Source organism: Coregonus clupeaformis, chromosome 2 (assembly GCF_020615455.1).
Source record: "Coregonus clupeaformis isolate EN_2021a chromosome 2, ASM2061545v1, whole genome shotgun sequence".
Taxonomy (NCBI): Eukaryota; Metazoa; Chordata; class Actinopteri; order Salmoniformes; family Salmonidae; genus Coregonus; species Coregonus clupeaformis.
This window is the reverse complement of record NC_059193.1, coordinates 26501392-26561103: the sequence shown is the minus strand read 5'-3', so window position 1 is coordinate 26561103 and position 59712 is coordinate 26501392. Positions and strand designations below refer to the sequence as shown.

The following is a 59712-nucleotide window of genomic DNA, read 5'->3' as shown; positions in this document are numbered from 1 at the left end:
TTTATTTGTACTGCTCTAATTACGTTAGTAACCAGTTTATAATAGCAATAAGGCACCTCAGGGGTTTGTGGTATATGGCCAATATACCACGGCTAAGGGCTGTATCCAGGCACTCTGTGTTGCGTTGTGCGTAAGAACAGCCCTTAACCGTGGTATATTGGCCATATACCACACCCCCTTGGACGTTATTGCTTAATTATCTAATGCCAATTTAAAACATACAATTTAAAAACATGTTCTCAGATGATTACAGATTTAGTGTTGAGTCACTAGTCTACATACCAGTTACCAAACCTACTACATTACATGACCAAAAGTATGTGGACACCTGCTTGTCGAACTTCTTATTTCAAAATCATGTGCATTATGGAGTTGTTCCCCCCTTTACTGCTAGAACAGCTTCAACTCTTCTGGGAAGGCTTTCCACTAGATGTTGGAACATTGCTGCGGGGACTCGCTTCCATTCAGCCACAAGGGCATTAGTGAGGTCGGGCACTGATGTTGGGCGATTAGGCCTGGCTCGTAGTCGGCGTTCCAATTCCTCCCAAAGGTGTTCGATGGGGTCGAGGTCAGGTCTCAGTGCAGGCCAGTCAAGTTTTTCCACACCGATCTCGACAAACCATTTCTGTATGGACCTCGCTTTGTGCACAGGGGCATTGTCATGTTGAAACAGGAAAGGGCCTTCCCCAAACTGTTGCCACACAGTTGGAAGCACTGAATCGTCTAGAATGTCATTGTATGCTGTAGCGTTAAGATTTCCCTTCACTGGAACTAAGGGGCCTAGCCCGAACCATGAAAAACAGCCACAGACCATTATTCCTCCTCCACCAAACTTTACCGTTGGCACTATGCATTGGGGCAGGTAGTGTTCTCCTGGCATCCGCTAAACCCAGATTCGTCCGTCGGACTGCCAGATGGTGAAGCGTGATCCATCACTTCAGAGAATGCGTTTCCACTGCTGCAGAGTCCAATGGCGGTGGGTTTTACACCACTCCAGCTGACGCTTGGCATTGCGCATGGTGATCTTAGGCTCGTGTGCTGCTGCTCGGCCATGGAAACCCATTTCATGAAGCTCCCGACGAACAGTTCTTGTGTTGACATTGCTTCCAGGGGCAGTTTGGTAGTGAATGTTGCAACCGAGGACAGACGATTTTTACACACTACGCGCTTCAGCACTCGGTAGTCCCGTTTTGTGAGCTTGTGTGGCCTACCACTTCGCGGCTGAGTCGTTGTTGCTCCTAGATGTTTCCACTTCACAATAACAGCACTTAAAGTTGACCGGGGCAGCTCTAGCAGGGCAGAAATTTGACGAACTGACATGTTGGAAAGGTGGCATCCTATGATGGTGCCACGTTGAAAGTCAGAGATCTTCAGTAAGGCCATTCTACTGCCAATGTTTGTCTATGGAGATTGCGTGTCAGTGTGCTCAATTTTATACACCTGTCAGCAACGGGTGTGGCTGAAAAAGCCAAATCCACTAATTTGAAGGGGTGTCCACATACTTTTGTATATATAGTGTATCTCAATAATAAACAAGCTGCCTATTGTAAACTGCATTGTAATAAACTCTTGATTCATGATGAGATCGTTAATCCTAGCAATTTAGCCGATAAATGACACCTACGATGTCCAGGCAGGTGACATTTCAGAATGTAACATGAATTCTGTCATATGGCACAATAAATATCATGAGGTCAAGCTTTGACCTTGTGATATTTTAAAACAAACTTATAGCCTACTCACATCTCTTCTGTCCAGTGTGACCGATGTTTCTTCACTCCAGGTGTTTTGTTGCATTGCTGCAGTCCAGGTAACCTGCAATGAAAAGAAACACTGTTGTCAATTATTTCGCAAGAGACCACCACATTAATAGCAATTCAAGTTGTAAATTATTGACACACAATTATTTTTATCTCAAATTGCCTCTACGAAAAATATGTTTGAAAATGTATTTAATTGCAAAAGAGGGAGAATACCCTATTACAAAGCCTCTTTATATCCAAAGTAATGTACTAAGATTGTGGTTGTATACTGTTTTTCCAATAGATAGCAAGTACCAGTAATTACAATAATTGAACCCTTGTGGACTAAAATAAACGACCAACATCATGATCAAGCAATGTTTGTTTTTCATCTTGTTAGTTAGCACCCCCTACTGTTAAATCTGTTCTTTACAGGGTCCCAGGGCTTTCCAAGCTGAGGTAAAGGATACAGCACTTTCTCAGGCCAGTCTTGTAATACAGATTTGAGAACCCACTTCTAGCTGATCCAGGATGATATCCTTGCCAATTTTGCTGCCACCATGCACATTATCACTTTCTCAAATAATTTATCCCCTCCCCCATAATGCATGTTATTCCATAATTAGTTTAGCACATGACTAAACACTGCCTGCACATTAAATAGTTTGAATGTGATAAATCCTGCAGGTAGCTATGTGACCAATTCTCCATTGCCAGGCTATTCTAAAATAATTTAGGCGATAAACAAACTATGAGGACATCATTTAAAAAGTCTGATACAGTAACGTTAGTGTGATACTGACAGCTAGTGGTAGTCTGGCACTGTACTAGCCGGTCCACGTGGAGGAACCATCTAATAATTAAAAAGGTAAACATTTTTTTTAAACCTTTATTTAACTAGGCAAGTCAGTTAAGAACAAATTCTTATTTACAATGACAGCCTACACCGGCCAAACCCGGACGACGCTGGGCCAATTGTGCTAGTTTGCTAGTTTGTTTGCAAAATTGGGATAGATACATTGCTAGCTGTAGAATAGTTTACGCAAGTGTTGAATTTAAGTTATCACTTCAAGCTCCTTGTCTCTACTAGGAAGTTAGCTAGCTACCCCAATGATTATGATAACTTTAATCTGTGATTGGACTGTAACAGTGTAATGTTAAACGTTAGCTAGTCAGGACTAGGCTAGATAACATATGCCTACACATATCATTCGTTTCAGCTTTAGCTGCTTACCAAATAATAACATGTATATCTTCTGAGTTCGCACACTTGACTTGACCCATTTGTTTAGCTAGTTTAGCTAGCTACATAAACACTTGTATGAAGCAGATCATTAAAATAAATTCACCCGAGGTTCCTGAACTAAAACTTTCGAGCGCATACCTAACGTTACGCACTGCAACAAACGACGCCCCCTAGTGGACAAATAGACTGCTGTTTTTCCCGCCAAATGTGAAGTAACGTATGTAAATATATTTGTAAGATATTTGCGTTAATACAGTACTTTTATTGAAATAGTTTATTTTATGTGGACAACATTGGAAACCTTTAGCTACTTTCATTCATTATATCAATGACTCCTCACTGCAAGGAGAAATGAAGGATGCGTTTGAAAAGGGTATTCAAACGAGGCCCACTCATAAACCGGATGGTGTTACACTTTAAAGGGTTGCATTTCCTGTTGCTACACTGTTATCATTCCCGAAAATGGCGAATTTAGCAGCTGCTGTTGTTGCTGCGGCTGGCAGAGATCCCGCTGTTGACCGTTCATTGCGCTCTGTCTTTGGTACGTTTATTTATAGAGTAATACTAGTTGTTTCAAAAGTGTATGTATGTCGGATAATAAGGTAGTACTGATGTGACAGCTAGTTGAGCGAGCTGGCTAGCTTGCAAAACGCGCTAGACAGTAGCTTTAGCTAGCTTCCTTTAGCCAACGCTTTATCACTGAAATGTGTGCAGGATCTGTATCAAAATTCTTTTTTGTAGTATGTTTCACGTTAGCTAAACTATTCATCTCTGTCAGTATTACAAAACTTGAGCAAGAATCAGGGTTTACGGGAGACGTTGAATATGGCTATTCCTCTAAACTCAGATTCTAGTTCACACGAAACTGTTGCTAACTATATTGAACAAAAATATTAACGTAACATGCAACAATTACAAGATTTTACTGACTTACAGTTCATATAAGGAAATAAGTCAATTGAAATGAATTAATTTGGCCCTAATCTCTGGATTTCACATGACTAGGCAGGGGTGGAGCCATGGGTGGGCCTGGGAGGGCATAGGCCCAACCACTTAGGAGCCAGGCCAAGCCGATCAGAATGAGTTTTTCCCACAAAAGGGCTTTATTGCAGACATAAATACTCAGTTTCATCAGCTGTCCGGGTAGCTGGTCTCAGACGATCCCACAGGTGAAGAAGCCGGATGTGGAGGTCCTGGGCTGGCGTGGTGACACGTGGTGTGGTCTGCGGTTTTTAGTCCGGTTGGACATACTGCCAAATTCTCTAAAACGACATTGGAAGTGGCTTATGGTAGAGAAATTTACATTCAATTATCTGGCAAAGCGCTGATGGATATTCCTGCAGTCAGCATGCCAATTGCACGCTCCCTCAACTTGAGACATCTGTGGCGTTGTGACACAACTGCACATTTTAGTGGCCTTTTATTGTCCCCAGCACAAGGTGCACCTGTGTAATGATCATGCTTTTTAATCAGATTCTTGATATGCCACACCTGTCAGGTGGATGGATTATCTTGGCAAAGGATAAATGCTCACTAACAGGGATGTAAACAAATTTGTGCACAATTTGAGAGAAATACGCTTTTTGTGCGTATGGAACATATCTGGGATCTTTTATTTCAGCTCATGAAACATGGGACCAACACTTTACATGTTGCGTTTTATATTTTTGTTCAGTATAGTTAGTTAGCTAGCTAGCTAAGTGTAAACCCATGTTAGCAATGTGTATAGCTAGTTAGCTATATAGCTTGCTAATAGTGTCATAACAGTCTTGGTCATAATTATATCACATAGCTAGCAGTGCTGTCTGCAGCAGGTGCTTAGCTAGCTAGCTAACTTGCTGTTGTTTCACAGACAACAGCAACGGGAACTAACATGTCTGGCGCTTCCAAAATGGTTAGCTCAAATCAAATTTTTATTGGTCACACGCGCCGAATACAACAGGTGCAGACATTACAGTGAAATGCTTACTTACAGCCCTTAACCAACAGTGCATTTATTTTTTACAAAAAAAGTAAAATTAAAACAACAACAAAAAAAGTGTTGAGAAAAAAAGAGCAGAAGTAAAATAAAATAACAGTAGGGAGGCTAGTTGAGATAGTTGAAGTAATATGTACATGTGGGTAGAGTTAAAGTGACTATGCATAAATAATTAACAGAGTAGCAGCAGCGTAAAAAGGATGGGGTGGGGGGGCAGTGCAAATAGTCCGGGTAGCCATGATTAGCTGTTCAGGAGTCTTATGGCTTGGGGGTAGAAGCTGTTGAGAAGTCTTTTGGACCTAGACTTGGCACTCCGGTACCGCTTGCAGTGCGGTAGCAGGGAGAACAGTCTATGACTAGGGTGGCTGGAGTCTTTGACAATTTTGAGGGCCTTCCTCTGACACCGCCTGGTATAGAGGTCCTGGGTGGCAGGAAGCTTGGCCCCAGTGATGTACTGGGCCGTACGCACTACCCTCTGTAGTGCCTTGCGGTCGGAGGCCAAGCAGTTGCCATACCAGGCGGTGATGCAACCAGTCAGGATGCTCTCGATGGTGCAGCTGTAGAATTTTTTTGAGGATCTGAGGACCCATGCCAAATCTTTTCAGTCTCCTGAGGGGGAATAGGCTTTGTCGTGCCCTCTTCACGACTGTCTTGGTGTGTTTGGACCATGATAGTTCGTTGATGATGTGGACACCAAGGAACTTGAAGCTCTCAACCTGTTCCACTACAGCCCCGTCGATGAGAATGGGGGGCGTGCTCAGTCCTCTTTTTTTTCCTGTAGTCCACAATCATCTCCTTTGTCTTGGTCACGTTGAGGGAGAGGTTGTTGTCCTGGCACCACACGGCCAGGTCTCTGACCTCCTCCCCTATAGGCTGTCTCATCGTTGTCGGTGATCAGGCCTACCACTGTTGTGTTGTCGGCAAACTTAATGATGGTGTTGGAGTCGTGCCTGGCCATGCAGTCATGGGTGAACAGAGAGTACAGGAGGGGACTGGGCACGCACCCCTGAGGGGCCCCCGTGTTGAGGATCAGTGTGGCAGATGTGTTGTTACCTACCCTTACCACCTGGGGGCGGCCCGTCAGGAAGTCCAGGATCCAGTTGCAGAGGGAGGTGTTTAGTCCCAGGATCCTTAGCTTAGTGATGAGCTTAGAGGGCACTATGGTGTTGAATGCTGAGCTGTAGTCAATGAATAGCATTTTCACGTAGGTGTTCCTCTTGTCCAGGTGGGAAAGGGCAGTGTGGAGTGCAATAGAGATTGCATCATCTGTGGATCTGTTGGGGCGGTATGCAAATTGGAGTGGGTCTAGGGTTTCTGGGATAATGCTGTTGATGTGAGCCATGACCAGCCTTTCAAAGCACTTCATGGCTACAGACGTCAGTGCTACGGGTCGGTAGTCATTTAGGCAGGTTATCTTAGAGTCCTTGGGCACGGGGACTATGGTGGTCTGCTTGAAACATGTTGGTATTACAGACTCAGTCAGGGACATGTTGAAAATGTCAGTGAAGACACTTGCCAGTTGGTCAGCACATGCTCGGAGTACACGTCCTGGTAATCCGTCTGGCCCTGCGGCCTTGTGAATGTTGACCTGCTTAAAAGTCTTACTCACATCGGCTACGGAGAGCGTGATCACATAGTCATCCGGAACAGCTGGTGCTCTCATGCATGCTTCAGTGTTGCTTGCCTCGAAGCGAGCATAGAAGTGGTTTAGCTCGTCTGGTAGGCTTGTGTCACTGGGCAGCTCGCGGCTGTGCTTCCCTTTGTAGTCTGTAATAGTTTTCAAGCCCTGCCACATCCAACGAGCGTCAGAGCCAGTGTAGTACGATTCAATCTTAGCCCTGTATTGACTCTTTGCCTGTTTGATGGTTCGTCGGAGGGCATAGCGGGATTTCTTATAAGCGTCCGGGTTAGAGCTGGCCAATGTCCTGCGATCCAGGCTGTGTACGCAATTTTTTTCAGATTACATTTATTGTTGTCTAGCTACCTAGGATTCTTGTATTCTATAAGTTTCTCCACAACTCAGTCAAATTGCTGACTGGAACACTTACTCAATTTCACAGTGGGAAACATTCCATATGAGGCCACAGAGGAGCAACTGAAAGACATTTTTTCAGAAGTCGGTCTCGTTGTCAGCTTTAGGTAAGTGAGCAGTCTTAGTGTCACTCGGTCTCCTTTTTACTCAATTAAATACCTGATTTAGCCCCCAAAACATATTTACCAGCCCTCTGGTTGACCTATTTCTGAGAAACGTCCCATCACCGAAGGAGAATCTATAATCTGGAAGGCCTTACCAGTCGGTATTGGTTATACAATGTGTGAACTACAGTAAAATAGAAGTTCATATCAACATTTTACCTAGCGAGCTCACAAGTCCCGGTTCTCCGTAGTAGTTGCCAGGCAAGATTACTGCGCTATCCCAGACTCTGGAAAAGTTGGATATAAACACTTATTTTCACACATTTTATAACCCGTATCGACTGGTAAGGCATTCCGGATTATAGATTTGCGTTCTGTGACGGGAAAAGTTTATCGGAAATAGGTGAACCAGAGAGCTGGTAAATGTTTCTGGGGATACTGGATGTAGCCTTCAGCGACGGGAGCCCAGGTCTCCCCCGGAGCGAAGGGGCTAGCTTTTACGATACCTGTGAAAATGGTTTGTAAGCCTTGGCCCTCTTTCAGGTTGGTGTATGATAGGGAGACGGGCAAGCCGAAGGGATATGGCTTCTGTGAGTATCAGGACCAGGAGACGGCCCTCAGTGCCATGCGGAACCTGAACGGAAGAGAATTCAGCGGCCGAGCTCTCCGTGTCGACAATGCTGCTAGTGAGAAAAACAAAGAAGAGCTCAAGAGTAAGTATCCACTGTTGTGCACTATTAACCACAATGGAAAGTGTACACTGCAGTTCACTATTAACCACAATGGAAATTTGAAGAGGGGATGGGCCATGTTTTGCTGCTTCTCAATAATTGGTAGAGATGTTAGCTTTCAGCATAACTCTTAGGACATAACTCCTGTTGTCGTCCCCCAGGTTTGGGGACGGGAGCCCCCATCATTGAGTCTCCATACGGTGACAACATCGTGCCAGACGAGGCTCCGGAGTCTATCAGCAGAGCTGTGGCCAGTCTGCCCCCAGAACAGATGTTTGAGCTCATGAAACAGATGAAGGTGAGTGTGTTCTCTCAATAGACTCTACGCACAGTGACCGCTGCTGTTCTCCCAGTATCCTTGTATTGAGATTGTATATCATCACATTATAGCAGGATAATTGGAATACATTGGACTCACATTGTGGTGTAATTATCCCCTCCAGCTGTGTGTGCAAAACAGTCCCCAGGAGGCCAGGAACATGCTGTTGCAGAACCCCCAGCTGGCCTTTGCCTTGCTGCAGGCCCAGGTTGTCATGAGGATTGTAGACCCTGAGATTGCCCTGGTGAGACTTGGTTATTCTGAAGTATCATTCAACTTGGGTCAGTGCAAATGCACTCATAAATGGTTTTGAGTTAATGGAAGCACCAGTGTTGTGGATGTCTTACTGACTTTAGAGCGTAACTGTTCAGAGGCTTTTCTCCTTGAGCATGAAGTAATTCAGAGCTGATATTGGTCGCACATGTTCTCGTTGAGAGAGGTGTCAATGTGTAACCTGGATGTTCCTTTGTTTGTTTGACCCCTTCTGTAGAAAATGCTTCACCGTCAAACCCCAGTGCAGCCATTGGTTCCAAACAGTCAAGCTGGACCAGTGCCAGTGGCCAACCAGCCTATTCCCTCGGCCAGTGCTCCAGTCTCCCAGTCACAGCCCATGGTGAATCCACTTTGGCAGATACCTACACTGACATATAGCTAGCAAATCGTGTCATTTATTAGAATTTAGATCAAATTAAGTAATCTGGCCGTTTTCTACATCTATTAGATCAACCTACACAATCTCTAAAGCTAAATTTAACATTTAATATATATTTTGAAATAATTGTTACATGATGCATGTCTACTGTTCCCTGTCCTAATGTCTGGTTGTGTGTGGTGGTCAGCCGGGCATGCACATGAACGGAGCCCCTCAGATGATGCAGCCCCTTCCAATGGGTGGGGGACCTGGGCCCATGCCAGGACAGGGACCTGTGGGACCACCAGGTAAGGAGACACACACACTCACACACAGCCTCTCTGTATCCAGAAGTCAAAGGAGCACCCCTGTTGTGCTTCCCTTTGCCATTTCACCCCAGGCGGGATACAGTCACCGATGGGAGTTCCTCAGGGAGGTCCCGTTCCTATCGATAGGGGACAAGGTAATCTAACATGCCTGTCTACAATGAAGCTATTTTTTGTTTTGTTTTATGGCCTCACAATCCATCCACCCACCCATCCATTTCTGGTCAGCGGTCCCAGTGCTTCAATTGAAATATCTTCCAGTTATTAAGTCTTCGCTTTATCACATTTTGCCCTCTGCTTTTTTTTCATGTCTTCCTTTCCTCCATTGCTCTTTGTTGACACTAGGTGGCAGTGGGAACTAGTGATTGAAGAGCTTCAGGCCTAGGGTTAACTCAGCTGGCGGAAATGCTCATAGATTGCTGTTAGAAATATAACGTAATGGATCAGATATGATTGTCCAACTATGTAGATATCAGTGAGACTTTTATTTTTAGGGGATACTGAAGTACATCTCTATCTGCAATATATTTGTCCAACATTTTAACCACTAATTGCACCTCATCCACTTCAGCCATCCATATCAGTTAGGATTTAGCACTGCCTTCTGTTTGCTCTGAACTGTAGCTATGAAGTCAGTGTGGCATGCGATGGTGTGCTCCTATGTGTTGCTGCTTTGCTCTCTGAGTCGTGTGTCTCCTGTTTTTTTCACTTAATGCTGGCTCAGGAAACCTCCAGCACTCTCCCGTAGGATCGTCTGGTCAGGCTGCTATCGAGCGACCTCAAGGTATCACCCACACCCTAACCCCAGGCTCCGGCCTGCCTCCCCGGACTCCAGCCAGGCCAACAGGGCTGTTATGAGCTGGCTATAGCCTGACGACCGGGGCTGGAGCGCTCTTATTTCTTATATTTGCTATGTAAAACACGAGGAACTTTTGAGGGCACAAGTTGCAAGTCGAACTTGAGAAACATCTCTCGAGCAGTAGTTATGTACGCGTCCTGTCAGAATAAATACATTTAGGTAATTTATAAATGTTTTATTAATCTGACTGGTCTTGCATACAGTTACAACGAAGTATGGGTGTTTGCTTCAGGCTAACAATACCTATTTAATTGTTATAATAACCTGTCATGTCATAGTTTGGGAGAGGCGTGTGGTGCAACCGCAAACTATGACTGATTAGTCCCAAGATACAAGGTCGATGAATTATTTGAGTGATTGCTGTAGTTGCACAATGTTCCTAAGAAAGCCCATATGAACAAATAGAAATGTAATGTCAAGGAATAGGATTAATACATTTCTTCTAGCACGTATCTGTGTTGTAGACTAAGACCTGCTGTTTTTGCAATTACATGATGACACCCCGTGGTCTTCATGTGTCACTAACGCATGGCTCTTCTATTGATGTGACCAGACACACAAGTAGGCAAACCACTTGAATGTAGATCATTTTCAAAGATGTGCCGTGCTCCTTTTGTGAGAGACCTCCCTCTTTGGTAGAGTACTACCCTGTTCCGCTGTCCCTCGGTCCTCTCCCTGTCTGTGGTGTGATGGTGAGCTGTGTCACTGCTGTGCTGTGGTTAATGTGACCTGTAGTATATGTCTGTAGAGTGTGACCTATGGCAGTGATGTGATATGACCATAGAATTCAAACTCTATCTCTATGTATGCATTACGGCGTCGTGAGTGATGTCGTGTGCTGTGATAGGTGGATTCTCTCCTACATGTCTATGGCTGACTGATGTGTGTCCCCCCCCAGGACCAGGTGGTATCCCTCCCAGAGGCCTGCTTGGCGACGGCCCCAACGACCCCAGAGGAGGAACCCTGCTCTCTGTCACAGGAGAGGTCATCGAACCCAGGTGAGAGAAGAGTAGGGCTGAGGCGGTCGTGAAATTTTGTCAGCCGGTGATTGTCAATTAAATAACTGCCGCTCTCACGGTAATTTACCTTTTAAATTAACATAAACACGTTTAGCATCTCCGGCTTCCACCTATAGCCTACAAGCCACTGATGTGGACCTTTGGAACATCTACATTTAAAAAAGTCTAATAAATCCATTTAATATAGCCTACACCATCACAATAAATCCATGATTTATTATAGGCAGGTCTAAAGAAACATTATGATATGAAGAAAATGTAGCCCATTTCAGAAGAACAGAATAGCATTTTCTGAGTCGTCCTTATGCTCTGATCTGGCTACATGCCATATGGCTGTAGGCTACACTAGTTCATTTAGCAGGCAAGGTTTGCTTATAATTCCCGTGGCATTGTTTTATATTTTAACATAGCTGAATAAAATGGAAAGGATATTTTTCCCCAAACGATTTTTGAGGGAGCGCGTACATGCGGCTATTCTGTGCTGAGTGGTTAACAAAGAAACAGGTCCTCCTATATGCTTAATTTAGTTATTTATGCAACTTTAGTTGTGATACAAACATTAGGCTATATGTTTTGATTTCTAATACATTCTAAGGCTGCATGATGCAATGAATGGTGATTTGAAAAAAGTTGCATCGTTTCTTGCGAAGGCTGCACAGACATCAGTCTCTCATTCACAATTTGACAAGCACTTGATAATATTCTCACGTATTATTCTCAATTTAATCTGGTCTTTACATATAGCCAACTAATATACAGTCAGGTTCATAAATATTTGGACATTGACCAAGTTATTATTATTTTAGCTGTCTACCACAGCATATTGGAGTATAAATTAAATAATGAATATGAGCTGAAAGTGCAGACTTTCAGCTTTAATTTGAGGTTATTTACATCTAAATTGGGTGAACAGTGTAGGAATTACAGCACTTTTTATATGTTGTCCCCCCCTTTTTAAGGGACCTAAAGTAATTGGACAATTGGCTGCTCAGCTGTTCCATGGCCAGGTGTGTGTTATTCCCTCATTAGTTCATTTAAGCAGATAAAAGGTCTAGAGTTGATTTCAAGTGTGGCATTTGCATTTGGAATCTGTTGCTGTTAACCCTCAATATGAAGTCCAAAGAGCTGTCACTGCCAGTGAAGCAAGCCATCATTAGGCTGAAAAATCAAAACAAACCCATCAGAGAGATAGCAAAAACATTAGGTGGCCAAATCAACTATTTGGTACATTCTTAAAATGAAAAAATGCACTGGTGAGCTCAGGAACACCAAAAGGCCCGGAAGACCACGGAAAACAACTGTGGTGGATAACAGAATAATTATTTCCCTGGTGAAGAAAAACCCCTTCACAACAGTTGGTCAGATCAAGAACACCCTCCAGGAGGTAGGCGTATCTGTGTCAAAGTCAACAATCAAGAGAAGACTTCACCAGAGTAAATGCAGAGGGTTTACCATAAGATGTAAACCATTGGTAAGCCTCAAAAACAGGAAGACCAGATTAGAGTATGCCAAAAAACATCTAAAAAAAGCCTGTACAGTTCTGGAACAACATCCTATGGACAGATGAGACAAAGATCAACTTGTACCAGAATGATGGGAAGAGAAGAGTATGGAGAAGGGGAGGAACTGCTCATGATCCGAAGCATACCACCTCATCTGTGACGCATGGTGGAGGTAGTGTTATGGCGTGGGCATGTATGGCTGCCAATGGAACGAATGATGTGACTGCTGACAAAAGCAGCAGGATGAATTCTGGAGTGTTTAGGGCTATATTATCTGCTCAGATTCAGCCAAATGCTTCAAAACTCATTGGACGGCGCCTTACAGAGCAGATGGACAATGACCCGAAGCATACTGTGAAAGCAACCCAATACTTTTTTAAGGCAAAGAAGTGGAATGTTCTGCAATGGCCAAGTCAATCACCTGACCTGAATCCAATTGAGCATGCATTTCACTTGCTGAAGGCAAAACTGAAGTTAAAACGCCCCAAGAACAAGCAGGAACTGAAGACAGCTGTAGGAAAGGCCTGGCAGAGCATCACCAGGGAAGAAACCCAGCATCTGGTGATGTCTATGGGTTCCAGACTTCAGGCAGTCATTGACTGCAAAGGATTTGCAACCAAGTATTAAAACTCACAATTAAATGTATGATTGTTAGTTTGTCCAATTACTTTTGAGCCCCTAAAATTGGGGGGCTATGTATAAAAATGGTTGTAATTATTACACGGTTCATACAATAAGTTTGACAAAACCCTTAAATTTAAAGACGAAAGTCTACACTTAAAGCACATCTTGATTGTTTCCTTTCATATCCATTGTGGTGGCGTACAGAGCCAAAATGATGCAACTTGTGTCACTGTCCAAATACTTATGGACCTGACTGTATGTGTGGAATTATTTTAGACTTAGAATAGCCAACCCCCCAAAAAAATTATCTATAGCATGTGCTCGAATAGACGTTACCTGCAGTTACTTTTTTAATATGCCAGGACGGCTACACCGTTTGTCTTTTTGAATTTAGTAATAAATAAAGCAGCATGAGAGAGCAGGTATCCGCTTTTATTATATAGTGGCTAGTCAAAACTGTTTTCACATGCGATTGCGCAATGACTGGGCTTATAAGAACACGTTTCACTAGGCTCTGTAGGCTATGGGCTCTCCGTTGTGTGTGTGTGTGTGTGTGCAGCCACCATGTTCCAGGGGTTTTGGGCCTATAGGCTACTGGTGCGTTCAAGACATTTGGGAACTCTGAAAAATCCTGACATCCGTAATCTTCAGGTCGGAAAGTCAGAAAGTCGGAGCTCTAGAAAGAGGTTGGAATTCCGAGTTGGATGACCGTTCAAAATGATTTTATATAAATATAAAATATTTGAGATTCTTCAAATAGCCACCCTTTGCCTTGATGACTGCTTTGCACACTCTTGGCATTCTCTCAACCAGCTTCACCTGGAATACTTTTCCAACAGTCTTGAAGGAGTTCCCACATATGCTGAGCCCTTGTTGGCTGCTTTTCCTTAACCCTGCGGTCCGACTCATCCCAAACATCTCAATTTGGTTGAGGTCTGGGGATTGTGGAGGCCATGTCATCTGATGCAGCACTCCATCACTCTCCTTCTTGGTAAAATAGCCCTTACACAGCCTGGAGGTGTGCTGGGTCATTGTCCTGTTGAAAAACAAATGATAGTCCCACTAAGCCCAAACCAGATGGGATGGCGTATCACTGCAGAATGCTGTGGTAGTCATGCTGGTTAAGTGTGCCTTGAATTCTAAATAAATCACAGACCGTGTCACCAGCAAAGCACCATAACACCACCACCTCCATGCTTCACGGTGGGAATTACATATGCAGAGGTCATCCGTTCCCCCACACCGCGTCTCAGAAAGACGTGGCGGTTGGAACCAAAAATCTCAAATTTGGACTCCAGACCAAAGGACACATTTCCACTGGTCTAATGTCCATTGCGCAAGTTTCTTGGCCCAAGCAAGTCTCTTCTTATTGGTGTCCTTTAGTAGTGGTTTCTTTGCAGAAATTCGACCATGAAGGCCTGATTCACGCAGCCTCCTCTGAACAGCTGATGTTGAGATGTCTGTTACTTGAACTCTGTGAATCATTTATTTGGGCTGCAATTTCTGAGGCTGGTAACTCTAATGAACATATCCTCTGCAGCAGAGGTAACTCTGGGTTTTCCTTTCCTGTGGCAGTCCTCATGAGAGCCAGTTTCATCATAGCGCTGGATGATTTTTGCGACTGCACTTGAAGAAACTTTCAAAGTTCTTGAAATGTTCCTGATTGACTGACCTTCATGTCTTAAAGTAATGATGGACTGTCGTTTCTCTTTGCTTATTTGAGCTGTTCTTGCCATAATATGGACTTGGTCTTTTACCAAATAGGGCTATCTTCTGTATATCACCCCTACAGTGCCTTGCAAAAGTATTCATCCCCTTGGCGTTTTTCCTATTTTGTTGCATTACAACCTGTAATTTAAATTGATTTTTATTTGGATTTCATGTAATGGACATACACAAAATAGTCAATTGGTGAAGTGAAATGATGATTATAATTTTTTTTTCAAATAATTAGAAATAATAAATAACGGAAAAGTGGTGCATGCATATATATTCACCCCCTTTGCTATGAAGCCACTAAATAAGATCTGGTGCAACCAATTACCTTCAGAATTCACATAATTAGTTAGATTGCACACAGGTGGACTTTAAGTGTCACATGATCTCAGTGTATATATACACCTGTTCTGAAAGGCCCCAGAGTCTGCCACACCACTAAGCAAGGGGCACCACCAAGCAAGCGGCACCATGAAGACCAAGGAGCTCTTCAAACAGGTCAGGGTCAAAGTTGTGGAGAAGTACAGATCAGGGTTGGGTTATAAAAAAATATCAGAAACTTTGAACATCCCACAGAGCACCATTTAAATCCATTATTTAAATAATGGAAAGAATATGGCACCACAACAAACCTGCCAAGAGAGGGCCGCCCACCAAAACTCACAGACCAGGCAAGGAGGGCATTAATCAGAGAGGCAACAAAGAGACCAAAGAAGGAGCTGCAAAGCTTCACAGCGGAGATTGGAGTATCTGTCCATACGACCACTTTAAGCCGTACACTCCACAGAGCTGGGCTTTACGGAAGAGTGGCCAGAAAAAAGCCATTGCTTAAAGGAAAAAATAAGCAAACACGTTTGGTGTTCGCCAAAAGGCATGTGGGAGAATCCCCAAACATATGGAGGAAGGTACTCTGGTCAGATGAGACTAAAATTGAGCTTTTTGGCCATCAAGGAAAACACTATGTCTGGCGCAAACCCAACACCTCTCATCACCCTGAGAACACCATCCCCACAGTGAAGCATGGTGGTGGCAGCATCATGCTGTGGGGATGTTTTTCATCGGCAGGGACTGGGAAACTGGTCAGAATTGAAGGAATGATGGATGGCGCTAAATACAGGGAAATTCTTGAGGGAAACCTGCTTCAGTCTTCCAGAGATTTGAGACTGGGACAGAGGTTCACCTTCCAGCAGGACAATGACCCTAAGCATACTGCTAAAGCAACACTCCAGTGGTTTAAGGGGAAACATTTAAATGTCTTGGAATGGTCTAGTCAAAGCCCAGACCTTAATCCAATTGAGAATCTATGGTATGACTTAAAGATTGCTGTACACCAGCGGAACCCATCCAACTTGAAGGAGCTGGAGCAGTGGCTAGATGTGCCAAGCTTATAGAGACATACCCCATGAGACTTGCAGCTGTAATTACTGCAAAAGGTGGCTCTACAAAGTATTGACTTTGGGGGGGTAAATAGTCATGCACGCTCAAGTTTTCTGTTTTTTTGTCTTATTTGTTGTTTGTTTCACCCCCAAAAATATTTTCCATCTTCAAAGTGGTAGGCATGTTGTGTAAATCAAATGATACAAACCCCAAAAAAATCCATTTTAATTCCAGGTTGTAAGGCAACAAAATAGGAAAAATGCCAAAGGGGGTTGAATACTTTCGCAAGCCACTATACCTTTTCACAACACAACTGATTGGCTCAAACGCATTAAGAAGGAAAGAAATTCCACAAATGAACTTTTAACAAGGCACACCTGTTAATTGAAATGCATTCCAGGTGACTACCTCATGAAGCTGGTTGAGAGAATGCCAAGAGTGTGCAAAGCTGTCAAGGCAAAGGCTTTTTGAAGAATCTCAAATATAATATATTTGTTTAACACTTTTTTTTCGGTTACTACATCATTCCATATGTGTTACTTAATAGTTTTGATGTCTTCACTATTATTCTACAATGTAGGAAATAGTAAAAATAAAGAAAAACCCTTGAATGAGTAGGTGTTCTAAAACTTTTGACCGGTAGTGTATACTAAATAATGTATGAAATTAGTTTTGATTTAGAACGGGCCATTATCATCCACCTGTCGGAACAGGGGCAGGGGGAAAAAGACATGTCATCTGTATGCACTTGAATAGGAAATGGGGGACGCTTTTCCCGTGGTTCATTTTCATGACAGCCAAGTAGGCTAATCTGGTTGTAAAGCAACGCAATGAGCTCAATATAGTCTATGGAAAGTTGGTGTGTGTGTGTGTGATGAGATATATATATATATATATGTATATATATGTATGTATATGTAGATATAGATATATGTGTATGTATAAATGTATATGTAGGCCTAGCCTATAGAAAGCTGATGGGGTCCTCTTTTGCAGAGGCTACTAATGACCATCAGAGGCATCAGAGCTCAGTTTTGGAGAAGCCTAGTTGCCGTGACTCAACGTGCTTGAAAGCAGTATCCAGATCCATCGGATGTAGTGATCACAATATAGTAGCCATATCTAGGAAAACCAAAGTTCCAAAGGCTGGGCCTAATATAGTGTATGAGGTCATACAATACGTTTTGTAGAGATTCCTATGTTGTTGATGTAAATAATATTTGTTGGTCCGTGGTGTGTAATGAGGGCTAACAGACGTTGCCCTTGACACATTTATGAAATTGCTTATCCCAGTTACTAATAAGCATGCACCCATTAAGAACATGACTAAACATTTAAATCCCTGTGGATTGATGGAATTAAAAAATTGTATGGTTGATGAGGCAAAAGGAATGGCAAATAAGTCTAGCTGCACAACCGATTGGCAAACGTACTGCAAATTGAGAAATCGTGTGACTAAACTGAATAAACATAAGAAACTATGAAACAAAGATAAATGACAGAATGATAGTAAAAAGCTTTGGAGCATCTTCAATGAAACTTTGGGGAAAAAGACAAACTCAGCTCCATCATTCATTGAATCAGATGGCTCATTCATTACAACAGATATTTTTTTTCAATTTCCCTACACATCCAAGTATATCTGACCAAATTATGAAAGACCAGAACTGTAATTTTGAATTCCGTAAAGTGAGTGTGGAAGAGGTGAAAAAATGGCTGTCTATCAACAATGACAAGCCACCGGGGTCTGACAACTTGGATGGAAAATTACTGAGGATAATAGCGAACGATATTGCCACTCCTATTTGCCATATCTTCAAATTAAGCCTACTAGGAAGTGTGTGCCCTCAGGCCTGGAGGGAAGCAAAAGTAATTCCACGAGCTAAGAATAGTGAAGCCCCCTTTACTGGCTCAAATAGCCGACCAATCAGCATGTTACCAACCCTTAGTAAATTTTTGGGAAAATAATAGTGTTTGACCAGATACAATGCTATTTTACAGTAAACAAATTGATAAGTGATTAGTCCCCTGTAGCTCAGTTGGTAGAGCATGGCGCTTGCAACGCCAGGGTTGTGGGTCCGTTTCCCATGGGGGGCCAGTATGAAAAATGTATGCACTCACTAACTGTAAGTCGCTCTGGATAAGAGCGTCTGCTAAATGACTAAAATGTAAATGTAAATAAGACTTTCGGCACGCTTATAGGGAAGGACATTCAACAAGCACAGCACTTACACAAATGACTGACTGGCTGAGAGAAATTGATGATAAAACGATTGTGGGGGCTGTTTTGTTAGACTTCAGTGCAGCTTTTGACATTATCGATCAGTCTGCTGCTGGAAAAATGTATGTGTTATGGCTTTACACCCCCTGCTATATTGTGGATAAAGAGTTACCTGTCTAACAGAACAGAGGGTGTTCTTTAATGGAAGCCTCTCCAGAATCAGGAATTCCCCAAGGCAGCTGTCCAGGCCCCTTACTTTTTTCAGTCTTTACTAATGACATGCCACTGGCTTTGAGTAAAGCCAGTGTGTCTGTATGGGGATGACTCAACACTACATGTCAGCTACTACAGCAACTGAAATGACTGCAACACTTAACAAAGAGCTGCAGTTTCAGAATGGGTGGCAAGGAATAAGTTAGTCCTAAATATTTAAAAAACTAAAAGCATTGTATTTGGGACAAATCATTCACTAAACCTCAACTAAATCTTGTAATAAATAATGTGGAAATGTAGCAAGTTAAGGTGACTAAACTGCTTGGAGTTACCCTGGATTGTAAACTGTCATGGTCAAAACATGTTGATACAACATTAGCTAAGATGGGGAGAAGTCTGTCCATAATAAAGAGCTGCTCTACCTTCTTAACAGCACTATCAACAAGGCAGGTCCTACAGGCTCTAGTTTTGTCGCACCTGGACGACTGTTCAGTCGTGTGGTCAGGTGCCACAAAGAGGGACTTAGGAAAATTGCAATTGGCTCAGAACAGGGCAGCACGGCTGGCCCTTGGATGTACACAGAGAGCAAACATTAATAATATGCATGTCAATCTCTCCTGGCTCAAAGTAGAGGAGAGATTGACTTCATCACTACTTGTATTTGTGAGAGGTATTGACATGTTGAAATCACCGAGCTGTCTGTTTAAACGACTAGCACACAGCTCAGACAACCATGCATACCCCACAAGACATGCCACCAGAGGTCTCTTCACAGTCCCCAAGTCCAGAACAGACTATGGGAGGCGCACAGTACTACATAGAGCCATGACTACTTTGAACTCTATTCCATGTCAGGTAACTGATGCAAGCAGTAGAATTAGATTGAAAAATCAGATAAAGATACACCTTATGGAACAGCGGGGACTGTGAAGCAACACAAACATACGCACAGACACATGCATACACACACGATAACATACACACACGTACACATGGATTTTGTGTTGTTGATATGTGGTAGTGGAGTATGGGCCTGAGGGCACACACTTAGTGTGTTGTGAATTCTGTAATGAATGTATTGTAATTTTTAAAAAATTGTATAACTGCCTTAATTTTTCCTGTACCCCAGGAAGAGTAGCTGCTGCCTTGGCAGCAGCTAATGGGGATTCATAATAAATACAAATACGTGGAATTTGACTGCGGTCATAACTCCTGACTGCCGGTGTGACGGTAATACGGTCACCGTAACAGCTGTAGGGAGGAGCCATAGACAGAGAACCACCATCGTGTAGTTTGTCATTGAATTAATCTGTTGCATTCTTATAGCACCTTTCAATGTCTGAATTACTCTTATTCCGTGTTCTCTTTGTGTCCAGTCGAGGAGGAGGAGGGTTCATCGGGGCCCCCCCACCACACCAGGGGCCCCCCATGCACATGAACCAGATGGCTGGCGGGCCTCCTCCGGACATGAGGCCGCCCCACGACATGAGAGGACCCCCCATGGGTGAACCCAGAGGCATGATGGGAGAGCCCCGGGGACCCCCCATGGGTGAACCCAGAGGCATGATGGGAGAGCCCCGGGGACCCCCCATGGGTGAACCCAGAGGCATGATGGGAGAGCCCCGGGGACCCCCCATGGGTGAACCCAGAGGCATGATGGGAGAGCCCGGGGACCCCCCATGGGTGAACCCAGAGGCATGATGGGAGAGCCCCGGGGACCCCCCATGGGTGAACCCAGAGGCATGATGGGAGAGCCCAGAGGACCCCCCATGGGTGAACCCAGAGGCATGATGGGAGAGCCCCGGGGACCCCCCATGGGTGAACCCAGAGGCATGATGGGAGAGCCCCGAGGACCCTCCATGATGGAACAGCGGGGACCCCCCATGATGGAGCCCAGGGGACCCCCCATGGAGACCAGAGGTAACCAAATCACAGTCCAATTAACAACTTTTGTTTCATCAGAACAATGTTTCTTTCTCTCTCTTAGCAGACATTTTATAAGAAGCATTATTGCCATAATTTAGACCTGTATGTGCAAAACAGGTGGACAAGCGCCTGTGCTTGGACTAGTTATGTCAGACCAGCAATTAATGAGTAACCTGTGTACTCCTGAGTGGCGCAGTGGTCTAAGGCACTGCATCGCAGTGCTAACTGTGCCACTAGAGATCCTGGTTCGAATCCAGGCTCTCTCGCAGCCGGCCGCGACCGGGAGACTCATGGGCGGCGCACAATTGGCCCAGCGTCGTCCAGGGTAGGGGAGGGAATGGCCGGCAGGGATTGATAGAGCATGGCGTTTGCAACGCCAGGGTTGTGGGTTTGATTCCCACGGGGGCCAGTATAAAAAAAAAAAATGTATTCACTAACTGTAAGTCGCTCTGGATAAGAGCGTCTGCTAAATGACTAAAATGTAAATGTAAAATGTAACCTCATGAGGAATGGCTGTTGTTTCTGAAGGTCGGGACCCCAGAGCGGTGGACCCCCGTGGACCAGCGTCGGGCCAGAGGGTTCCCAATGCCCAAGGAATGCAGGGCCCCGCCCCTCACTCCATGAATCCTAACGCCACTCCACCTGCCAGACCGGTACGGCCTACCTACAGCTAAGTCTTTACTACATTAGATGTTATGTCAATGAAAACAGCTCTAATAACTGTGTGTTTGTTCAGGGTCCTGGTGTACCACAGTCCGGAGATAGCTTCAGCCCAGGGCATAGCCAGGTGACCTCACAGGACCATGAGAAGGTATGTGTGGCATGTCACTATTGGTTCACAATGAACTTTCAGATTGACATAAATGCCTGACTAGATACTAAAAGATAATGGCTCAGATTGTCTGCTGTCTAGAGAAACTGGACTATCAAGGTCTGCACTACATTCCATAGTTATTCTATGGAAAAATCTGAACATGTTCACTGTAAACTAGTTTTAGCTGATAACTACACTGCTCAAAAAAATATAGGGAACACTTAAACAACACAATGTAACTCCAAGTCAATCACACTTCTGTGAAATCAAACTGTCCACTTAGGAAGCAACACTGATTGACAATACATTTCACATGCTGTTGTGCAAATGGAATAGACAACAGGTGGAAATTATAGGCAATTAGCAAGACACCCCCAATAAAGGAGTGGTTCTGCAGGTGATGACCACAGACCACTTCTTAGTTCCTATGCTTCCTGGCTGATGTTTTGGTCACTTTTGAATGCTGGCGGTGCTTTCACTCTAGTGATAGCATGAGACGGAGTCTACAACCCACACAAGTGGCTCAGGTAGTGCAGCTCATCCAGGATGGCACATCAATGCGAGCTGTGGCAAGAAGGTTTGCTGTGTCTGTCAGCGTAGTGTCCAGAGCATGGAGGTGCTACCAGGAGACAGGCCAGTACATCAGGAGACGTGGAGGAGGCCGTAGGAGGGCAACAACCCAGCAGCAGGACCGCTACCTCCGCCTTTGTGCAAGGAGGAGCAGGAGGAGCACTGCCAGAGCCCTGCAAAATGACCTCCAGCAGGCCACAAATGTGCATGTGTCTGCTCAAACGGTCAGAAACAGACTCCATGAGGGTGGTATGAGGGACCGACGTCCACAGGTGGGGGTTGTGCTTACAGCCCAACACCGTGCAGGACGTTTGGCATTTGCCAGAGAACACCAAGATTGGCAAATTCGCCACTGGCGCCCTGTGCTCTTCACAGATGAAAGCAGGTTCACACTGAGCACATGTGACAGACGTGACAGAGTCTTGAGACGCCGTGGAAAACGTTCTGCTGCCTGCAACATCCTCCAGCATGACCGGTTTGGCGGTGGGTCAGTCATGGTGTGGGGTGGCATTTCTTTGGGGGGCCGCACAGCCCTCCATGTGCTAGCCAGAGGTAGCCTGACTGCCATTAGGTACCGAGATGAGATCCTCAGACCCCTTGTGAGACCATATGCTGGTGCGGTTGGCCCTGGGTTCCTCCTAATGCAAGACATTGCTAGACCTCATGTGGCTGGAGTGTGTTAGCAGTTCCTGCAAGAGGAAGGCATTGATGCTATGGACTGGCCCGCCCGTTCCCCAGACCTGAATACAATTGAGCACATCTGGGACATCATGTCTCGCTCCATCCACCAACGCCACGTTGCACCACAGACTGTCCAGGAGTTGGCGGATGCTTTAGTCCAGGTCTGGGAGGAGATCCCTCAGGAGACCATCCGCCACCTCATCAGGAGCATGCCCAGGCGTTGTAGGGAGGTCATACAGGCACGTGGAGGCCACACACACTACTGAGCCTCATTTTGACTTGTTTTAAGGACATTACATCAAAGTTGGATCAGCCTGTAGTGTGGTTTTCCACTTTAATTTTGAGTGTGACTCCAAATCCAGACCTCCATGGGTTGATACATTTGATTTCCATTGATCATTTTTGTGTAATTTTGTTGTCAGCACATTCAACTATGTAAAGAAAAAAGTATTTAATAAGATTATTTCATTCATTCAGATCTAGGATGTGTTATTTTAGTGTTCCCTTTATTTTTTTGAGCAGTGTATTTTGAAAGATTGGACTTTCCTTCTCCAGCTAAATGCTATGCTTTTTGCGGTCTTTGGTTCTCACATTACTGTTAATATCTGATCTGAGAGCAGTGTGGTTCACCAGTCTGTCTATGCTGTTCTTCAGGCCGCCTTGATCATGCAGGTGCTGCAGCTGACCCCAGAACAGATCGCCATGCTGCCCCCAGAGCAGAGGCAGAGCATCCTCGTCCTCAAAGAGCAGATCCTGAAGACCACCGGGACGCCCTGAAGACCCCCCCCCCCCCATACACACACACACACCCATAGGCTCAAGGTAAGAGATGGGGTTTGTTCACAAGGATGTAACGTTGTAGAACATATATGATGGACAGGGAAGATAAACAGGGCATTGTGGCAGCTCTATTCATTGTATTTCTATCTGAAATGTTCAGAACAATCTCACGTCACTGAATATACCATTTAATAATATGCCATTTAGCAGACGCTTTTATCCAAAGCGACTTACAGTCATGCGTGCATACATTTTTTTTTTGTGTATGGGTGGTCCCGGGGATCGAACCCACTACCCTGGCGTTACAAGCGCGGTGTTCTACCAGCTGAGCTACAGAGGACCACGTATTTGGTTCTCTCAAGTGGGGTAATTCTCCCTTTCCATGACGAGTGATGCGAGATTCCATTTTCCTTTACGCTGTCTGTCTTCTCAGTGGAGATGTCAGCCTGTATGCTTTGCATTGTGTTGCTCACTTGTGGAACACCCTGTAATTAATCTGCACATGATCTCCCTTGAGAATACTGACCCTTCCTGGTTGTGTTTTCAAGACTGTGACACAGGACCCCGACACCCCTGTCACCTCGACGTTGGATCGATCAGAAGATGTCACATCACTTCAAACATTTTGTAGATTGTTTTGTATTATATGGTCTGTTTTTTTAATGGAAGGTTGAAGTGAGTGTTTGTGATTTGAAGAATGTCTGTTAATCTTTTGAAGGGGAACATGTCAAAGTTCAACAGAGAAGCGTTGCAGAGTGTTACATGATGGGTTTTCATACTGTCTTTTCAAAAGCCCAACCTTTTTCATTTTGTGGCTGGAACCTGTTGTTGCATGTCTGGATATTTGTTCAATTAAATAAAAATGTCAGATACTGTTCCCAAAATTGTTTCAGTACTGTATTTTATTCAGATGGGATGTACAGGATTACCGGTAGTGTCATTGTAGACTACAATAAAGTTATCTAAAAGAAACAAACAAGACATAAAAAATCATGTGAAAGAATTGTGTGGGGGGTGCGGGGGGGGAGTATTCCCTGTTACATAACTGCAAGGAAAGTACCTTTGTACACATCCTTCATAGGAACATCACTCCTATCTGATCTCGAACATACTGACTGGCAATGCCTCACCCTCATTTCCTTCCAGTCTGCTACATGTCATAATTTACAAGGAAATGGAGATTATACTGTAGGGCTTTAACGTGGGAGTATTGCTGTAGTTTCTGTCTCTGTAACTACACACCTTGGAAGCACAAAACAATGCTTAGGCTTAAGCATCTAATGTGGGTGTATCAAAGTTATCTTGCCCAAGCTACCATTTTTGTAAAAGCAAATGAACCATTATTGTTTGCACATTGGCGAAGTGTACATTTGTTACACCCCCATTGAGTAGTATAGAAATTGCCCCCAATAAGATTTACTTTGATTTCTCTGCTATCTAGATAATTCTTATTTCCCTTATCAAAATCACCAATAATTAGATCACAAGTGGGGGGCAAACAAAATCCAATGGTTGGTCTGGGCAACATGTATAACACCACTCCGTCATCACAGGTAACCTACCAAACCACTCCCTATACTTAGTGAATATGTTACTCCTCCATGTGTCATTTAATAACAATAATCATATTAACAAGATGAGCTATTCTGTACAAAGCTCTTAATAACTAGTTGCCTTCATACATCCTGATCATGATTCATTGAGAAAAGCAAAGGAGCCAGCCAATCCCTGAGTAGTGCTGATGTAACAAAGCATTGTCTCTGTGTGCAAGACTTGTCAGTTTTCTGTGGAAGGTATTCAAGGGCCGATACACACCCATCTAGTCACTGAGGCAGCCAGCTTTCAATCCAATACGTTTTTCCGCCAACTTTAGCATGCCCCCAACTTTTTCCGACTTTTCTTCATATCTGAAAGGTAATTGTGTATTTTTGAAGGCGCTGACGGAGGCTAACTCCACCATGGCTCGTTCGCCAAAGCCTATAGGGAAATTAATGGGTTTTTTCTAGCTGGCTAGCCAGTTCAAATAATTACCAGAACATATCTGTCGTTTTGAGTTAAACTGTAACCAACTTTTTATTAACCATAACAGGAAACTTAACACATTACAAGGTCATTATTTACAAGTATGGCGAGCTTCTAACTTACTGTGAATGTGAACAAATGAAAGCAGTGCATTGTATTTTTTCCTATCGGAGGAATTTAGAAATGGATCAATAGAGAGCAATAATAGTGGCTTCTAATAGTGGCTCCACCATGGTTCGTTGGCCAAAGCCTATGGGGAAATTAATGGAGTTTTTGGATAAACGCCGAAAATAAGGTCTGTGGTAAACACAGCCTTTGGAGATCTTATACGTTTTGTTCTATGAGATAATCTTCATCAGCAAACATCACTTTTTGTGAATTATGAAGGATTTATGTAATAAATAAAATAATTACGACAAAGCACATTAAGGCTTCCATATTCATAAAGGTCATGTTAACTGACTGATATTATCTCATAGAACAAAACATATAAGATCTCATAAGCCTGTGTTAACCTCAAACCTTATTTTTGGCGTTTATCCCAAAACCCCATTCTTTCCCCATTAATTTCCCCCATAGGAATGGCTGACTGAACCAGAGGTTTAACAAAGATTTGTATAACTAATCCAAGATGGACCAGAGCCTTTAGTTTCCAATGGGAAAAAATGAGTCATAGTGGGCAGAACAAGGAAGGAGGTGGGCAGGGTCAAGCATGAGCTAGCGAGATCCTATTGGCGCATTCTAACAGACATTTGCATATTTCTGTTAGGGAACGCCTACTTTGTGAAGTGCGCGTGTGCAATAACTCAATTCACCTTTGGGCTCCTTCTAAACAACATACTTTTTTGAAACTTTGGCAAAGGGTAAAGTCTACAAAACTTAGTCCACTCGGTTCGTAACAGATTATAGTTTTGGGAACATAAAACTATTGAGATCAAATGTTTCATCGATGAGAAAATGTGCAGAATGTCGGACAAAATCTATCTCGTTCCATCTTCTCCCACTGCCGGCCACTGGGCTTCATCTCACTACCATATTTGGTAGTGAGTGGAAATGCCAAGCGAATGCTTCACATTTATACATCTGGTGAAATATCTGTCTCATTGTTCTATCTGTGGGTTTAATGTCCGGTTTTTAGGACTACAAACTGGCAAGCTCAATGCTGCTTGCAGCATCAGGTTACCATGACAACAGTCACAACAACATGGTCAAAGTTGAATGTCTCTTGCTCAGTTGCTGCCTAAGTAATGGCTATATAAATGGTGAATGCCGACAAGAAAGAGGTAAAGATGGGGCCATTTGAAATGGGATCATACAGACATTGCACAATTGTTTTTACAGGCAACATACTGTGAATCCTATGTAAAATAAGTATTAGACAGCGTACCAGGATCGGTCATCATCCATTGTGTTCAGATGAATGGTCTAAAACATCTCTGTTGCAAACATTTTGGAAGAGCAAAGAACCAGCTTTTCCTTCATGGGGAGCAGATTAGACATTGTTTTGCTCAAAAGTTCTCCTTGTTGAAGTAGAATTTGGTCTTTCGGGGATCGACGTCCGTGTATTTGACACATTTCTTTGACAAGACTGTACCTAAGACTGCAGGGCCACACAAGAACGTGCCCACCACTGACCTGTGGACATTGATAAGAGACCAAAATATATAGTAGTTTAGCCAATGTAGGGTACACACCAAGCTATATGTTTTAGAAATAATACCCCTGCTATTAACTACCAACTACACTGTCCAAAATTGATTTATAAGGGAATACTGTCGTGCCAAAATGTGTTGTAAACAAACTTACGTCGGATTCTCTTTGCGCACTTGTTCAAACTCCTTATCCCAGTTGGGCCTGCCATAGTTGGTTTTCTGCTTCAGACCAGTGACCACATCCGTGTCCTCATCGGCATGAACCATCACATGAGTTGCCTATGGGGAAGAAAGATAGTGAACAGACGCTACCACAACTAGTACATGTCTCACAGTGGAATACGGTAATAAAGATTGTTGGTGGGTGTATGTATGCTGCCTCACGTACATGGCTCTGATCCCATCCAGTGAGGTAGAGTTTGTAGGTGAGAAAGTCTCCCATGCCTCTTTCCTCCATCTCCCTCTCCAGCACCTGCAGCAGATCTGCAAACCACTCAAAGGCATGCGTCTCCCTGCACAACCAATAGAAGTAGATCTGCAACCAGGAAGTAAACATGAGAATGTGATTTCAAACAAAGGAATACCAAACGCATAACATGCCATGCTGGCAATAGTCCGTGAAAAATGTTAATGTTCACATAGCAGGAAACCAAGGTTTGCTTGACTTTTTGCGTAAGAAACAACAAAAAATAATTGTTCTCAGACAACATTCAGGTGCATCATGGAATCTGTCCACTTTGTAAACATGCTAGACTGGTTAGCAGCACTAAAGCTGTCTGGTTAGTCGCTTCAATGGAAAGCCATAGAGTATCAATGTATTCCCTACCTTTCTGGTGCGTAGCTTGGGGTTGGATTCTTTGAATTTGTACCAGATGGACTTGAGGATGGAGGCGAAGGGGGTGACTCCAATGCCAGCGCCAACCAGCATGGCGACCTCGTAGTCAAACACATCCTCACTGGCTGTACCAAACGGTCCGTCCACACCCATTCTGAGGGACAGGTCAAAGGTCAAACAATGGCAAACAGGAAGAGAGGACAGAAAGATTTGACCAGCTAAACCTAATTCCTATGCATTCAGGAATGGTTTCCAATTTGAAATCTGTGCATGTAACTTGGACTTATCACAGAAATCATGCATTGATGCACCTTATCCACTGAGATTAGGAACATGCTGCTACAGTATAAGCCATTGGCTGCTTTTCTATAAAGAGGAGTAACTTACTTGGGTCCCTCATCCCCCTCAGGAAGCTGCTCCACAATGCTGATGAGTTTCTGGGTCCAGTCCCCCACGGAGCGGATGTGCACGCTGAAGAAGTCCTCCTCAGGGGCCGAGGTCATGGTGAAGGGGTGCCACTCCAGCTGGGAGATGGCTGGGCAGTTGAGGAAGACATACTGACCCACGTCCATCTTGAAACCGTTCTTCACCAGCTGCAGCTCCAACACTTTGGACGGTCGAATAACTATCTGAGAGAGGAGAGTTGGAGAGACAGATGTTGATTATCTGTTTATGGAATGGAAAACACAATTATCATCAATTACACAGAAAAGCTGCTTGTTACTGCAGTGCACACCTTTCTGTATTTGACGCTCTGCATGTAGCGGACGAAGCGCAGCAAGCGTTCGCACACATAGAGGACCATGGGACCGATCACCCACATCCAGGTCTGTAGGGACAAGGGAACACAGGATATATTGTTTCTGAGACAATTCTCTTACCATGACGCCTGGGATTCACATAAGTTATTTTTGGTTGTAGGTGTCATTGAGGAATCGCTTACCTGTGGGAACCCCCCTGCAAACTGAGGGATGGGACACTCCGGAATCATCCCCCAGTCATCTGTCCGATCTTTACAGAAGGTGGTATTATGTGGTGGATCGGTGGTTGTCTGACTTCGCACGATGCGTCTGTAGACAAAGGACAAAGCCATTAACTCTTGATCCAAAACAAATATTTCTACTTGAAATGAATGGGAGCTGGGACTGAGCGAGCCTTACCCGGCTCCATGGATGACCAGCCCAGCGAAGAAGACAATGAAGAGGTGGTGTGTGAACCAGAAGACCTCAAAGTAGCTGCGCCTGATGACCTCCATGGATGAGGTGATCATGAGGATGAGTGACAGCGTGATGATTACGCCTGTGATCCCAGCGATGCTGGTGAACACCAGGAGGGTCGGAGTCTGAGAGAGAAGGAGCCAATCAGAATACACACAAGTCAGTCACATGACCTCTAGGCCTATATAAGACCTCTAAAATTACTCTGTGCCAGGAGTTTCTTCTGATGACCAGACCTGACTAGGAAACACTCTGGGCCTTAGTTACAATAACATACAAAGCATTATAATACAGTACGATATATATACAGTACCAGTCAAAAGTTTGGACACACCTACTCATTCAAGGGTTTTTCTTTATTTTTACTATTTTCTACATTGTAGAATAATAGTGAAGCCATCAAAACTATGAAATAACACATATGGAATCATGTAGTAACCAAAATTGTTAAACAAATCAAAATATATTTCATATTTGAGATTCTTCAAAGTAGCCACCCTTTGCCTTGATGACAGCTTTGCACACTCTTGGCATTCTCTCAACCAGCTTCATGAGGAATGCTTTTCCAACAGTCTTGAAGGAGTTCCCACATATGGTGAGCACTTGTTGGCTGCTTTTCCTTCACTCTGCGGTCCAACTCATAGCGCTTGATGTTCTTTTGACCGGTAGTATATATATATTCCAATGGCCAACAGCTGCTAGGGTAAAATCTATGGTGGAAAACTATTTAAGGGCCGTCAATGTTTTGACCCCTAGCTGAACCACTCCTCCCATAACAATGAGTGATGTTTTAAACTGTAGTGCTTTGTTTTAATTGTTTGAAACTTTATGTATTGCTTTTTTTGACCAGGTCTCTTGCAAAGGAAATGTTTAATCTCAATGAGACCAACCTGGTAAAATAACAATAAAATTAAAACATTGTAAGCCGTACAGTGGTTGTAGAACGGATTGGGTTCAGGAAGGTGCTGTTGCCCGAGTCATCCAGGCTGGACAGGGCCGTGCTGAGGTCATCATACTCCCCAAGCCTGCTATTGTAGTACCACTCCACATTCAGCAAATGGGCAATTGTGTGAACAGCTGCACCAAAACGAGGAAAAGAAACAGCAACATTTCATGTAGCATTAGGACATAGAATAGAGATTCCTCATTTGTTCAACAGGATCATTCCACCCCCAAATTTGACATCCATTCAGGGCAGTGAAGGTTAATTACTTATGAGACTTTGGACATAAGTCACTGCCTTGATTAGATACCACTGCTACATTCTAAAGAAGAAGTAAAAGCATAGAAATCAAGTCAAATTGGGCTGATAGACACAGTATCTCACCACTCATCTTGGCACAGAGATAATGGCACGGATAATAACATTAAAGAAGTAGTGTTGGAAAGTGGTTATCCGTTCCTCAAGCATTTCAATCTACGTTGACCAATGTACTGGTATTTCAACAGAAGCTGAGGTTTTCAATGACATCCTCAATATACACTATATATACAAAACTAGGTGGATTCGGCTATTTCAGCCACACCTGTTGCTGACAGGTGTATAAAATCGAGCACACAGCCATGCAATCTCCACAGACAAACATTGGCAGTAGAATGGCCTTACTGAAGAGCTCAGTGACTTTCAACGTGGCACCGTCATAGGATGCAACCTTTCCAACAAGTCAGTTTGTCAAATTTCTGACCTGCTAGAGCTGCCCTGGTCAACTGTAAGTGCTGTTATTGTAAAGTTGAAACGTCTAGGAGCAACAACCGCTCAGCCACAAAGTGGTAGGCCACACAAGCTCACAGAATGGGACTGCCGAGTGCTGAAGCACGTAGCGTGTAACAATCGTTGAGTTCCAAACTGCCCCTGGAAGCAACGTCAGCACAAGAACTGTTCATCGAGAGCTTCATGACATGGGTTTCCATGGCCGAGCAGCCACACACAAGCCTAAGATCACCATGCGCAATGCCAAGTGTCGGCTGGAGTGGTGTAAAGCTTGCCGCCATTGGACTCTGGAGCAGTAGAAACACGTTCTCTGAAGTGATGAATCACGCTTCAACATCTTGCAGTCCGACGGACGAATCTGGGTTTGGCGTATGCCATGGAACGCTACCTGCCCCAATGCATAGTGCCAACTGTAAAGTTTGGTGGAGGAGGAATAATGGTCTGGGGCTGTTTTTCATGGTTCCCTTAGTTCCAGTGAAGACAAATCTTAACGCTACAGCATAGAATGACATTCTAGACAATTCTGTGCTTCCAACTTTGTGGCAACAGTTTGGGGAAGGCCCTTTCCTGTTTTAACATGACAATGCCCCCGTGCACAAAGCGAGGTCCATACAGAAAAGGTTTGTCGAGATTGGTGTGGAAGAACTTGACTGGCCTGCACAGAACCCTGCCTTCAACCCCATCGAACACCTTTGGGAGGAATTGGAACGCCGACTGCGAGCCAGACCTAATCGCCCAACATCAGTATCAGACCTCACTGATGCTCTTGTGGCTGAATGGAAGCGAGTCCCCGCAGCAATGTTCCAACATCTAGTGAAAAGCCTTCCCAGAAGAGTAGAGGCTGTTATAGCAGCAAAGGGGGGACCAACTCCATATTAATGCCCATGATTTTGGAATGAGATATTCGATGAGCAGGTGTCCACATACTTTTGGTAAGGTAGAATAGTACATCTAAAGATACTGGAGGAATAATGTTCCCATGTTCTATCGAAAATGTCACATACAGTGCTGTGAAAAAAGCATTTGCTCCCTTTCTAATTTTCTCTACTTTTGCATATTTGTGATACTGAATGTTATCAGATCTTCAACCAAAACCTAATATTAGTGAACAATATGAGTTAACAAATAGCACAACAATTACATACTTCTTTCATTTATTTAATAAACAAAGTTATGCAACACCCAATGCCCCTGTGTGAAAAAGTAATTGCCCCCTTACACACAATTAAGTCAAGTAATCCAGGTCCTGAGGCAGAAAAGCATCCCTAAACTATCACACTACCACCACCATGCATGACCGTTGGTATAAGGTTCTTACTGTGGAATGCAGTGTTTGGTTTTTGCCAGGCATAATGGGACCCCTGCCTCAGGATCTGGACAACTTGCCTTAATAGAAGGAACCATGGATTCAGCTCTGTATCAGATAATTCTACAGGAGAATGTCAGGCCATCCGCCTGTGAGCTGAAACTAAAGGGCAGCTGGGTCATGCAGCAAGACAATGATCCAAAACACACAATCAAGTCTACATGAAAATGGTTAAAAAGCAAAAAAAATACATTTTGGAATGGCCTAGTCAAAGTCCAGACCTAATCCCAATTGAGATGTTGTGGCAGGACTTGAAACGAGCAGTTCATGCATGAAAACCCACACGTCACTGAGTTAAAGCAGTTCTGCATGCAAGAGTAGGCCAAAATTCCTCCACAGTGATGTGAGAAACTGATCAACAACTACAGGAGTCATTTGGTTGCAGTCATTGCAGCTAAAGGTGGCACAACCAGTTATTGAGTGTAAGTGGGCAATTACTTTTCACACAGGGGCATTAAGTGTTGCATAACTTTGTTAATTAAATACTATTTGTAAACTCAAGTTCCCTTTATTCAATACTAGGTTTTGGTTGAAGATCGGCTAACATTCAGTATAAAAAATATGCTAAAATAGAGAATCAGAAAGGGGGTAAATACTTTTTCACGGCACTGTATGTTTTCTAAGAGCTGGGCTGTTTCCTTTGTCCTTCTTGAGTCAGACTTTGTGAGAGCGATAGTCTCTCCAAGGTCAGGATTTCCCCATATAATACAATAGACCTTAAGTCCATATTTACAATTGGCCCAGCGTCGTCCGGGTTTGGCCGGTGTAGGCCGTCATTGTAAATAAGAATTTGTTCTTAACTGACTTGCCTAGTTAAATAAAGGTAAAATAAAATAATAAAATTAGCTTGCCTCCCTTTATCTAGTCAAGGGGTGAAAAAGATAAAGATAGATTTATTATCGCATATGCCTTCACCACAATGAGAAAGTGTCATATTTTGTGGTGACTAAATAATACTGGTAACAATTTCACATAAATCTTACACACTTCATAAGTACTGTCGACAAAAATCTAACTTTGTTTAAGAGTAAGGTATTTATCTGTGCAAAAGGCTTCAGGTTAGGGGTTTTCAGCTGGTTACCTACCAGGAAGCAAGTGTTACATACCTGTCATCAGGCCAATCATGTAGGCCACCAGCTTGTGGAAACTGATATTTTTGTCCAGCTGTTTTCTCATAGTTCGCCCACAGCACTAAAAAAGCAACACAAGAAAGTTCAAGAAAAATCTTAAGGAAGATTACAATCAAAGTCAATTAAAGACCTTTCTCACCTATTGGAAAAACAATTCAACCATACAAGTCTGTTCTGTTATAGGTGTCATCAGACAATATAACTACATAGTAATTTACAGAACACAGGGAATTACAGCCACAATATTCTCTGATGACAAATTAGACACTTGCACAATGAATGTCCCCACCCTGGGCCCTTGTCACTCAGAATTAGTCATACCATGAAGGAGCCCCGGATGAGAGACAGCAGGTTCCGACACACAGGCAGCAGAATCAGCAGGCAGTTGAAGTTGAGGACGGCTGCAGGGGCTCTGGCCCAGGCCAAGGCAGACTGAAAGCCCAAAGACACCCATGTCAACCTGTGCAGTGTGTTATGCTATACACACCCTCTGTGGCATCTGTCCTTTTATAAAGAATGGTGTAAGCTACAGGTAAAACTCAGTTAAAACTTTGTAATTATATTGAACGAAAATTCTACGGACATCGGAAATTGGATACTTGTCCTATTTAAGTCAAATGCATGCATTATTGAGCACGTAGTATGTTTATATTACCTAAGCCCTAAATAGTATGGTAAGACTCACCCCTAAAATGTGGCGTGTGTAGAAAAACTGATCCCCCAAGTCGTAGAAGAAATAGAACCAAAGGAACAGGAATATGTTGATGGACATCCAGACCACCTGTACGTCCAGCCAGGAGGAGATCATTACCCAAACAGCAGGATCGTGACTATTGTATAGTATTTTAGTCTTATATTTATACTCTTAAAAATAACATATATTTTAGGGTTTCAGTATGGCTAACCATAGTTATATTATTTTGCGCATTTGGAGAGATATTGCGCATCTGGGTCATCACTCAGATGGGCTTTGTCTGGCAGTCCAGATAACAGCCCAAATAAATGTATCGCATTCATTTACATTATACAATAACTATAGCCTACACTGTCGAAGATGATTAAGGTAATAATCATGTTCTTACCAGTATGAAGGATGACAGTCCATGGTTAATGATCCAGTTGCCCATTTTGAAAGTATTTCGCCATCCACGGGTGACGCTACTGGTCTTTACATCGTTACCTGTCGTTTTTATACAACGTATGTTCACACCCCGCCCATTTAAAGTCAGTCACTAGTCCAAGTTATGACATGAGGAAACGCACAGTCTATACAATTGCATTACTCAACGAGTAAAGTAATCCTTTGTGTTTGTTGAAAGCGAAATGTGAGCATGCCATTCCGCATGTCAGTGGAATGACGAAGAATTGTCTTTTTTTTGACTGACTAGCTGGCTCTTGGGGTCCAAGAAGAGGGTGGATTTTTAGACAATTGAGAAAGAGCCAGTCCGACTATATCTGTCTGCATCTACAGGCCTCACGTTTACGTTCCCATGGCGCTATATATTTTTTTCTGGAAACAATATCAAAGGCTACTGGTAAAATAATGAAAGACAAAATATGATTTATATTACAGCATTTCGTATTCAACGACTTTAAATTCAAGTAACAATGCAGTAGTTAAGGCACTATCTTCATATATTTTCTCTATATAACCCTACTTTCGAAACCAGTGGCGTACGGCAGTTGCGCGGGCCCCGCAAGGTCTGGTTCATCCCCATTGTTTAAGTGAAAGACAGACAATTTATGGCATATATGGCAGCCGGGGAAGTTGAGCCTGCTCTGTGGTTGTGTCATTAGCCAGGGGATTATACAGTGCCATGAAAAAGTATTTGCCTCCTTTCAAATTTTCTCTACTTTTGCATATTTTTGATACTGAATGTTATCAGATCTTCAACCAAAACCTAATATTAGACAAAGGGAACCTGAGTGAACAAATAACACAACAATTACATACATATTTCATGTATTTAATAAACAAAGTTACGCAACACCCAATGCCCCTGTGTGACATGACTCCAACCAAACACTTCCTGTAGTTGTTGAACAGTCTCTCACGTCGCTGTGGATGAATGTTGGCCCACTCTTCCATGCAGAACTGCTGTAACTCAGCGATATTTGTGGGTTTTCAAGCATAAACTGCTCGTTTCAAGTCCTGCCACAACATCTCAATTGGGTCTGGATTTTGACTAGGCCATTCCAAAACGTAAAATGTGTTGTTTTTTAGCCATTTTCATGTAGATTTGCTTATGTGTTTTTGGAGCATTGTCTTGCTGCATGACCCAGCTGCGCTTCAGCTTCAGCTCACAGACTGATGGCCTGACATTCTCCTGTAGAATTCTCTGATACAGAGCAGAATTCATGGTTTCTTCTATTAAGGCAAGTCGTCCAGGTCCTGAGGCAGGGGTCCCATTATGCCTGGCAAAAACCAAACACTGCATTCCACAGTAAGAACCTTATACCAACGGTCATGCATGGTGGTGGTAGTGTGATAGTTTAGGGATGCTTTTCTGCCTCAGGACCTGGATTACTTGACTTAATTGTGTGTAAGGGGGCAATTACTTTTTCACACAGGGGCATTGGGTGTTGCATAACTTTGTTTATTAAATAAATGAAAGAAGTATGTAATTGTTGTGCTATTTGTTAACTCATATTGTTCACTAATATTAGGTTTTGGTTGAAGATCTGATAACATTCAGTATCACAAATATGCAAAAGTAGAGAAAATTAGAAAGGGAGCAAATGCTTTTTCACAGCACTGTATGTGACATTTTCGATAGAACATGGGAACATTATTCCTCCAGTATCTTTAGATGTACTATTCTACCTTACCAAAAGTATGTGGACACCTGCTCATCGAATATCTCATTCCAAAATCATGGGCATTAATATGGAGTTGGTCCCCCCTTTGCTGCTATAACAGCCTCTACTCTTCTGGGAAGGCTTTTCACTAGATGTTGGAACATTGCTGCGGGGACTCGCTTCCATTCAGCCACAAGAGCATCAGTGAGGTTTTTTAGCCATTTTCATGTAGATTTGCTTATGTGTTTTTGGAGCATTGTCTTGCTGCATGACCCAGCTGCGCTTCAGCTTCAGCTCACAGACTGATGGCCTGACATTCTCCTGTAGAATTCTCTGATACAGAGCAGAATTCATGGTTTCTTCTATTAAGGCAAGTCGTCCAGGTCCTGAGGCAGCAAAGCATCCCCAAACAATCACACTACTACTACATGCTTGATCTTTGGTATAAGGTTCTTACTGTGGAATGCAGTATTTGGTTTTCGGCAGGCATAATGGGACCCATGTCGTCCAAAAAGTTATACTTTTGAATCATCTGTTCATAGAACATTCTTCCAAGAGTCTTGATGATCATCCAGGTGCTTCCAGGTCAACTTGAGTCAACTTTTTGGACGACATGTATCAGAGAATTCTACAGCAGAATGTCAGTCCATCCGTCTGTGAGCTGAAGCTGAAGCGCAGCTGGGTCATGCAGCAAGACAATGATAAAAAATACACAATCAAGTCACACGTGAAAATGGCTAAAAAGCAACATATTTGAAGTTTTGAAATGGCCTAGTCAGTCCAGACCTAATCCCAAATGAGATGTTGTGGCAGGACTTGAAACTAGCAGTTCATGCTTGAAAACCCACAAATGTCGCTGAGTTAAATAAGTTCTGCATGCAAGAGTGGGCCAAAATTCCTCCACAGTGATGTGAGAGACTGATCAAGAACTACAGAAAGTATTTGGTTGGAGTCATTGCAGCTAAAGGTGGCACAACCAGTTATTGAGTGTAAGGGGGAAATGACCTTTTCACAGAGGGGAATTGGGTGTTGCATAACTTTGTTCATTAAATATATAAAATATTTGTAAACTCAGGTTCCCTTGATCTAATATTAGGTTTTGGATGAAGATCTGATAACATTCAATATCAAAAATATTCAAAAGTAGAGAAAATTAGAGGGGGCAAATACTTTTTCACAGCACTGTATATATATATATATATATATATATATATATATATATATTTATTAAACAGGTAGTTTTTTAAAAACTTGTTACACTGGAATAGTAACTTTTGGTCAGGGTGAGCAGAGCGCGAGCCACTTTATTCTATTGCTCCGGGCGAGATGCACTGTGCTGCCTGTGTAAACGCAGCCATAGTGAAAAAGTCAGTTGCGAAACAGTTTTATTTGGGCTGTGATGAGAACAGAGATTTTCTAATCAGGTCACAGTTTTAAACGCCTGGAAAAACTCCTTGCCCTGTAGGGAGGATGGAAACCCTGTCAAACTGCAGTAACCTTGTACTTGTTCATATTCATTCCATTTGAAAACTAGACTAACAGGGGAGTTTCCATTACACAGACAACTGCGATTAGACAATAGAACTAACAGGGCTGCTTAATTTTGGATTTAAAAGGCCTAGGTATCCTAGCCAACCAAAGTTTGAATATAAACCAAATTTGATCACATTCACATTTTCTCTTAACACAATTACATTTGCTTAGGCTATAAATACAGAACGAATGATTTGCAGTTTGGTTGTATTCAGTTAAAAGCCCATCTGTCATAAATGCCATAAATTGACAGTCTTTCTCTTAAACAATAGGGATGAACCAGAAATAACAGTTTTAGGCTAGGTCTACTGGAATTCCTTCCAGTGGCTGTTTTCAGAAAAACATTTTTATATAAAATATATATTTTTAAATCAGCTGCGCAACTTTAGAGCAGGCTCAACTTGCCCGACTGCTCAGTTCACTTGCCCCAGGCAATAGGGCAACCCTTAAGGTCCCTGCTACAACTAGGTTCAGGATTTTGACCTGGTTACCATCAGGAGAAAGACAAAATGGCCCCACCACTCTGGGACCTGTGGTGCCACCTCATGCTTAATTTCCTATCTATAAGGTTTTTTGGAAAGCAATACCATAGGCTACTAGTCAAATAATTAAAGACAAAATATGATCTATATTACAGCATTTTTTATTCAACACATTTAAATTCAAGTAACAATGGAAAAGTTAAGGTACTTAAAACATACTATTGAAACAGATCATTCAAAAAAAGCAGGGATTAATGCACCAATGTTTCAGACATAAGGTACCAATGAGGCATCAAGTTCTTTATATTAAACCATCATTGAAAGTAAAAAGATATGTTCTGAATTGCATTTCAATTATTATATATTTACAAGGACAGTGTGATTACATAAAATCTATTGGCTCTTTAACCCACTTGAACTTCAAAGTGATCACTGTCAGACTCAGCTTGCCTTTTAAACACTGTGTGTGCAAAGGCAAAAAAAGAAGGGCAAACTGAGCTGCCGGGTACTACACTGAACAAAAATATAAAGGCAACATGTAAAGTGTTGGTCCCATGTTTCATGAGCTGAAATAAAAGATCCCGAACATTTTCCATACGCAGAAAGTGTATTTCTCAACAACAACAAAAACCAAATTTGTTTACATCCCTGTTAGTGAGAATTTCTCCTTTGCCAAGATAATCCATCCACCTGACAGGAGTGGCATATCAAGAAGCTGATTAAACTCACAACCACAGACCACTTGTAACCACGCCAGCCCAGGACCTCCACATCCGGCTTCTTCACCTGCGGGATCGTCTGAGACCAGCCACCCGTACAGCTGATGAAACTGAGGAGTATTTCTGTCTGTAATAAAGCCCTTTTGTGGAGAAAAACTAATTCTGATTGGCTGGGACTGGCTCCCAAGTGGGTGGGCCTATGCCCTCCCAGGCGCACCCATGGCTGTGCCCCTGCCCAGTCATGTGAAATCCATAGAATAGGGCCTAATGAACTCCGTAAAATCATTGAAATTGTTGTGTTTATATTTTTGTTCAGTGTAATAATACAAACCATTCATTACATACAGTGGGTGGAGTACGAGGAAGGTATCTCAGATTTCATCTAACCTTTGTTACATATGGGCGTGCGGATGAAAAAGTGACCTATTGCAACATGTTAAGTTTGTTCATGAAGTAAACCCCTGAGAACGTAAACAGGGGAAGTCCCAGTTTAAAGGGCGAGTCGGTCCTCTAGGGCCGGAGACACTTGGCATGCTTCCCACACACCTGGCCCCACTGTATCTGACCCTGTAATGCTCTCTCAAGGCTGCCTTTGTGCATCACGCAGGCATATCTTAATAGAGTACATTCTTTGGTCTCCCGTGGCCCACTGCCTCTCTACCTGTACAGTAGATGTCCAGTACAAACGGTGCACTCGTCAGTAACCCATTTTCCATTCAACAACAGCGATGTAACATTGTCTATATCATGGCTGATCTTTTTAAGTCCAAGGCTCTGCGTGCATGTGTTATTCTAAAACGAGGAGCATCGATAAAATCACAGCATCATTTTTAAACGCGATTAGCTAACCATTTGGGACAAACTTGTCCTCTGTGCCCCGCAGTGCAGAGCGAGCTGCTCTGTCCGTCCCCTAATCTGCACCACTCACGGTATAACAGTCCTGAGTGTACATAACCATTAGTTCAGTAGCTGGGGCCTTCTCAAGCCGCCTCCATGTCTTCAACGATTGCCGTCTCGTGCTCCCCCAGCTGGCTGGTGAGGTCGGGGGGCTGCCGTTCAGGCGGCTCCAGTGGCACCAGCACCATGGTGGCGGTGGTGGAATAGGAGTGGGGTTGCCCCTCCCCCTCTCTCCCCACGCCCCTCCGACAGCAGCAGACGCAGGCCAGGCAGTCGTGCACATTGTGCCTGAAGAGGCGCCGACACGGGTGGCAGAACTGGTAGAAGAGTAGCATGAAGAGCACAGCCAGGCTGTAGCAGATGAGCAGCTGGGCCACCAGCAGCGGGGCACACACGTACGCGTAGAAGTCCGACTTATAAAAGTACCAGAGGGCGATGAGCACGCCGTTCTCCAGGAAGCGTCCGCTGTAGTATGAGGCCAGGCGGCCCCAGTGCTGCTTCTTCTCGATGAGGTCGCGGTGGGCCAGGTCCAGCTGCACAGCCGACCAGCAGAAGATGTTGATGCAGGCGTACAGGAAGGTGACCAGCGACAGCACCACCGTGGTGCCCAGCTTGCTGAAGTTCTTCTCCACGTTGTCGGGCAGCGAGGCACGTCGCGCCCAGAACTCGGCCCATGGCTGCAGAAAGAAGAAGAGCAGGTTGCCTAGGCCCACGGGGATCACCCAATAGGTGAGCGCGGAGCTGAACAACACCAGGGAGGTGACGCGCGTGGCGATCTCCAGGCCCCGCCACAGGATCATGCAGAGGTAGGCGGCCGGGCGCAGCCGCACCTTGTAGTCGTCGTAGCGGATGTTGATGGCCAGCACGCTGCACACCAGGGCCCCGTAGGTGATGGAGATGAGGCAGATGATCATCAGAGTCACTGGGATGAACACAGAGACAAAGCACTTGTTAGACCCTCCAAACAGCAGCAAAACATACAGCATTCACCATGAATGCCATCAAGAGGACTCTTACGTCTGATAGGGAGGAAGTACTTCTCCTGGATGTTGGCGTACAGCTGCAGGGTTAGCTGAGGGGTGGATCCCAGGAAGGCCTGGATGACGGCTGTGCGTTTGAAGGCGTTCCGGTGCGTCGCCAGCTTGCGCTCCGAGTGGCCGATCTCCCACTCCATGGGCGTGGCCTGGTCCTTCTTCAGCTTGATCTTCCTGGAGATGGTCACATACGGCTCCTCCTCTTTACCCGCCTTGAAGTAAACCACCAGAGCCTCGAAACACCTGAGGAGGACAGGAGAGAAGAGTAATACCACAGCCACCAGAGGGCAGTACAGGCTAACAAAAAAACAAAGATTGTTTCTTTACTTTCAGTCACATGATTTGCAATAAATATTACATTTTCCTTCACATTTTAAAATTAAAACAAAAAAATGCGACATTGCTATATGGCTCCACCAGAGGGCAAAAAATAAACTGTGACAGCCTTTGACACTGCGTGTACAAAACATTAGGAAACACCTGCTCTTTCCACGACAGACTGACCAGGTGAATCCAGAAAGCTATGATCCCTTATTGATGTCACTTGTTAGATCCACTTCAAATCAGTGTAGATGAAGGTTGAGGAGACTGATTAAAGAAGGATTTTTAAGCCTTGAGACAATTGAGAATGTGTGCCATTCAGAGGTTGAATGGGTAAGACAAAATATTTAAGTGCCTTTGAACGGGGTATGGTAGTAGGTCCAGACATCCAGCCAACTTGACACAACTATGGGAAGCCTTGGAGAATTAATGGGCCAGCATCCCTGTGGAATGCTTTCGACACCTTATAGTCCATGTCCCAACGAATTGAGGCTGTTCTGAGGGCAAAAGGAGTTGCAACTCAATATTAGGAAGGTGTTCCTAATGTTTTGTACACTCAGTATTTGTGCGTTCCCTTCCGCTTCACAGAGGAAAATAGTTTGTGTTCACTGACAGAAAGACATTAACACCGCACACAAATAGCACAGACATGTTGTTTAGCACTACTTTCATCTGCTTATGTTGAGTAGTTCCAGTGCAGTGGATAGCTGTACACATGGCACTCCATAACGCCTAACGCAGGGATCATCAACTAGATTCAGCCGCGGGCCGTTTTCTTCTTGAGCGGATGGTCGGGGGGCCGGAACATAATTACAAATCATTTGTAGACTGCAAATTGACTGTAAGAAGCCCAAACAGATTGTTTTAGTCAATCATATCATTTCAAACTTTGCTTACATTTGTATACAATCATGTCTCTCTAGTATGCATGGGAATACTTAGGAACAGATTTCTTAAAATTAAAATCTCCTGGTGTTTTCTTTACAGCCTTATGTCCAACAATGAAAATTCCACACAAAATGATTTATTTTTTGCTCAGAAAACTAGGGGGGACAAATACAACCACCCGTGGGCCACCAGATGGGGAACCCTGGTCTAAGGTATTCACACTCAACCAAGTAAATCACAGTGTTTGTCTTTCAGACCAAAACATCTACTTTGTACATGGGCTTAAGGGAGAGAACACAGACAGGCTAGCTACTAGGATCCTCTTCCTGCCAGCTCAGCTGTGGGTTGCTACAGGACACCACATTCAGCCGTCATCCATTTTCAGCCAGTGTTTTTTCAGCTGTTGTGGTGCTGGTGGAATCACGTTCGCTGTGACCTTACAGTGCACAACCAAAACGAGAGCCTCTCGTCTTTGACTTCAACTCTCTCTGAACCGAGAGACATTAGGGAGGGGCACAAGCCACCTCTTATCTCTCCAGTGGTACTACTGGTAGCCTACGCAAAAGAATCGAGGTCATCTTGTCTGAGAGTTTTATGTTTGGTCTACAGATGGGAGGTGGTAGCGGTCACAAGACTATGATTTACTGATTGATTTCCAGGGAAGCTTGGCATCATAATGCAGCTGAGAATGCGTGCTGGAGTCAGTCCAGCACTTCAGGTTCTGAAAAAATTACTAAGAAACACAATACATTTGACTTAGAGGAAAAAGCACAGCTGGAGAAAAGGTTGGCTGACAGAATCATTATGCCTGATGTCCACAGCAGCATCTAATGGTACCATCAGGTGAAGCAAAGTGCCTACTTCTGGGTAATTACTCCCTGGCCATAAAAACCACTTTGCTCTCTGCTTAGGATACCAGTACTTGTAAAGAGCACAAAGTAAAACACACATGCAATAAGGAACTACCTTAAAAAGGGGCAATCTGCAGTAGCTTCATCCATTTTTGCACTTATTAAATTAATGATATGTAGCCTACTGATTCTTGAAGAATATAACTTATAAATGCCTCATGAGCTTAACTCAACTGTCACACCCCAAAACATAAGTTTGTTTTACTCCAATGTAAATAAACACTGTATAGCTTTATAATTTGTATATCATGGATGGTCAAGTCCTTGCATCCATAGCTCAGTCTATGAATCTGAGTGGTTACATTTCTCCAGCCTCATCCCTCAGCTTTTTAACGAAACGGTGGTGGTGAGATCGCTTTGTTATTGTTTCAACTGATGATTGCCACTTTAAGAAATGGGCTGCAGTTCAAGCAACCATTGCGGTTGTCTTTCATCAGAAAAGGCGCAAGGGTGGTTTCATCACCAGGAAATCATCTCAGCATACTCCTTGAGATAACAAGATGAGAATCTCTAGTCTGTTAACAACCGTGCTTTGGCATAACACCCACAAGATGCATTGGTGCTAAGGACATCAAGAGACCAACCTTTCTTCACTGTCTGTAAACATCGTTTCAGTGTTGCATGCTGGGACAGGGACAGTGCTATCAACTGTAAGTATGTAGCTACTTCTGCCTCGGGAGAGGAATTTATTCTCTCAGAGACAAGCTGTGACAAGGTCCACTCAAGCAGGGAACCAAATTACCACCACAGAGACTCCCAGTTGGCCATGTTACACAACATCTTGTCAACAGATTATCTAAGATATAGATTGAAAAACACATTCATATAGTGAAACTGTACTTTGCGTTAATTTAAAGACCTGTGAGGAACAAGACAAACACTACCCTGTGAGCTAGAGTCCTTGCCTATTACAAGGTAAAGCAAGCCGTGCAGCCAGCAGCATTTCAACCCTTGGTCAGAGTTGCTAATAAACATGCAATATCGAATTGCGCCAACACAGATGATGATCTGTGATGACATCAACCAAGCTCCACAGGAAGTGCACAACTGATAAAAAAAAAAAGTTTTATTATTACATGCACCAGATAGGTGCAGTGAAATGTGTTATTTTACAGGGTCAGCCATAGTAGTACCTCACCCCTGGAGCAAATTAGGGTTAAGTGCCTTGCTCAAGGGCACAGACAGAATATTTTCACCTTGTATTCGAACCAGCGACCTTTCGGTTACTGGCCCAACGCATTAACCGCTAGGCTTCCTGCCGCCCAAAGATCAACCCAAAGGTCAGAGGGGACAGTGGGAGTAACTGTAACTAATGCACAGCTGTTTATCTAATGTAGGGGTCTCCAACAGGTCGATCGCAAGTTACCAGTACCTCGCAGCCCACCTATGAGTAACTCGCCAAACAATTCTTAAGTATATGCAATTTTCACGTGTTACACCGCAAACTGACATAAACAAATCTCACAAGTAGGCTATCAGACACAACAAGCTCCCATCTACTATCTAATCAACGCAACATTATCCCTTTCTGTGTGCGCTTGTTCATCATTCCGTGTGCAGCCAGTAGATGTGATAACCGTCTTGTGGGTTGACAGAAATACTTTCCCCAAAACGTTATCAATTAAATGTTAACTACAAAGTAGGCTTACCTGGCAGAAGTATATCATGATTAAGTTTATAATTTGTATCTATTATTTGTTCTTTGGAAACTTTGCCATGAACTGACCAGCAGCAGTACAGAACCATCGCTAGACCATCACATTACTCACTCACTAGAGGCACAATTAAGAGCCAGATGCGGAATTAAAGGGGAACATCCAATTTAGTTGTTTCTCTATGAACATTTGTAATTGTAAGAGTTAAATGTTCCCCTTTATAAAACAAAAAATTTAATAAAAACATAACATAATAAAATCACATTTTATAGGCCCCCCTTAGAGTTGTTTATTAACCATTCTTTTACCACTTTATCTTGTACACTATGGACCTGGGGAAGAGTTGCAGGGGAGAGGAGAAGAATGTGCCAATTTGAAAGGTATAACAAAAAAAGTGTCGCTCGCACGTTTCATTTTTTAAAAGTAGCTCTCATGCCACAAATGGTTGGAGACCCCTGATCTAGTACCTCTGTTTGACACAGTTATCCATCGCCTTAGAAACAAAATAGGGTGAGGCAGGAAAACAAGTCAGAAGTTAATGATATGAAGCTTCCTGTCCAAGGGACATCCCCAGACAAGCCACCCTCCAGAGTATAATTATAGAACTGTGTAGCTGTAGCACAACAACCCTGAAACCAAACCTTGATCTAGTTCTACTGAAAACTGAAGGGCTGCTTCTTACGGTTTAGCACTGCTATAGTGAGGGAGAGGGGGAGCAGGGCTGTAAACAGTGTGCCAATGTCATGTCATGTGCTGGCTTGGCAAATGCCTGCTAGCCAGTCACTTGATTTGTCATAAACAGGGGTACTCAAGTACTATTTGAGGAGGTCCGGTCACACAAATTTCCTCGGTGGCAAAGGTCTGGATGGATAATGTAATTTATCGGCACAGTAACAAACCCCCACCTTGCAACCTCAAACGGTTCACTCCCCTCTTGTTGGAGGAGAGAAAATGTTAGTTTTAAAGCTAATTTCCCACAGTTCTACACATTTTGCATAAATAAGATATTTTTTTTGCTGTTTTAAAGCTCATTTCCTGCTATTCTACGTATTCTTCCATGTCTTATGTGTGTTTATATTATACCACGGGTCGAAGCCCAACCGAGTAAAAAAAAGTACAAAATCTTCCTTTTCGGGACCCGCGGTCCTAATTGACCCCACTCTGGGTCCAGATCCAGTCCACCAGTTGAGTATGGGGGCCATAATGTGTGCAGCCAGTGCAGCCAAAGAGATCATGCCAAAGTTGCCCTTTGAATTGACAAGATATGCACTGTAGAAGTAAGGTATTCTGGGATGTATTCTAATCTTAGTCTTACAATATATACAATCTTTAAAACATTTAAAAACATTGACAGTGTGTTTTCATGCAGTAAATCTGCTACTCTAGAGGAATCCCGAGGGATATGACACAGGTCACTGCTTCCACATCCCAGTCAGAGACTCCACTAGATATTTGAATACTTGACACAGTGGTTTCTTCCACACATGGCTGATAGTCACCCTTCACTAAATGGATCACATTCACCTCACAGATTCAAGGCAGTTTCTTGTTGCGGAAAATATTAAATGCAGAACGACTATAATGAATTATAGGAAACACTGTTATTCTGCTTTTCTGGGTCTTTTGTTATCTGTAATGTTATCCATTGTAAACTATATGGAATGGTAAGCCATGCAGAAGGCCTACTTCATAAAGTGTTAAAGGGCCACACCTTCGGCTCTCTACAAGGCCTACAGTGTACAGCTGGGATAATAAACCAACAATTATCAACACCAACCACACCGATAACTTATCGCAGGCATTTTGTTGATATCGTTCATTGCGATAAGTAGCCTATACTAGAGAAATATGATGTTTGAAATTAAATAAGTTAGCTAATATGGGTGATTGTTAATGGGACAATTGATGGCTACAATCATCAGACTACTAGTAGTTTAAAAGATAAAAAAAAAAAATCTGTTCACATTAGTGTTATATACTTGTCGTTCTATTTATCGTTAACACATAAATTCATACAATTTATCGTGATATGAATTTTTTTCCCATATCTTCCATCTCTACTAAAGTGGATCAAATTGAATTAAAATCCAAGGTGACAAACCAAAGTTCACCAACAGTGTCACTCAAGACATGCTTAGTTTCAAAACATCTACCAAAGACTCCACTTTGACTTTATTTTGCCAGTGACTAATGGCTCACGGTTTGTTCAACAGGTCTAGTTAAGAGTGATTTGTACTTAAAAGGATTAAGTGAGGGGACTTTCAGTGTTAGAGCAGCAATGGAAGCCTTCAAAGTGTGGGCATTTCACACCAAAGCAAAAATCTAATTTCAGCCAATTAGATATGTGAAACAAAATAAAGAAAAGACACACCCATGCATTTCTGTATACCAATGGCATTGTCCTCAAATGAGGTCCCACTCCTTATAACTTGTCACTTAGTAGCAGTGACAGTTCAAACCCAATTATAAGTGGGTTGACACAAAGAAGCAGCTGTATCTACAGTAGGCTACATGAGTCACGTCTGACAAAGGTGTAAATGAGAGGGTCTATCAGAACGTTGACCCACTTCACATCTGGTCAAACAGGTTTGAAGAGGCAAGAAAACAAACAGCCAAATGTATAGGATAACTGAGTAAACATTGTAGAGTGTTTCTTAGTAGGCCTACAGTACTGTAGCGGGAAATAAAGAACAGTTCACTGAGGACTCAATTATATGAACCTTCGGTAACGAAAAAAAGATTGCAGTCAGAGTGCAGTATAACTGCAGTATGCTGCAAATACTGCATCCAAAATAAAAATGTTTTTACTGCAGTAATTTTGCAGTGTAACTGCAGTTATTCTGTCATTACTGCGTCCGAAATACCACAGTTACTGCACTTTTACTGCAGTTTCAAAACGTAAATATTTTTTGTAAGGGGGAGTCTAGTGCTCTACACTATGTCAGGCAGTAGAACGCTCATATAAACTCAGCAAAAAAAAGAAACGTCCCTTTTTCAAGACCCTGTCTTTCAAAGATAATTTGTAGATATCCAAATAACTTCACAGATCTTCATTGTAAAGGGTTTAAACACTGTTTCCCATGCTTGTTCAATGAACCATAAACAATTAATGAACATGCACCTGTGGAACGGTTGTTAAGACACTAACAGCTTACAGACGGTATGCAATTAAGGTCACAGTTATGAAAACTTAGGACACTAAAGAGGCCTTTCTACTGACTCTGAAAAACACCAAAAGAAAGATGCCCAGGGTCCCTGCTCATCTGCGTGAACGTGCCTTAGGCATGCTGCAAGGAGGCATGAGGACTGCAGATGTGGCCATGGCAATAAATTGCAATGTCCGTACTGTGAGACGCCTAAAACAGCGCTACAGGGAGACAGGCCGGACAGCTGATCGTCCTCACAGTGGCAGACCACGTGTAACAACACCTGCACAGGATCGGTACATCCGAACATCACACCTGCGGGACAGGTACAGGATGGCAACAACAACTGCCCGAGTTACACCAGGAACGCACAATCCCTCCATCAGTACTCAGACTGTCCGCAATAGGCTGAGAGAGGCTGAACTGAGGGCTTGTAGGCCTGTTGTAAGGCAGGTCCTCACCAGACATCACCGTCGCCTATGGGCACAAACCCACCGTCGCTGGACCAGACAGGACTGGCAAAAAGGTGCTCTTCACTGACGAGTCGTGGTTTTGTCTCACCAGGGGTGATGGTCGGATTGGCGTTTATCGTCGAAGGAATGAACATTACACTGAGGCCTGTACTCTGGAGCAGGATCGATTTGGAGGTGGAGGGTCCGTCATGGTCAGGGGCGGTGTGTCACAACATCATCGGACTGAGCTAGTTGTCATTGCAGGCAATCTCAACGCTGTGCGTTACAGGGAAGACATCCTCCTCCCTCATGTGGTACCCTTCCTGCAGGCTCATCCTGACATGACCCTCCAGCTTGACAATTCCACCAGCTGTACTGCTCGTTCTGTGCGTGATTTCCTGCAAGACAGGAATGTCAGTGTTCTGCAATGGCCAGCGAAGAGCCCGGATCTCAATCCCATTGAGCACGTCTGGGACCTGTTGGATTGGAGGGTGAGGGCTAGGGCCATAGAAATGTCTGGGAACTTGCAGGTACCTTGGTGGAAGAGTGGGGTAACATCTCACAGCAAGAACTGGCAAATCTGGTGCAGTCCATGAGGAGGAGATGCACTGCAGGACTTAATGAAGCTGGTGGCCACACCAGATACTGACTGTTACTTTTGATTTTGACCCACCCTTTGTTCAGGGACACATTTTTCAATTTCTGTTAGTCACATGTCTGTGGAACTTGTTCAGTTTATGTCTCAGTTGTTGAATATTGTTATGTTCGTACAAATATTTACAAGTTAAGTTTGCTGAAAATAAACGCAGCTGACAGTGAGAGGAAGTTTCTTTTTTTGCTGAGTTCATAAGCCATTTTACACATTACCCTCTCTCCTTCGAGAAGCATCCTCGCGCACAGTCCCACCTGACAACAGGTATGCTTCCCCAACACCACACCCGAGACAACCGAATTGGAATAATCCCACCAATGTAGCGGGAGAGAGAACAGTTGATTGGGGGCAAGATTATGTTGTGCATAGGAGTGCTCTACTGACTGTACCACGAAAGCCTGGGCCTTGGGCGGCAGTAGAAAACTCACATTACAGTACTACTCAGCACGTTGCTTCAAATCATCGTAGTTGTGGTCCGAAGCTACTCAGCACTGTGATTACTTGTGGCACTATACCTACCTAATTAACGGGCCCAGGAGTAGTAGATGCAAGAAGAGGACGAGGGGGCGGTCTCTTCCTAAATCTCTATGAATGAATGTCAGCGCCAATTGAGTCAATACAGCCGGCACCAACATGAAGGTGATGGTCAACCCCATCCAGACGTCGTCATCGCTCTTGTGGTAAATGTTGCAAAGCACCGCTGCGCAGACAAACTCAACACAATACAACAATGTGGCCAACACCACGCTGAAAGGGGGCTGAATGTTATTGTGGTTGACAACCAATATGACTCCGTTTTCAGAGGCGGATTCATGGTGGGATTGCTCGACCTCAGAGATCTTTTCGACTTGGTCGCCCTCTTCTTCCATGACTCACTGAACAAAACAATGTCAGACAATGGAGAACTGTAGGGCGAATGGATGGCTCAGTTTTAGGCAGGAAGGTAGGCTATAGATTGCAATGTCACATTGTATACTTGTCCATAAACAATGTATCAATTTCTTCAAACAAAGCACGTCAGTTGGTTATCATTCATGAATTTATCAAGTTTGTTAAACAACGTCTTCAAATGTTTCCTTGTGATATGTTTGCTTCGGTTGGTCCTGTGCTTTCGTCCACTTTCAACACACAACAACAATAACTCATTACAGTTCAACATGACGCGCTCTCTTGTGCTTATTTTCATTTCGTTTACAGACAGTTGACACTGTGGCCACTATAAAATAAAAACAGCATCGGATCTCTCGGGTGGTTGTACGTGTAAACACCAGTCGTAATCTCAAAGATTGGCAAAGAAAGTTTCGAACGCAATGCAAAAGCCATGCCGCTGATGTCCGCCTGCAAATGTTGTGCTCAGTGGCCCCATTTACCCCCAAAGCGACGTCGAATGTTGTATCCTAATCAAAACCGAAACAATCCATCCACTATCGTGTCCCATTGCACATTTGAATGTTTCGTTAGCTCCTCTAGTGATCACGAAAGCAAAGCAGGTGTGTCTGAACATGCCTCCTATTTTTTGTCTATGGAACGTGTTTGTAGGGTAGGGGCAGTGCTACCGCTCCTGGGTCCTAGGGCCAGTGATTATTCTACTTCTATGATATCATGGCGGTCCGCAAAAAATCGTTTTGTGCATGCTGCCACCTACTCTGCTGAATGTACGATCAATTATGATCTGCCCAATTCTGCACTACCAAAAAAATAAAAATATATAATAATAATAATATATTAAAACCAAATAAATCCCTAACTTCTACCACACCCTCCCCTCCCCAACCCCATTAAACTTTATCTATATCACGCTGAAACACTCCACCCTTAGGATTGTTCAGCATGTAAACAACCATTTCAACAGTAACATCTGTTACCCCCAATATCTATTTTGCCACAATAACCTTCAACCTGGCATTTCTGCTTTCCACAACCTGAGTCATATTGATAACCTTACCAATAAAAGCTATAAAGTCAACTTTATTAATTATCAAAGTGTCCTTTGACACCGCACAACCATGCTAGGACCATGAGAAGCACCAGCTCTGACAGTAGGTCCACTTACTACAGGTACATCCATGTAAGCTCCATCAGTCCACACTGTAGACCAATCTGTTTTACAGCCTCTGCATATGATACATCATGACTGATCCTATTTCTCTGAGCCTCTCTAGCCTCTCTCTGTACCTGGCATCCACCAAATGCTGCACTGTGTTCTCCCCCACATTTACAGCACTTAACCTTCACATTGCTTCTACATTCACCGTTATCATGGCACATCCACACTTGGCACATATTTTCTTTCCTTTACACTGAACAGCTACATGTCCCACTCTTTGACATTTAAAACACTGCAGTGCATATAGGACAAATGCTCTAACATTGAAACTAAGGAATCCATACTTTTCCCAGCAAGACTTTCTCAAACCTCAGCATCACTGATAAGCTTTCACTTCTTTGACCCTCTTTCCTACAGATCAACCTTTTGGCCTCAATCACTCTGCCTCCCTTCACATTTTCTTTAATATAATCTGTGGACATAGATATTGGGACCCCAGTGATGACTCCCCTCAATCTAGCATAAGCACCAGGTACATGCCTTTTAATCTTCTTCCCATTAAGCTTTTCCATTTTCAGAATGTTCTCTTACTGAGCCTGGCTACCACACAATATTAACAATCTACCATTTCCAATGAACTGAGCTAATTTCACTTCACCTACCTCTTTCTCTCCGGCATTAATTAGTCGGATAGGGTGTAATGCCTCGATCACACCTACAGCATCATTGCACAAAATGGTACGCAGTATCATCTAGATATGTGTGCAGCAAAAGTTCAACATTCACCTTCTGCTACCATTTCTGTCAAGCCATCTACCGTATGCACCACACAGAACACACTGCAACTGCCTCTGCAACGCAATGCTGCAAGGCAAACGCAGTGTTCCATTGGAAATGAATGTATGTCTGGTGTACCAAACTGCAATGACGCTGTCGGTGTTATCGAGGCGTAAGTGAGCCCCTGTGGTCTCATCAAACACTATCACCACTTTCCACTCCAACACATCATTACTCTTGCTTCCTACCTTGGCCCTCTTTATGATTTCTATACTAGACGCTCCACTGCTTTCTGTATCATGATCTCTCTTCTTCCTATGTATTTCCACTACCAACCATTCCGGTCCTTGACCCTCATCCTCTCGCTCCATCAGAACTGACACCCATATTGTTTGCATTCCAGCACAGCTGTTGCTTCACCAACTTTTTCTCTATTTCCTCTGCCCTACTCACCGCCATTGTCTGTTACTGGCAGGTTGACGTTTATTGGGATGAGCCTTGTCCAATTATATATATGTATTCACTAGATCAGGGTTTCCCAAACTCGGTCCAGGGGCCCCCCCTGGGTCCACATTTTGGTTTTTGCCCTAGCACTACACAGCTGATTCAAAGAAGAACAGCCTCCATAGGAATTTACAGTATTTCAATGTAATGTTTCAAGGACATAAAGACCTGCATTTAGCTAAGTATTTATTTGTTGTAGTGGGGACTGCAACATAAGAACTCTATAAAGAAATCCTAAATGTTTTTATATTTTCCATTTTTATTGGGAAGTTATTGGCTTCTGTTCAGTTCATACAATACTATGTATTGTTTAAACAAAATGTATCTTCCTAAACCTGTAGCTGTTGAAATGAAAACATGTTGCTCACCTCTCCACTACAAAGCAACACAATGTAAATTACTATAATGTAAAGCTGGAGAAGATAACGCATGATCCCATAATAATATGTTTTGAATAGTGCTGACCAATTTAAAATTAATCTGATGTAAAGTTACTCCCCCATGAAGCCAGTAAAAATAAATTGCATTAGAGTCAACTCAAGATCAAGGAATGACTATTTGTACAATAAACCTAGGAACTGGTTCACTCAGACTGTAAAAAAAACACTGGGTTCACTGGGCGGCCAGCTCTAGGAAGAGTCTTGGTGGTTCCAAACTTCTTCCATTTAAGAATGATGGAGGCCACTGTGTTCTTGGGGACCTTCAATGCTACAGAAATGTTTTGGTACCCTTCCCCAGATCTGTGCCCCTTACACAATCCTGTCTCGGCACTCTGATTTAAGGGTTTTTATTAAAATCGTACAAAAACCATACATCATAAATCATTTCATTTCCATACAATATTTGCATTACGCCACACCATACTCACTCCAGTATCCTCTCACCCTCCTCTTTCCACCACCCCATCACTATTAACCAACCAACAACCCCATCATAATAATAAAACACTATGCCATTTAGCAGACGCTGTACTTACCGTCATGCTTGCATACATTTTACGTGGGCGGCCACAGGGACCGAACCCACTACCCTGGCGTTACAAGCGCCATGCTCTACCCACTGAGCCACATAGGACTACGTAAAAATAAACAAAAATCACATCATATATACCGACCCAACCATACCCCAACAATAATAATCAAAATACTATGCTATTTAGCAGACGCTTTCCCGTCATGCGTGCTTAAATTTTACGTGGGCGGCCCCGGGGACCGAACCTGCTTCCATGGTGTTACAAGCGCCACGCTCTACCCACTGAGCCACATTGGACTTCAAAAACAACAAAAAATTCACATCTTATATACCACCACAAACTATAACACTAAATACACCTCAGGGGAGCACCTTCCCTCCCCTTTTTTCCCAGCCACAAAAACACACCCTCACACCTTCCTCCCTACCCCTCTATACTAAACCTAAACACCCCCCTCTACACTAATCCTAAACCCCCCTTCCACCTCTCCCGAGCAGCATGCTGCCCCCACTTCTTCTCCTCTCCCTTCATCCTCCCCCTCAAATTTCTCTCCACCCTCCTCACTATCCCCTCCACACCCCCTTCTCCCCCTGTCCTTTCCAATTTCTGCCTCCCACAAACCCTGTTTAAAGAGGCTTCTTCCCCCACTCCCCCCTTCTCTCCCATTACTCACTTCGCCTCCCCCTCTTCCCCCCGCCCATCTCCCTCTTCCTATCCCCAGACCTCCCCCTCCTCTTCCCTCTCTTCTTCGTCAAAACCGGCAGCGGGGAAACCATAACCCCCCTAACCCCGAGCTCCTCCCTCATCTCCCTCAGCTCCTCCTCCCCTTCTCTCGCTCTCTTCCTATTCCCCCCCCTCCGGCATCGCCCCTCTCCCCTTCTCCTCTCCTTCCAGGGCTGTGGCCGGCACCTCTCCGACCTCCTTCCGCTCCTCCGCCTCTGGCACCTCCTCTCCCACTCTCCCCTCTGTCTCCGTCACCGTCACCGTACCCGCCTCTCCTTCCTGTCCTTTTCCTGCCGTCCTCTGCCCGTCCTCCTCTCTTCCCGCTGCTTTTCCTGGCGCCTCCTCTGTTGCAGCCGGACTTCCCTCTGGCCCTTGGCTCAGGTCTGGAACTCCCTCTCCACCTCCTCCCCCATCCCCCTCTCCTGCACCTGCTCCCCCCCCTGCAGCCGCTGCATACGACTTGTGGCGAGCCGTGCAGTCCCTCCACAGATGTGCTGATGATCCACACCCGTGGCATTTCTTTGGCTCACCACAGTCTTTCGCTTCGTGCGCCCCTGACCCACACACCCTGCACTACCTCCCTCCACATGAGGCGAAATTATGTCTATACGTCATGCAGCGTCTTTTGAACGGAGGCTGACGGGCATAAAATAATGTCCCCCTATCAGCCCCCAGGGAAAACAGTGCTGGAGGATGAAGGTACCCCCCCAGGCCCCCTGGGTCTTCCTTCAATAAGGCCTGGAAACTCCTCCTCCCGTTCCAGAACCCGAGCGTGTCCTTGAGGAGCCTTGCTGAGGAGACATTGTCCATGTACCTCCCCAGAAAGGCCCTCACCTCCTCTTCCTTCACATGCGGGTTAAACATGTTAACCGTCACCACTCTGAAACTGTTCCTCGCCAGGCTCGCCACTTCATAGTGGCACATGGGTCTAGCCTACTCGACCACCTTCACCCTTTCCATGACCTCGTCATGCTTCCCCTCCGTGTGTAGCACGACATCATATGCCCCTTCCAGGGGATTCGCCTGGAGGCACAACACGTCCTTTACCTCCAGCTTCAGGACCCCCATCAGTATGGTCCTCCCGAACGTCTCCCTTCCAAAGGGCTCCATCTCATTCTCCCTCCATGCGAACCTTATCGCATTAGCAATCCCCATCCTGGGAATCGCCCTGTAGTTCTTTGAATCCGCCATCTCCGCAAGGAGAAAAGCGTTTGCACCTCTGCCCCGACTCTCTTATTTGCAAATTGGCAAGTTCCAAAAATTGTATTTTGCTTGGTTCTGGCTGCTTCTCTGACAGTCGGGAGTATCAAAATGGAAGACTTGTTGAGTTTCTTTGCTTACACAGTAAGTTGTAACTCGTTCAAAATACAGCCCTTTAGCCATGACATTATGAATCACAATTCCTTGACCCGGATTCGAACCGGGGTTGCTGCTGCCACAACGCAGAATACTAACCACTATACGATCACGGCGAGCTACCAGAGCTTGCTTCTTTGATTAGTGCTGACCAATTTAAAATCAATCTGATGTAAAGTTACTCCCCCATGAAGCCAGTAAAAATAAATTGCATTAGAGTCAACTCAAGATCAAGGAATGACTATTTGTACAATAAACCTAGGAACTGGTTCACTCAGACTGTAAAAAAAACACTGGGTTCACTGGGCGGCCAGCTCTAGGAAGAGTCTTGGTGGTTCCAAACTTCTTCCATTTAAGAATGATGGAGGCCACTGTGTTCTTGGGGACCTTCAATGCTGCAGAAATGTTTTGGTACCCTTCCCCAGATCTGTGCCCCTTACACAATCCTGTCTCGGCACTCTAGGACAATTCCTTCGACCTCATGGGCTGATTTTTTTGCTCTGACATGCACTGTCAACTGTGGGACCTTATATAGACAGGTGTGTGCATGTCCAATCAATTGAATTTACCACAGGTGGACTCCAATCAAGTTATAGAAACATCTCAAGGATGATCAATGGAATCAGGATGCACCTGAGCTCAATTTCGAGTCTCATAGCAAAGGGTCTGAATACCTATGTAAATAAGGTATTTCTGTTTTTAATTTTTTCGGCACAGATTCTAGATTTGGGAACATAAAACTGTATTGAGATCAAATGTTTCATTGATGAGAAAATTTGCAGAATGTTGGCCAAAATCCATGTTCTCCCGCTACAGACCAATGGGCTTCCTCTCACTACCATATTTGGTAGGGAGTGGAGACGCCAAGCGGAGTGAAATATCTGTCTCATTGTCCTATCTGTACTAATACAGCCTTTTGGCCACTAGAGGCATATATCATTCTCTATATTTTTCCTGATTCACTTCTATTAATCAAAGCCCTGAAAGAAGGAATATGATAATGGCTGCCGATGTCTTCAAAGGCTCTTATTGGCTAATCGTCATCTTTCCAGGGTTTATACAGAGGAAGAGGCGAAGCGAGAGGGGATAACTGGGCCCGAAATCTGTCTTCTCCAGCAGGTGTCAATGACAGAGTGTCGAATTTGGACAAGTGATGGAAAACTTGATAGAAAAGAAAGATCTAGTGTGCCTGAATGATGGCCGAGGGACCAGGAATGATGTAGCCACAGGGAAAGAGTCTGCCTTGGACCTCACTCTGGTATCTAGTGCGATGGCAGGAATATGTGAGTGGGAGATATGGGAGGAGTCGACAGTAGGGAGTGATCATTACCCCATTCTATGCACAGTAGGCCGAAGGGAGGAGGAGGTGTTAGTGGTGGGAGTAGGCAGGTGGGTGTTTGGAAGGGCAAAGTGGGATCAGTTTCAGGAGCTGAGTGAGCAGGTGATGGCTCGGGTGGATATGAGAGGGGATGTAGATAGTATGAATAACTGGGTGAGAACAGCGTTAGTGGGGGCAGCTACTGAGGCTTTACCTAAGAGTTCAGGGAGGAGGAGGAGGAGGAGGAGGAGGAGGAGGAGGAGGAAAGTAGTTCCATGGTGGACGGAGGAATGTGGGGCAATGGTGAGGAGTAGGAACAGGGCATTTAGAGTACTGAAAAATACGCATAATTTCCAACATCTGATTCAATATAAGCAGGCCCAGGCCATGGTGAGGAGAACTATCCATCAGGCAAAGAGGTCATGTTGGCATCGGTTCTGTGACACCATTGGAAGGGCAACACCTGTGGGAGAAGTGTGGGGGATGATTAAGAGGATGAGTGGGATCAGAAGGGAGTGGGATTATCCAGTGTTGACGAGTGGGGAGGACGTGGCAGTAACAGATGAGGAGAAAGCAGAGATGATGGTCAAAGCATTTGTTAAAGCACATCTGTCAGAGGAGGGGCAGAGGGGGAGAGAGAACACGAGAGAGGGGCATCCTGGAGTGCTGAAAAGGAGGGAGGATGTAAATTATGCGTTTACCAGGGCAGAGGTGAAAAGAGCAATAGGTAAGGGAGGGTTAACGTCACCTGGGAAAGATGAGGTGTGCTATGTTATGTTGGCCCATCTTAGTGCTGAGGCACTGGATAAGGTATTGGTGTTGTACAACAGAGTGTGGGAGGAGGGGAAACTACCAGGCAGTTGGAAGGAGGCAGTAGTGGTACCAATCCGGAAGCCCGGGAAGGATCCAACGAAGCCAACAAGCTATCGGCCAATAGCTTTAACATCACATGTATGTAAGATTATGGAACGTATGATTACGGAGAGGCTAACTTACTTCCTGGAGAGCAGAGGGCTAGTAACGATTAGTTACCGGAGTGTAACTCCAGTTCTATGAGTGGAGCGGAGCCCCATAGGGGAGCTCTGCTCCTATTGGTTTACCCACTGCCCTAAGGCAGCATCAGCCTGAGACAAAATTATGCACACACCTGCAGCCAATAGGAGTACAGGTGTCCCTATAAGAGGGGATGCCTCCCCTCAATCAGCCTCCCGAGATATTTATCTTCAGCGAGACTAGAAAGGGTCGGCAGGGCCTTAAGTCCTATGGGGCTCCGCTCCACTCATAGAACTGGAGTTACACTCCGGTAACTAATCGTTCTATATCATGGAGCTCCGCCCCATAGGGGAGCTCTGCTCCTATTGGTTTAAGGCGGAGCGTAGCGCTCCAAAATGTACTCCCTGCTGAGCCCAACACTTCCCATCGAAATGAAAAGGTCAGGCCTAGCAATGGCTGCAACCAATTCCCGCAGTACTGTAACCACTGTCACCTTACAAGTGTCACAATATACTGCGTCATCGGTTATGACTAGTGGGCAGATCACCAGAATATAAGCCATACTAATCTGTACTAGCAGATAGATGGTACCTCATATCCTGTTACAATACTACCGACCACCAATGGAATGACACAAAGTGTCACTCTACATTGTGTACACGGTAGGCCGCCTCACTCAATCAATGGAACCCCAGAGATTAGTGGGCAGATCCCAGAACATGATTCATACTAATCTGAACAAGCAGATAGATGACGTCACATTCCGTCAAATTAACATGACCGGTCTAATAGCATCGTAACCAAGTTACTACTATTATCCCTCATCATGCCGCCCCACTCCAGTGAATCACTGGTGGGCAGATCAATACATGCCCTCTACTGTACTGAAACCTGTCAGTCAGGAGTCATGCCAAAAATATGTCCTTCTATCAGAAGCGGACCTGATAGAGACCCTGTCTCTACAGTCCTGCATTCCTCTCCATTTAGCTCAAAGTCTCCCTTCAGCCACGCTGAGTACAGACCTAGCCAAAGAGTTAGAAGACATATCCAAGAGATAGAAACTGATAAATGGAGACGGTGTTGACCATGACGCCGCTCTATATATATCCTCTACCCATGTTCCTCTGAAAAGGGCAGTAGAAACTGCTACTCCACGAGTGGAGTGAGCTCTGATACCCTGAGGCAATTGTCGCCCCGCTGCCTCGTAAGCTGTCTCAATGCCCTCACAAAGCCAATGAGACAGACGCTGTTTCGAAAGTGGTCTCCCTAGTGCAGCCGCACCGTGACACACAAATAGCTGAGGCGATGACCTAATCGCTGCTGTGCGCTCGACGTAACACGCCAAGGCGCGTACCGGGCACAGGCGATGGAGCCTTTCCTCACTCCTCTCTCTATGAGGAGGAGGAGAAAAAGCCCACAGCTCCACGGTCTGTGATCTATATGAACTCCTAATAACCTTCGGCACAAATGCCGGGTTAGGACGTAACACCGCTCTGCTCAGATCGCCATTAATGGCTAGGCAGTCGGGTCTCGTCGAAAGAGCACACAAATCACTAACACGCTTAGCCGTAGTCAAAGCGAGCAACAGTGCCGTCTTCATAGACAGCATCTTGAGGGGTATTTGATTCAATGGCTCGAACGGCGACTTACATAGCGCTTCGAGTACCAAAGCCAAATCCCACTGAGGAAGTGTGGCTCTAGGTGTTGGCCTAAGCTGCCGCGTTCCTAAAAGGAAACGTTTCACTAGAGGGTGGCTAAAGACATTGTCTCTGCCAAACCCCTCATGACAAGCTGAAATCGCAGCTGCAAACACCTTAATGGTGGCGGGCGATCGCTGCTTATCAAACATGAGCTGTAGGAAAGAGAGAATACTCTCAACCTGACAGCTCATGGGGTCTACACCTTGTGTGACACACCATCGTGAAAACACGTTCCATCTACTGGCATACATCTTAGAAGTGGAACTGGCACGTGAACCCTGTATGGTCCTGATCACCGCATCAGATAACCCACGGCGCTCTAGCCTGTCCCTCTCAGCAGCCAGGCCTTCAGTGGTTGGCCGATTATGGGCAACTGCCCTATCCTGCCCCCCGCCTGAGACAGCGCGTCCCGTCGATGTGGAATTGGCCAAGGTGGCGCAATCAACATCTGACTCATCTCCGCAAACCAAGGAGCCCCTGGGCGATCG

At 44.2% G+C, this 59712-nt stretch overlaps 3 protein-coding genes across 3 annotated transcripts; 1 reads left to right on the top strand and 2 right to left on the bottom strand.

Annotated features, from left to right (window-relative positions):
- The first annotated feature begins 3425 nt into the window (after positions 1–3425).
- On the top strand, positions 3426–24295 carry LOC121532319 (cleavage stimulation factor subunit 2-like). The gene is given in 16 exon segments (XM_045227155.1): positions 3426–3529; positions 7027–7105; positions 7646–7815; positions 7995–8131; positions 8277–8396; positions 8643–8765; positions 8992–9091; positions 9184–9246; positions 9834–9893; positions 10867–10966; positions 20017–20315; positions 20318–20560; positions 21095–21219; positions 21303–21377; positions 23286–23453; positions 23960–24295. Coding segments are annotated over 15 exon segments (1896 nt in total). The 5' UTR covers positions 3426–3450; the 3' UTR covers positions 23409–23453; positions 23960–24295.
- A 2214-nt stretch (positions 24296–26509) lies between these two features.
- On the bottom strand, positions 26510–34496 carry LOC121532310 (cytochrome b-245 heavy chain). Its single transcript, XM_041838179.2, has 13 exons — positions 34427–34496; positions 34030–34125; positions 33666–33776; positions 33321–33405; positions 30069–30214; positions 29081–29262; positions 28864–28990; positions 28657–28749; positions 28308–28549; positions 27912–28074; positions 27474–27620; positions 27240–27364; positions 26510–27068 (listed from the first exon to the last, which is right to left on the bottom strand). Exons 1-13 carry the CDS (start codon positions 34469–34471, stop codon positions 26942–26944), a joined length of 1689 nt encoding a protein of 562 aa, XP_041694113.2. The 5' UTR covers positions 34472–34496; the 3' UTR covers positions 26510–26941.
- Positions 34497–39128: 4632 nt separating this feature from the next.
- On the bottom strand, positions 39129–50366 carry LOC121532302 (membrane transport protein XK-like). The gene is made up of 3 exons (XM_045227153.1): positions 49353–50366; positions 40792–41051; positions 39129–40696 (listed from the first exon to the last, which is right to left on the bottom strand). The coding sequence occupies exons 1-3, from the start codon at positions 49700–49702 to the stop codon at positions 39858–39860; spliced, it is 1449 nt and encodes a 482-aa protein (XP_045083088.1). The 5' UTR covers positions 49703–50366; the 3' UTR covers positions 39129–39857.
- Positions 50367–59712: the final 9346 nt, after the last annotated feature.

Coding starts and splice junctions, on each gene's coding strand:
- LOC121532310 (XM_041838179.2), bottom strand. CDS start 34,471: ATGGGCAACTGGATCATTAACCATGGACTGTCATCCTTCATACTG. Junction 29,263..30,068: donor CAATCCGTTCTACAACCACT/GTACGGCTTACA, acceptor CTTCTCTCTCAG/ACTCCGACCCTCCTGGTGTT. Junction 28,991..29,080: donor CTGGTCATCCATGGAGCCGG/GTAAGGCTCGCT, acceptor CTTTGTCTACAG/ACGCATCGTGCGAAGTCAGA.
- LOC121532302 (XM_045227153.1), bottom strand. CDS start 49,702: ATGGAAGAAGAGGGCGACCAAGTCGAAAAGATCTCTGAGGTCGAGCAA. Junction 41,052..49,352: donor CTCCTGGGCCCGTTAATTAG/GTAGGTATAGTG, acceptor TGTCCTCCTCAG/GTGTTTCGAGGCTCTGGTGG. Junction 40,697..40,791: donor GTACTTCCTCCCTATCAGAC/GTAAGAGTCCTC, acceptor TGTTCATCCCAG/TGACTCTGATGATCATCTGC.